At 42.5% G+C, this 72,089-nt stretch overlaps 1 protein-coding gene across 2 annotated transcripts; it reads right to left on the bottom strand.

Annotated features, from left to right (window-relative positions):
* Positions 1-19,623: 19,623 nt before the first annotated feature.
* Positions 19,624-69,713, bottom strand: BICRAL (BICRA like chromatin remodeling complex associated protein). Of its 2 annotated transcripts, none has more exons than XM_069768582.1 (13): positions 69,667-69,713; positions 45,713-45,829; positions 45,360-45,405; positions 42,009-42,057; positions 41,229-41,297; positions 37,253-38,875; positions 35,956-36,025; positions 27,143-27,222; positions 23,041-23,090; positions 22,797-22,942; positions 22,086-22,180; positions 21,689-21,791; positions 19,624-20,656 (listed from the first exon to the last, which is right to left on the bottom strand). In XM_069768582.1, the coding sequence occupies exons 3-13, from the start codon at positions 45,398-45,400 to the stop codon at positions 19,878-19,880; spliced, it is 3,105 nt and encodes a 1,034-aa protein (XP_069624683.1). In that variant the 5' UTR covers positions 45,401-45,405; positions 45,713-45,829; positions 69,667-69,713; the 3' UTR covers positions 19,624-19,877. The 2 variants fall into 2 exon arrangements, with proteins under 2 accessions (XP_069624683.1, XP_069624682.1); XM_069768581.1 differs by lacking the exon at positions 69,667-69,713 and adding an exon at positions 68,153-68,649.
* Between the last annotated feature and the right edge of the window lie 2,376 nt (positions 69,714-72,089).

The raw sequence follows: 72,089 nt of genomic DNA, 5'->3' as shown, positions 1-72,089 counted from the left end.
CTGTCTCCATCCTGTCCCATAATCCTGCCCCATCTGTGTACATTATATCCATCTTGGCCCATGGTCCTGCACCATGTCTCCATCCTGCCCAATAATAATCCTTCACCATGTGTCTCCTCCCTGCCCCATGATCCGGCCCCATGTGTCACTATCCTGCCCCATGATCCTGTCCCATCTGTCTCCATCCTGCCCCATGATCCTGCACCACCTATCTCCATCATGCCCCATCTGTCTCCATCCTGCCCCATGATTCTTTCTCATCTGTCTCCATCCTGCACCATGATCCTGCACCATCTGTCTCTTTCCTGCCCCATGATCCTTCTCATCTGTCTCCATCCTGTCCCATGATCCTGCCTCACCATCTGTCTCCATCCTGCCCCATGTCTCTATCCTGTATCCCATTGTCCCAGAATGTCCACCATAGCGTCCCCATTGCTCCATAATGTCCCCATTGTCCCATAATGTCCTTTAGTGTCCCAGAAAATTTCTCATCGCGCCAATGTACGTCGAGCCTGGGGCTCACAAGACCTGTGCTGCTCGTGTCCAAGAACTGCAGTATACAAATGTGAGTCGCCCCGCCAGGGCCGTGGGGTACTCCTCAGTACCGGGTCCTGAGTTCACAGGGGGATGTCACGATGGCTGCGACCCGGTCCGTGGCTGTGGGCGCCCATGTAAAAGGGAAAAGTCTTTAAAGGGAATAAAGTTTATGTTTGTGACGCCACCTGTGGTATTCAGTCAGTGGGGACCGACGCTGCTTTAAGGGGTCCACTGGGGTGATCTTATGGCAGCTAGATGGTACAGTATAACTTCCCACAGGTGAAGCGTATCCCCAGGGCTCCAGTGGTGTAAATGGAAGATGGTGAGGAGTGCAGTAAAGAACGAGGACACAAGGTTGCAGTTTCTTTACCTGGTTTACTGAAGACTTCAGCATCCACAGTCCAGAGCACCGGATCACTGGGCAGGCAGGGTCTGGCCGGCTTGAAGGCAAGTTAGGAGTCCCCTTACCCAGGTGGAAATCAAAAGCCTTCCTCTAGCGCCATGGTGGTGTAGTCCCTTACTGATTAAAGCTTTGCATAAGGCCCTCACAGATGTTATCTCTCTCTGTCCCCCGGATAGGACATAACCCATATGACTGGTGACTTGAGGCTGTTTATAGGGACTCTAGCATGCCCCGGCCTCAGAGGGGTGTCACCGTGCCTCATGGGTGTTAGGTCGGACATGTAACTTGTAGTTCAGCTGTCCTGCAGGTCTTTGATGTAAGTCATAGAGGTCCTTACAACCTCGGTGTTCCAGCTACCGGTCTCTGTGCCTCAGAAGGAGGCAGCCTGCTCGGGGCTGGTCTCCCCCTGGTATTCTCTCCTGTGCTTTGCTCTCATGCACGTTCGCTGCAATCAATTCGGCCTTCTAAATGTCTCTTTCCAGGAACTGCTGCGCTGCAGCTACACAGCTCCGTAAAACCTTCCTCTGCCTCAGACTGATCCAGTCTGTTTCCTGGCAAGAACTGAACTCTGTGATGTTCTTTCCTTCTCAGTTTCCTCTTTCTGCCAGGAACTGCAGACCCCAACGTCTGCTCAGCTATTCTCCTATCGTACCAGCTCCGCCTCAGCTGATGTTCCACACAAGCTCCCCTCTGGCAATCTTTCTCTCTAGCACATCTTTCTGCTTCCTTCCCCTCTGTCTCTCTGAAAGGAACTGACTGAAACTCTCCCCTTGAGGAAAGCAATGCTACTGTGACGACCAGGACCCTGGGGCGCCACAAATGTATTCTCGTCTTTCAGGTGTGAATACATTTGAGGTTAGGAAGGAAAATGTGTCGTCTCCCAGGTAGCTTTGCAGGCCACACAATAACCTTCGGCGGGCCCATTTGCCCTGCATTCTATATGCTGTGCAGACCTGTGACAGCATATTACTATGATATACAATCAATTACATAGTCACTTGGCATAAATCACTAGTAAATCTTTGTAATAAATCTTATTAATGAAATATGCTTTTTTCTCCACTTACGAGCCACTTCTCCTCCCCACTGAACTCATCATTCACATTGAAAGACTGGTAAAACATGACTTCCGTAAAATAAAACAGACTGGTAGCTCACTGGGGCATCAGATTACAACTGTATATAGACATCTATAGAGAAGGAAGGATTAGAGAGGCTCAGACAGAAACTTATACTGTATTGTTATCTCACCCCCAAAGCTGGATTCACGGCTACACTGCTTAGTACTGCTGTATAATCCTTTCAATGTTGTTGATGCTTCTGGACATGTGTTAGAGACAGACTAGCAAGTAGGAATCCCTCGTCTCTGTGTGCTGTGTATGGGAGTCCTCATACTGACGAGTCTCCTCCTACTAGCTCAGAGACAACTGAAAATCAGAGTAAGAACCTGCTGAGAGGAAAACTTATGATAAAATGTAGGATATGATATATAATGAACAGAAATAGTGTCATTTGTCATGTGCACACAGGACAATTTATTTGGGTAAGGGTACCGTCACACAGTGGCACTTTGATCACTAGGACGGCACGATCCGTGACATTCCAGCGATATCGTTACGATCTCGCTGTGTCTGACACGCTACTGCAATCAGGGACCCCGCTGAGAATCGTACGTCGTAGCAGATCGTCTGAAACTTTATTTCGTCGCTGGATCTCCCGCTGACATCGCTGAATTGGCGTGTGTGACGCCGATTCAGCGATGTCTTCACTGGTAACCAGGGTAAACATCGGGTTACTAAGCGCAGGGCCGCGCTTAGTAACCCGATGTTTACCCTGGTTACCAGCGTAAACGTAAAAAAAAAAAAAATTACATACTTACCTTCAGCTATCTGTCCCCGGCGCTCTGCTTCCTGCACTCCTCCTGCATCCTGTGTCAGCGCCGGCCAGCCGGAAAGCACAGCGGAATGTAAGTATGTAATGTTTGTTTTTTTTATGTTTACGCTTGTAACCAGGGTAAACATCGGGTTACTAAGCGCGGCCCTGCGCTTAGTAACCCGATGTTTACCCTGGTTACCGGGGACCTCGGGATCGTTGGTCGCTGGAGAGCGGTCTGTGTGACAGCTCTCCAGCGACCAAACAGCGACGCTGCAGCGATACGACATCGTTGTCGTATCGCTGCAGCGTCGTTTCAGTGTGACGGTACCCTTAGTCACCAGAAATGACAGGTATGTTTTAATGATTATTGGGGCTCAATCTCTGGGACTCCCACTGATCCGGGGCTCAACATTGCATCCCTATTAGTGTTGTGCAAGGAAAAAACTATAAAGGAGATGACATTGCTGTGCCCCCTTTATTTCTCAGGCTTGATGGGGTTCCCATGGTCAGATTATTATTGCGTGCTGGAGTATTTTTGTGATATGTCATCACTTAATGAGATGTCAGTGTGTGATGCACCATCAACGGTAATCTGTCAGCAGGTTTTTGCTACCCCTTCTGAGAGCAGCATGATGTTGTGGCAGAGACCCTGATTCCAGTGATGTGTTACTTACTTTACTGGGCTGCTTGTTGCAGTTAAAACCAGGCTTCTCTGCTACAGATCTAGCAGTTCTATGAATGCTGAGCTCCGTATAACCCCACCCAAACCACTGATTAGCAGCCTTCTGTGTACACTGTGCGTAGGCAGAAAGCTGCCAATCAGTGCTGTGGGCATAGCTAGTCTACCTGGCAACAGGCCAAGTAGTTCTTTAGTGATAATCTCCGGCTGATAAAACATTGATTTTCTAAAAACTACAGCAAGCAGCCAAGTAAGTGACACATTGCAGGAATCATGGTTTCTGACCCTACATTATGCTGCTCTCAGATTAGGTGGTAAAGACCTGGTGATGGATTCCCTTTAAAATATTCCTTGATTGGAAACATATCAGCCCAGGCAAAGAGTCTCATGACATTTGAATCACAAATTTTACATTTTGCCACCCAACACTGCATAAAAATTACATTCAGAAAAAAATGTTTGTATAAACTCACCTACAGGAATGGGCTGCAAGTAGGTATTTCGTGTGAAATCGTTTTTCATATCCCTTGCATGATCTTCTCCTTGCTCTTCCTACTTTTATATCTAATAGAATTTATATATCCTTCTTAGGTAGTGATATTCACAAATGTTGTGGTATGTTTCTTTTTTGTTTGTCTTTTTTTTATGCTTGATATATCGTTAACGTATTACAGAGAAAAGAGTATAGAGTATAAACTAGTTGGCCCGTACGAAATTTTCACACATTGGTTGTCGGGGGCGCAGGCAATTTCAGGAAAATCAAACTGGTCAAATGTTAATGAATTTAATGAGATGATGAACACAGAGAGGTATTTACATATGTAGATTGGTAATACAATACAATACAATGTTTTGCTTGATAAGCAGAGGCTAAAAAAAGTCTTGAGGTTGTGGTGCCACCTGGAGGTTATTGTGGTTTTCTGCAGGTTTCTGAAAATGAATGTTTAAACTGTATTTATTGATCAAATCGTGAATGTTTGGTTTGTGTCTTTTCTTGCTGAAGGGGGCAAGTTTACTTTTCAAATGGTGTATTATTTGTGTGTGTGAGGCAAAGTAACCACCGAAAAGCAGTGCATGTTTACAAGTGTGTTTGCATATGTGACTCACAATTTGTGTGTGTGGGGCAAAGTAATCACTAAAAAAGCAGTGCATGTTTACCAATGTGTTTGCGTATGTGACTCACCTGCAGTGAAGTGTGCAATGCTCCAATGTGCCTGAAATCAGCTGGGCAAGGAGATCGGCAAGCTGGAAAGCCCCCAAGGCAAGTGTTAGGATTTGTTTGTGCTTTGGGGTAGTGTGGTGCCACATGCAGGTCCTTTTTCCTTACTGCAGTTTTATGAAAATTAATGTTCAAACTGTATTTTGTGATCACATCGTCGATGTGTGGTTTGTTTGGCTATTCTCTTGCTGAAGAGGGCAAGTTTACCTTTCAAATGGTGTATTATTTGTGTGTGTGGGTGCAGTATGAACGGAGATACCAAGTAATCACCGAAAAAGAGTTGTTTAGAAATAATATAGAAGGATCATCTTAAGGTACCTTCACACATAACGATATTGTTAACGATATCGTTGCTTTTTGTGACGTAGCAACGATATCGTTAATGAAATCGTTATGTGTGACAGCGACCAACGATCAGGCCCCTGCTGGGAGATCGTTGGTCCCTGAATAAAGTCCAGAACTTTATTTCGTCGCTGGACTCCTGCTGACATCGCTGGATCGGCGCAGGGCCGCGCTTAGTAACCCAATGTTTACCCTGGTTACCATCCTAAAAGTAAAAAAAACAAACAGTACATACTTACCTACAGCCGTCTGTCCTCCAGCGCTGTGCTCTGCACTCCTCCTGTACTGGCTGTGAGCGTCGGTCAGCCGGAAAGCAGAGCGGTGACGTCACCGCTCTGCTTTCCGGCCGCTGTGCTCACACAGACAGTACAGGAGGAGAGCAGAGCACAGCGCTGGAGGACAGACGGCTGTAGGTAAGTATGTACTGTTTGGTTTTTTTTACTTTTAGGATGGTAACCAGGGTAAACATCGGGTTACTAAGCGCGGCCCTGCGCTTAGTTACCCGATGTTTACCCTGGTTACCGACATCGTTGGTCGCTGGAGAGCGGTCTTTGTGACAGCTCTCCAGCGACCAACAGCGACGCTGCAGCGATCCGGATCGTTGTCGGTATCGCTGCAGCGTCGCTTAATGTGAAGGTACCTTTAAAGGCATCTGTGATCAACTTGGATATACAAGAGCGGTATTATAATTCACTGGTTATTGTATGCAATGAGGCCCTGGGTGGCCCAAATTAAAAATTTGGTTTTTATGTTATGTTTTGTGATGTATAACCAATAAAATCTGATTAAACTAAAATGCGAGAGTCGCTGCGGCTGCATGTCTCGTGGCTTTTCATCAGCCACAACACATGCAGGGATTGTCTAACAATCAGGTATTCCCTGCATATATTGCGGCGGTCATGCAGCTGCGGGGACTCAAGCACTTTTTTTGACAATGCCAAAAATACTTGATTAGGACACAGGCGTGCTCGGATAACACCTTATCTGAGCATGCTCAATACTGCCAAACGATGAAGACCTCTACTGAATGATTGCATTCACTACTTGGCATTTTCAGGCACGTGTTTGTGACATGCGGGATATTATGTCTACACATCACATGCACTACCGACCCCATTCCCTCACATCTCCTCCAGTCTCTCTCTCCAGTTGTCACAAGTCACCTAACTACAATCTTTAATCTCTCCCTCTCCTCTGGCATTTTCCCCTCCTCCTTCAAACACTCTATCATTACTCCATTACTAAAGAAACCCACCCTCGACCCATCCTGTACAAACAACTACAGACCGGTCTCAAATCTCCCCTTCATCTCTAAACTCTTGGAGCGCCTGATATACTCCCGCCTTACCCGTTACCTCTCCACTCACTCCCTCCTAGACCCTTCACAGTCCGGTTTCCGCCCCCTACATTCGACAGAAACTGCACTCATCAAAGTGACCAATGACCTTCTGACAGCAAAACGTAATGGTGACCACTCTCTGCTCATTCTTCTCGACCTTTCTGCAGCTTTTGACACTGTTGACCACCCTCTCCTACTCTCTAGGCTCCAGTCACTAGGCATTAAGGACACTGCTCTCTCCTGGTTCTCCTCCTATCTTTCTGACCCCTCCTTCAGTGTTCTGTTCTCTGGCTCCACTTCATCTCCTCTTCCTCTTACTGTTGGGGTACCTCAGGGCTCAGTCCTTGGCCCCCTTCTGTTCTCTCTCTACACGGCCCCAATTGGACAGACCATCAGCAGATTTGGCTTTCAGTACCATCAGTACCATCTTTATGCCGACAACACACAACTATATACGTCATCCCCTGACCTTACCCCCGCTGTACTACAGAACGCCACTGACTGTCTGTCCGCAGTCTCCAACATCATGTCCGCTCTCTATCTGAAACTCAACCTCTCCAAAACTGAACTTCTTCTGCTCCCACCATCTACTAACCTCCCTAAATCTGACATTTCCCTCTCCGTGGGTGGCACCATAATAACACCCCGGCAGCAGGCGCGCTGTCTGGGTGTTATGTTTGACTCTGATCTCTCCTTCACCTCCCATATACAATCTCTTGCCCGCTCATGCCGCTTACACCTAAAGAACATCTCTCGAATCCGCCCTTTTCTCACCATGGAGACAGCTAAAACCCTCACTGTCGCCCTGATCCACTCCCGCCTGGACTACTGTAACGCTCTATTAATTGGCCTCCCCCTCACTCGACTTTCCCCTCTCCAGTCTATCCTTAATGCAGCAGCAATCTGGCTAATCGTTACTCGGACACGTCCGCTCTTCGCCAGTCGTTACACTGGCTACCCATTCATTACAGGATACAATTCAAAGTACTTGTTCTCACCCGCAAAGCTCTCCACAGTGCGGCACCCCCTTACATCTCCTCCCTCATTTCTGTCTATCAGCCTAACAGACCACTGCGCTCTGCAAATGACTTTCGATTAACCTCTGCACTAATCCGTACCTCCCACTCCCGACTCCAAGACTTCTCCCGTGCTGCGCCAATCCTCTGGAATGCTCTACCCCAAGATATTAGGACCATCCATAATTTGCATAGTTTTAGGCGCTCGCTCAAAACACATTTGTTCAGAGCGGCCTATCACGTTCACCAATCAAAGTTATGTTATGTTTGTGTGTGTGTAGCCCATTCACTATCCCCATCTATTCCCCAACCCCTAAAGATGGCTGGACCATGATTGTAAATACATCACTGTAAATACACACCAGTGCTTTGCATCTCCCCCACCTCATTGTAGATTGTAAGCTCTCGTGAGCAGGGTCGTCCTATTTTGCTTTAACTATTGTATTGTTAATGTTGTTACTTATGACTTTTGTGTTTGAAACTGTTAAACTGTAAAGCGCTGCGGAATATGTTGGCGCTATATAAATAAAGATTATTATTATTATTATTATCACATACATAGATGCAGATAATGTACCTACAACAGCAGTAGAATTTAGTAGATTTTCTTTAAAACGGTACGCCCATCTTCAAGATCCTATCCCTATATCTAGTAGGTGTAATAATAGTAATATTAGCAAATACCTCCAATTAGAAATGTAGTATAGTTCTTCTGATTCGCTATGTCGCTTTCTACATATCCAGGCATTGTTGTAGCTTAGATATTCATGGTTACGACCACTAACAACTAACTGTCAACATTTGAGTGGTCGTAACCATGGATGCCTAAACTACTGCAATGCCCTGCACGTGGCGTAAACAGCACAGCGAATCAGAAAAACTATACTATATTTCCAATTAGAAAAAATTGCTAATATTATTACACCTGCTACAACTTGGGATAGGTTCTTGAAGATGGGAATACTCCTTTAATGTCCATGTCCTCAGTTAGTAGAAGCTCTTGAGACATACTAATTTTATTGAGGAGGTCCATCTGGTGTAAGGGGTAGCTTAAAAATGTCCCCATCTCAAGGCTGGTTGCTTGAATATATCATAACTTATTGCCTTTTGTGGAAGAAGGATTCATAAATAAGATAGGTACTAGGATCATGCGTAGCAGGCCAGCTGTATAGGTCTGATATATGGACGCTGCGTGGAATTATTCAGTCTCTGTTATGTCTATCATTTTTGGGAAAGGTGCACCAATCTATTTTTTGCTACAAATTTTGCAGAAAGCTTTCCTGTTCACGTATCAGCTATACCCTCCAGCCTCCCTGTATACATGCTTGTTTATTCAACCTAAATCACATGTAGACGACTTTAATTTTCCCCCGGGATCAATAAAGTGTATCGTATCGTACATCTAACAAGAATGGGCCCCCAAAAGAGCCATTCCCAAAATCAATTTATCTGCTGTCCATACTGTATGATAAAGGAGAATTTATGGGCAGCACAGTGGCTCAGTGGTTAGCACTGTCGCTTTGTAGTCTTGGGTTCAAATCCCACCAAGGACAACATCTGCAAGGAATTTGTACATTCTCCCCATATTGCCGTGGGTTTCCTCCGGGTTCTCCGGTTTCCTCCCACATTCCAAAGACATACTAATAGGGAACTTAGAATGTCCAATGAGGACAGTGATGATAATGTCTATAAAGCGCTGCGGAATATGATGGCGCTATATAAGCAAAGCAAAATAATAATACATTTAAAGCAACGTTGAAGGTCCAACTGTTGGGAACCACATCATTCCTGGGAACCGCGTTCTGAGAGCCCAGTCTTGAATTTACCTGGGGTACGCAAGTTCGACCTCTGCTCCATTCATTTTTTATAAATGACTATGAAAAGAGCAGAGGTCCATGTCAAAGATGGGATTCAAGCAACACTGGGTATCAAAAAACACAGCGATCATATAGTTATCTAGCATCCTTTGGATAGAACATAACTTGTGATTTTGGGAATAATCCTTAAAGATCTCATTCACCCAACAGTATTTTGCACCAATATTTGGAACCCAAAACCAGAAGCTGAACGTAAAAAAGGAAGCGTGAATCATCCCATTACAGTTTTTCTCAGTTTATGTTATACCTTTACTTTTTGGCTTACAATACTGAGCAGAATACTGCCAGGTGGATGAGACTGAGTACTAAAATCAGACCTTGATAGATAGATAGATAGATAGATAGATAGATAGATAGATAGATAGATAGATAGATAATAGATAGATAGATAGATAATAGACGATATATAGATGATAGATAATAGATAGATGATAGATAATAGATAGATGATAGATATATAAATAGATGAGAGATAGATAGATGATAGACATACAGATAGGAGATAGATGATAGATAATAGATAGATAGGAGATAGATAGATGATAGATGATAGATGATAGATAGATAATAGATAGACAGATAGATAATAGATAGATAATAGATAGACAGATAGATAGATAATATATAGATAGATAATAGATAGATGATAGATAGATAGATAGATGATAGACAGATAATAGATAGACAGATAGATAATAGATGATAGATAGATAATAGATAGACAGATAGATAGATAATATATAGATAGATAATAGATAGATGATAGATAGATAGATGATAGATAGATAATAGACAGATAGATAGATATAGATAGATGATAGATAATAGATGATAGATAGATAGACAGATAGATAATATATAGATAGATAATGGTAGATGATAGACATGGTCTCCCGGTACCTACCTACACGCGACCTCCGATCCTCCCAAGACCTCCTTCTCTACTCCCCTCTCATCTCTTCTTCCCATAACCGCATCCAAGACTTCTCCCGTGCTTCCCCCATACTCTGGAACTCTCTACCCCAACACATCAGACTTGTGCCTACCATAGAAACCTTCAAAAAGAACCTGAAGACTCATCTCTTCCGACAAGCCTACAGCCTGCAGTGATCCTCAACCTACTGAACAGCCGCACAGCCAACTCTTCCCTCTCCTAGTGTATCCTCACCCACCCCCTGCAGACTGTGAGCCCTCGCGGGCAGGGTCCTCCCTCCTTATGTACTCGTGTGCCTTGTTATCTGCTCATGTTTAATGTATTTGTCTATATTTGCCCCGTATTCACATGTAAAGCGCCATGGAATAAATGGCGCTATAAAAATGTATAATAATAATAATAATAATAATAATAGATAGATGATAGATAGATAGATGATAGATAGATGATAGATAGATAATAGACAGATAGATAGATAGATAGATAATAGATAGATGATAGATAGATAATAGATGGATAGATAGATAATATATAGATAGATAGATGATAGATAGATAGATAGATGATAGATAGATGATATAGATAATAGATAGATAGATACAGTGGGGCAAAAAAGTATTTAGTCAGTCAGCAATAGTGCAAGTTCCACCACTTAAAAAGATGAGAGGTGTCTGTAATTTACATCATAGGTAGACCTCAACTATGGGAGACAAACTGAGAAAAAAAAATCCAGAAAATCACATTGTCTGTTTTTTTAACATTTTATTTGCATATTATGGTGGAAAATAACTGTTTGGTCAGAAACAAAATTTCATCTCAATACTTTGTAATATATCCTTTGTTGGCAATGACAGAGGTCAAACGTTTTCTGTAAGTCTTCACAAGGTTGCCACACACTGTTGTTGGTATGTTGGCCCATTCCTCCATGCAGAGCTCCTCTAGAGCAGTGATGTTTTTGGCTTTTCGCTTAGCAACACGGACTTTCAACTCCCTCCAAAGGTTTTCTATAGGGTTGAGATCTGGAGACTGGCTAGGCCACTCCAGGACCTTGAAATGCTTCTTACGAAGCCACTCCTTCGTTGCCCTGGTGGTGTGCTTTGGATCATTGTCATGTTGAAAGACCCAGCCACATTTCATCTTCAATGCCCTTGCTGATGGAAGGAGGTTTGCACTCAAAATCTCACGATACATGGCCCCATTCATTCTTTCATGTACCCGGATCAGTCGTCCTGGCCCTTTTGCAGAGAAACAGCCCCAAAGCATGATGTTTCCACCACCATGCTTTACAGTGGGTATGGTGTTTGATGGATGCAACTCAGTATTCTTTTTCCTCCAAACACGACAAGTTGTGTTTCTACCAAACAGTTCCAGTTTGGTTTCATCAGACCATAGGACATTCTCCCAAAACTCCTCTGGATCATCGAAATGCTCTCTAGCAAACTTCAGACGGGCCCGGACATGTACTGGCTTAAGCAGTGGGACACGTCTGGCACTGCAGGATCTGAGTCCATGGTGGCGTAGTGTGTTACTTATGGTAGGCCTTGTTACATTGGTCCCAGCTCTCTGCAGTTCATTCACTAGGTCCCCCCGCGTGGTTCTGGGATTTTTGCTCACCGTTCTTGTGATCATTCCGACCCCACGGGGTGGGAGTTTGCGTGGAGCCCCAGATCGAGGGAGATTATCAGTGGTCTTGTATGTCTTCCATTTTCTAATTATTGCTCCCACTGCTGATTTCTTCACTCCAAGCTGGTTGGCTATTGCAGATTCAGTCTTCCCAGCCTGGTGCAGGGCTACAATTTTGTTTCTGGTGTCCTTTGACAGCTCTTTGGTCTTCACCATAGTGGAGTTTGGAGTCAGACTGTTTGAGGGTGTGCACAGGTGTCTTTTTATACTGATAACAAGTTTAAACAGGTGCCATTACTACAGGTAATGAGTGGAGGAAAGAGGAGACTCTTAAAGAAGAAGTTACAGGTCTGTGAGAGCCAGAAATCTTGATTGTTTGTTTCTGACCAAATACTTATTTTCCACCATAATATGCAAAAAAAATGATAAAAAAACAGACAATGTGATTTTCTGGATTTTTTTTTCTCAGTTTGTCTCCCATAGTTGAGGTCTACCTATGATGTAAATTACAGACGCCTCTCATCTTTTTAAGTGGTGGAACTTGCACTATTGCTGACTGACTAAATACTTTTTTGCCCCACTGTATATATAGATAGATAATAGATAGATAATAGATAGATGATAGATAGATAATAGATAGATAATAGATAGATAGATAATAGATAGATGTCACACACACAGGACACCACTATGCTGATTAATAACACAGTCACATCTGGACCTTTTTCCCCGCAGTCTTTGGTTGTATTGCAGCGATGATTTTAATGTGTCATTTACAGCCAGACAGTTCTAACCATGGACGTAACGATACATATTTACAAGTTGCTTCATTAAACACTATTTACCCAACATAACAAAATAAACTGCAATTTGTTATCTTTTTTTTTTTTTTTACAAAACATTTTATAAATATTTTTTTTTACAAAATGTATACAAAGCAATTCATGAGACGTTCTATACAACAAACGCGTATCCGTAAAATGAAATTCGGTAACACGCCGTCCATGAGATACACGTTATGCCTTTGATTTCTATGTCAAAAAGTTTCACTGTCGCTCCAGTCAAAATCAAACAAGGAAATGTCAGTTTTAATGTGTTGTGGAAGCAGCTGCTAGGAGTCAGAGTTATGAAGACGGACGGAGGTAAAGCCACTGTGTATCTGCGGTATGTGATCTCCACTTTGGGGCTTTAGTTCTATATATGTAATTTAGGTGCAAACTTACTCTTCATGATATTTATTTTTTTCCCATGTGTGTCTAGATGAGTGGTCTCAAACCAATGGGTGGTAGTGTGGTGATCATTAGAAAATGTGCTAAATTTAGATCTTAGGCCGAATTTAGATGTCCGTGAAGCACGGTCCAAGTATGGGCAGACCGGCCGAGGTTCTCCGGGCCTGAACGTGACAGCCTCATAGGCATATAATATATGTGACTGCTAAATTCGAGAGAACCGCCGGCTAGCACGTTCATCACAGTTCGCACTTAGTGTTTCACGGATATCTCAATGAGTCCTACTGATGTGAAAAAGACCATCCCAAGCATAATCACGAGACCAACATCTAATCCTGAGCCTTACACTGAAAGGGGTTGACCACAAGTTGGACATTATCTTCTTGATCTAAATGTTTGGCCCCGATAAAATAAAAAAGCCTATTCTCACCTCCCGTGCTGGTGCCGTTCCAGCGATGTCGGCACTCAATCTCCCCGGGGCTCTTTGGCGATTGTTGCGACATGTGACCCCGGCGCCCAATCAGCAGCGGCGTCCCTGTCTCCGCCTTCGGACAAATCGAACATAAAGAGGCAGTCCGGGCTGTAGCTGCTCTCTCACAGGAGGCGGGGACAGTGACGCCGGCGCTGATTGGACGCTGGGGTCACCTGTCACAACAACCGCCCGGAAGCCCCGGGCAGAGCGAGTGTCGACACCGCGGAAACGGCTCCAGCACCGGAAGGGAGTATAAGCTTTTTTTTTTTAATTTTATCGGGGCCAAGCGTGGGGTATGAAAAGAAGTTGTCCAAGTGGTGACAACTTTAACCCAGAATCACGAGTATCTGTGACAAATTTTCTATCATCGGAAACATTTTTTTTTTTTTTACAAATGCTTCTATTTAAAGCTGACATTTCCTCTTCAACATGGAATGTTGCCACAGAGTTAATGCAAACCGTAAACTTGGCACAAATTAAAATGGAAAAAAGTCAATGTGAACGTACAAAGACATCTTAGATCTTCACATTACACTTGGTAAACGACATGGTTTCTCACACTTACACTCCTATTGCAGAGCCTCCGTTACACCTCTAACTACATCCGCTATGTTCTGTAGTATTACCCAGCAGAACTGAAGAGACCTAAACCGTGGAAGTAGGTTTCACGACAAGGACTGTTTTCTGACCGACCCCCGCTCTCCGCTAGACATAACCCTCTCTACTCAACAATCAAAAGGCAGCAAATGATGTGAGTAAACTCTTAAAGGAAACCTATGAGAGCACAAACTTGATTTATTTGCTTTGTATATACAGGGCAGCCTCAAAAATCCTCCTCTTTAAGGATAGATCAACATTTTGGCTCCTAGGCAGGCAGCACTTATACAGAAACTACCTAGGCACTCCACCAGGAGCCAGGAAGTTTTCTAAAGTCCCTACTAGTTATGCTCAATGCCAGGCAGCTGCCTCCCAGGTCAAAATGATGGAGACATGTTACCTCCTCCCAGCACAATGGTCCTTATAACAAGTAAATATACCGACCAGTAAACTAAGAACTTAAGCAAAATCTGTAATTTGCCATTAATATGTAATTTTTTTTTTTACTTACTGTAAAAACTCCGGAGTCTGACAATGGTTTGCAGTTGTTCCCGTGACTCCTCCTTCCTGATGTATGCACCCTCTTCCCTTGTCCCTTTTGCCAAGTGGGTGTGGTCCTCAAGATTCTCTGTGGGAGTCTTCATAAGGACCATGCCCACTTGACTAAGAAGACTAGATTTATACAAAGCATCAAGAGGGACATATTTCAAGAAGGGAGAGGCCCAGGAACCAAAAAAAGGCAGCAGGCAACAAACACAGCTCAATTAGTCTCAGCCTCTCTAAAAAGCCCCCTCCAGCATTATATCCTCTCCATACAAAGCACCATCCCGCAATAGACCGATCCTTTCTGTCCCCTCTTTATACAGCCCATTCTGCATTATACCCTCTCCATACAGAGCAGCATCCTGGAATAGATCGATCCTTTCTGTCCCCACTTTATACAGCCCATTCTGCATTATACCCTCTCCATACAAAGCACCATCCCGCAATAGATTGATCCTTTCTGTCCCCTCTTTATACAGCCCATTCTGCATTATACCCTCTCCATACAGAGCACCATCCCGCAATAGACCGATCCTTTCTGTCCCCACTTTATACAGCCCATTCTGCATTATACCCTCTCCATACAGAGCACCATCCTGCAATAGATCGATCCTTTCTGTTCCCTCTTTATACAGCCCATTCTGCATTATACCCTCTCCACACAGAGCCCCATCCCGCAATAGAGCTATCCTTTCTGTCCCCTATTTATACAGCCCATCCTGCAGTACATCACTACTCTTAAAAGCTCTGTTCTAGACACAGCATAGCTATGCTGGCTGAGAGAAACTGCACTGTGCAGGATAGATCAAGGCCCCTGGAAATACTGGATGGTTCCATTTGCAAAAGGAAGGTAAATAGAGGCCTGGGGGGGGGGGTCATTCTTAAGGGGGTGATATTAGAAAAATGGGATCAATTTAAAAATAGGCTACATTGAAACAAATTAATAAATATATGTGTACATTATTATAAGACCACATTTTGAGTTTGAGAATAAACCTTTAAATGGCTGATGATAAAGTTCACACACCATAGCTTCATGCACTGACCGTCAAGGTCTTACCCTACACATAACACGGCGGGTTTTTATCTCTTGGGTGTATTCTTCACATTTATATTCTTGAGTTAAAATATTTTTTATATGCTACCCCAGATGTGACTTTTAAGATTACTGACTATTGTTTTTCTTATACATTTGTCTATGCAAACTACGGTACATTGACTTAGGCAAAAATAAATTACACTGACCAGCTGCAGATCAACATACAATACAAATACTATACTAAACGTGTTACATGTGTAGGTAAATTTGCACTTGTATGATTGTTTGCTTTGATTCTCTATGACGTATAAGCAAGTTAGAATAAAAACAAAAAGATTGTTCTGGGGCATTCCCTTCTCATATAGTGACTGCATTTGGTAAGTATATGTTAGGTTTTTATTATTAGTGGGAGTCTGACGTCTGGGATGCCCACTAATCCTAAGGTTGAATGGACAGCAGCGTAAATCAGTGCCTTGTCCCTTTACGGTTTTAGGATTTGTTAGGCCATGAGGTTGGTCTCCCGCCAATCATAAAGTAATGGGACATCAACAAGGCATCCACAACCTACCTAATGGGCCAATTAGTCAGTCCCACTCTATGTAGTCTTGATTGTTGCCTATGGGACTGAAAGTAGAGTACAGCTCTTGCCAATCGCTGTCTATTCAATACACGGCTGCACTTTAGGAACTCTGCTCTTAGGGTGCAGTCACACGAGTGACGATTCTCTGTTCCAATCGATTATGGTAATAACACTTGGTTCAAACTCTGATCAGCCAAGTGTCAATTTACTGTGATCCAATTTTCTTGCAACTGTACCACAGGTGCGAAGAAGACGGAGAACATAATTCTCTCGGTCAGAGGTACTCGAACTGCAGTCGGATGACATCTGAGTGCAGTCCAACGTTTTACACTCACTCGTAGACTTGTATAGGTGCACATGGCGTGAATATCGGAGCCACACAAAGGATGATGTGGATAGGTAATAAAATCTCAATCTTAGCACAGTCCCTCAATGTTATTTTGTACACACTAACTGTTAATTAGTGATGAGCGAATATACTCGTTACTCGAGATTTCTCGAGCATGCTCGAATGTCCTCCGAGTATTTTTTAGTGCTCGGAGATTTAGTTTTTCTTGCCGCAGCTGAATGATTTACATCTGTTAGCCAGCATAAGTACATGTGGGGATTCCCTATCAACCAGGCAACCGAGCACTAAAAAATACTCGGAGGACCCCCGAGCGTGCTCGGGAAATCTCGAGTAACGAGTATATTCGCTCATCACTAGTGTTAATTCATACAGAACATCCAAATGTACGCAGCCATGCTTTTCCAGACTACCACATTTGTGACGTTCAGATGCGCTATCATACAAAGAGTGAATAGTTAGTACCGTCACCAGTATCAGTACATGGAAATGTGCCTGAGGGCGCAGCCAGACGGCCATATAAATCACAGCGCAGCGCACAGACTGGCCGGTGGCTCTCCCGACCCATAGAAATGCATGAAGCCATCGCGCTTCGGTCGCCGGCCAGTCCAGAGGGCACTACGCTCCGATTTATACGGCCGTCTGGCTGCAACCTAAGACCTCCACAGTCCATTATGTGTGGGGGGTTCAACACGCAAGGAACTGCGGCAGCCTGACCCCTATCTGATGTCAGAAACTTTGTCTCAAACATGGATACCGCTAGTATATGTCATCACTTTCCCAGGGTTGGGGTACAACCTCTAAACCCCTCACTAACTGCTAAAGGGAATTTGCAGCAAAGGGAGACTTTGCTTTTTCCAGCCAGTGCATGATGGGCTGAAAAGGGGAACTTCCAAATATGACTGGAAAAGCAGGCAAGGAAAAAAGAGGCATATTGCTTTTTTTAGCACTTAGAAGGGGGTCACCCCACTGACCGGACATTACGAGCATATTGGATACTGGGGGGGTTGCAGAACTTCTCACTTCAGAAAATGGAGATTAAAGGTGAAACTGACAAGGCACCCATAACCCGCTTGCCAGGTTTCGTGCACATCTGACAGGTATTATCCGTTTAACCTAATAAGAAGAATAGGACAGGTGCACAGTACTTGCAGATACCTTACGAGAGGCTGATGACAAGCGACAGGTTAGTAGGGTCTCAAACCTCCTGATATGGCAGGGAAAGACTTGGAATGACCCTATTAAGGGTTTTGATCGGAGCCTTTAACTTTTACAGCCAATTAAGTCATTAATCTGGGGTTTATATGATAGGGGGTAACCCCTGTAAATGCGATGGGGACTATTAAAAGGCAAAGTCCTGCCCAAGCTATCCCATTCTTCGTCACCTATGTACATTGAACTTATTTTTGTATCTGCCATCAAAGCAATGTTAGCTTAAAATGAAGCATCAGGGGACGTCCTGCCTGCCCATTGCAGGTTTGGGTAAGGAGATACACAACTGATCTTACAAGTGAAGGACCCTAGCCATAATAATTAGTGCTAACAATCATTTATCTGAACTGTTATCTTTATATGTCTGGCCATCTACAGCCCCATAACCTCAGGCTCTGCTATAAATTAGTAACGTATTGTCCTGGCATAGAAATGACTGTAACAATTCGCTGCACTTTCTCTTAGTAAGATGGATATGACCGATGTATTGATGTATCGATGCTTACGACAGGGGTGATTCGCACACACAAGAAACCATCCTGAACCCTAACATGTACAGAACATTGCTGATAGATGACGTGCACGTAGCATTACACATATATAATGCGGGATGGTACAAAGAGTCTCTGACTGCAAAACCGTCTCTCGTCTGAAGTTTAGGACACTTATAGGACATTTCAGAAAAGGTGCAATCTCTCAAATCATATTTGGCATCATGTACAAGAGAAAAAAAAATGTGTAGCTCAAATATAAAAAAGGACCTGTCACGTGCCAAAAACGTCATTCTTTTTTCACCTGGTGTAAATACCGCTGTTCTCCTGAATCCAGCGATGTTTTTCCTTTGTTCCTGAGCCTTTCCGTTCCAGACATATGGCCCTCCCCCTATTCTCTGTATGCAAAGCTAGTCTTTTAAGCTAAGGGGGTGTGGCCATCATGAAGATGCCCAGAGAAACATTGAGGACCACGCCCACTATGCTAACAAGACTAAATTTACATACAGGAAAGAAGGGGCCATATCTCAGGGATGAAGAGGCGCAGAAACAAAAGAAAAACATCACCAGATTCAGGAGATCAGCTGCATTTACATCAAGTAAAAAAATTACATATTTATTCTATTGTTCTGTTTTATACAAATTACATCCTTCTGTGTATTGCTTACCTGCAGTATTTTTTTTTTCAATGTCAACTACTCAGTTTACTTGTGCAGTTTTAAGAGATCACAAAGGTAATGGACTGAAATCCACTTTACGACTCATCAGAGGCTATGGTTGCAGCTCTTTGTTTCCCCCATGCTTTATACTGCAGCTCTGCTTGCTCCAATTGTATAGACACAATCCTCCCACAAGCTCAATATCAACTTAATATATGGAGAACTGATTTCCACTGCTATATTTATCTGGTAAATGCCATTGATCATCAGAAAGGAGGAACATGGAGATCTACAGCAGCTATGCCGATGGGTATTCAAACATGAAAAAAAAAAGGTCTCACAACATAGGAGGAATGTGCAGCAAGGCAACTTTTCTGAAACGTTGGGTGTATGTAAAAATGCTGGGGGGCAAAACAAAACAAATTGTCGGCCATTTTGGAACAAAATATTAAATATCCAAACAATGTGCATATATAAAGTACCAAAATAACTCACATGATCCCAGATTAAAATTTGGATATTAATATTTTCTGTACTTATTATGTCTCTTTCTATTATAGGTGGCAGTGCTTTACCTCACTCATCTAACACTGAAGAAAGAAGTCTGCTTCAGATTTGCAATGGAGATTGCATCTTTAATGAAAATGTGGAGAAAAAAAAAAGAACAAATATATTTTAAAACCCTTGTATTACTAATGAGACCTTCTTTTTGTAGATCCGTTCTGATTGTCTAAAACAGGCTTGCTTTCATTCAGTAATGGCTGCCTCCAAGCCGCTGTGTGCCGTTGCCAATCTGGCTTGTGAATAAAGTCACTATTGCTCACTAGTGGCATGCATCCCACAGACAAAATGTGAAAGTTGTCCTTTAGCACTCTAATATACTATTTACAGCGGCTTCTAAAACCGAATCCGTTTCTGGAGCACCTTCTCTGGCATCAGAAATGGGTTTGTCTGTGAAGTTTTCCTCCAATGCCGGAGCTGATGGTTTTACAAATTGTAATTCTGCTGAATTGCTGCTGGAATTGTCACTTTTGAAGTGTTTTGCACTTAGTTTAAGTTCCAGGACATTTCTTACTGTCGCTTTTACCATGTCACTGGGAGTTGAAGTTTTACAAGGTTTTCCGGGACTTACTGCAGGATCTCCAGGCTTGCATGCAGCATCTTGAGAAGGTCCCGCTGCCTTACCATGGAAATGCTCTACATCGCCTGTCTCCATATCTGCGCCAGAAATAGGAATGGTCATCGGAGCATCGGCAACAGGATCGGGACTCTTAGATGCCTTATACGAAGCATCGGGATCTGAAGAACATTCAGTGTACTTGCGCTTCAGTTTATAAAGGCTTACGAACAGTTGCTTTTGTGGTAAAAGACTTGTATTCTTCAACTTACTATCTGTATTAAGGCTGTCTTTATCCTCGGAAGGGTCATTGGGTTTATGGGATGCTGAATTGTTCTTAGGCACTGATAATGGGGAGTCGCGTACTTTACCCACAATTGTCTTGTCCTTAATATCATCAACCGGTGAACAAGCATCTGATAAGGTAGGGTCTGTTTCGGCATCGGTATCCTGACTGCTGGGAACCTTCTCATCAGAAGAACTTTCTTGAAATGTATCAACGCAGCAAAACTCTGACAAGTAACCATCTGTGGAAAAAGCACAATTGTCAGATGGAGGTGGGGGGATTGAGCGTCACACTGCTGCCTATCTGAAATGGATGACCAACCCTGAGGCTGGGTCATCAATAAGATAAGTCTGCACATCTTTAAAAAAAAAAACTTTTTAACCAGCTAGGCTACGTTCACATTTGCGTTGTTGTGTGCTGCATCGGCGACGCAACACACAACGCACGCAAAAACGCATTCAAAACGCAGCAAAACGCTGCATTTTGTGACGCATGCGTTCATTTTTATAGCGCAAAAAAAATGCAACAAGCAGCGTCCTCAGCGCCCTGACGCTTGCGCCCAAAAAACGCATGCGTCACAAAAATGCAACAAAACGCATGTCCATGCGCCCCCCATGTTAAATATAGGGGCGCATGGCGCATGCGTCGCTGCGGTTGCGCCCGATGCACCGCAAATGTGAACGTAGCCTTACAGACCACATGTAAACTTTAAACATCCAGACGGTCCACACTTTGCTCCGCACAGACATTCTAAATCGTCAATGTAGAGTATGTGCAGGGATAATGCAGCTATGGAGTCAGCTGTCAGGCACAGCCAGACTCCCCGTAAAGAAGGCAGAAATGGCTTATTACCATCTGTGACTTCCTGATCGCTGTACACAGAGCGCTGAAAAGTACTCCCAACTCTCTATGCAGTGACCAATTGGATGCTTTGTATACGTACACCGAGCGGAGGGGAGAGATCTCCTCATGAATACACGAAGCTCATGAACTATGAGTTCAGTGTATTTTTTTCATTGCTTCTGGTAGCCAAACAGCAAAATAGGTTTGGCTACTAGGAGTCCAAATGTATGTGTGACATGCAGCTCTTACGTAGAGGAGCATGTTGAGATGACATATACACTTTAAGACCTCCTTCACCAAGCATTGCCGACAAAGAATAAAGAGCTTTCTCCCTTCTCCCTTTTATGGTGATTGTTTTATTCTATTTTTTTCTTGTTATTATGTCAGTTATGCTTTGTAAAGGAAAAATGTGGTAAGAAAAAAAACTCACCCGGATCGACCAGCGCCATCCGTTTTTCAGTTGTTAGCATGGCTCTTTCTTCTTGGTTGAACATTCTGTCTAACATTACCATCTCTGCAGAAGGAGTGGTCCGCTAAAGTGATAATGCAAACAGATCAATATATTATCACCTCACCCATCAAATATCATTCAGAATATGACATTTCCTCGTATATGCCGCTGTTGTATGTCTTTGTGGCCATCGGACTATCTGATTTTCCATTTGCTGCACATCTTTTCTTCCTCACCTGAACCCAGTTATTTCCCCGACTATGCTTTGAATATTTGATTCTGTCATCATCTCCAACTCGGACAGATTTATGACACCTATATATATTGGTAAATGCATACTGATGACTTATCTGTGCGTTATATGTACATTACACACCATTGCATCATCTAATAGCAGCATTCGGTACTTGTTGAGCATTGCCTGGGTCTTCTTTAAAAGATGTGTGGCTGCAGTCTCAAATTCACTGTCCACTGTAATTAAAAAAGAATAAGTAGTCAATGAAAAGGACAAAATATAACTAAATGAGAAGTATACTATAAAGGGGATGACCAGCAAGATAAAACTTTGTTTATTGCTAAGTTCAGAAAAGTGTATTTTCGGTCTGTGTGCTGTCCTTGCGTGCAACGAACCATACAAGGACCGATTGTAATTTACCACACAAACTTCAGGTCTGCGTGGAGAAAAAAATGCAGCATGTGCTAATCTGGTCTAGTTTATAGGCCAGATTGGTGCATGTAGATAGCAAGCAGCTCCTGCACTTGTCCACTATGCAGATGAGCGCATGAAGCTGCATGAAAACCCAATCGTGCCACAAATTGCAATAAGTCCAATAATTTCAGTGTTAGTCTAAATCTAGGCGAAATGTGCCAAAAATGCAAATTGATCCGCTTCAAAGTTCATTCTGACACAGAAAGAGCTCACATCCACCTATGTCCAGACATATTATTAGCAAAAAGGCTTGAACGAAAAGGGAATTGGCTTAGCTATCGAACTGAGCCTGAAAGCCAGCCCCCTTCAATCACTAGTCTCATAGAGGGGAAAGACATATAATCTGTCTGTGCAGTATAGTACATAGTGGTGAACTACCTTGGTGTAAATCCTCCTCACTTGGCAGCGATCCTTGAAATATATGGAATGGGAAGAGCCTTTCACAAGCATTATCAATAGACTGGAATCTGCTTCTGTCTGGCAGAAGGGATCGCTCGTTCTCTTTACGCAAAAGCTGAAGAAATCTAGAAAGCAAAAAAAAAAAAGAAAAATTTGAAATAGAAATGAAAATCAAGATGTTATAGCGCAATAAAAATACTGTATAAAGGGCTGTAATACTCACAGAGCTTGTTTTGGGGCTGGCCTCTTCAGTACACCGGGACACCCATCAACCTATCAAAAAAATATACAAGAAACGATCTTTACAAAAAGTGTTTTCAGTTTTAGGCAATTCTTAAAGTTTCAACTACCCCGGCCCTCTACCGCTGTAGTATAATGTTATTCAGTGGCCTCTGCTCTTTGTCTCTAATACTTAAATTCTTTCTTCAGTTTTTAGCAATTTCCTAATAAACAATCTATGGCCAAACAGTTTTTATTGGGTATTTTGAGGCACTTATGATGGTCTTGATCACATTTTATTGCATTTGTTTTGGGAAAAAGAGGGGTGACGATCGAAAAACTGCATTCCTGAAGTTTGGGGGGGGGGGGGGTTCTATGCTCTATAGAGCCTGCTTTATGGGTTAAATCATGATATCTTTTCATAATTTTTGTGGACGCGGCAATGCATTAGGACCCCAATTCATTATTAGGGGGGGGGGGGGGGAGGGGAAGGTTCAAGTCACTTTCCTTTTTGTCTTGTGGTATTAGTTGCTGTTCTTGATTCCAAATTCATGAAACTAATGCATGCAATTCATCAATTTGGCACAATGTAGAAAATTGGATTTTTTTCTGTTTTAAAGCACTTTCATTAAATTAGCAATTTGGTGTCAAAAGTCAGAAAGAATTGTGCGGAGGGGTGAGAGTGATATTGATGAATCAGGCAAAAACATCTGGAATTGATAAACTCCATCCACAAAGCAGAAAACAAAAACAAAAAAAGCCAGAATATGTAAAGTAGACTTAAAAAGGCACATATAGAATAATGAATTGGGTGCAATACAAAAAAATGTACAAAACTAGACAAAAAAATGAGCATTAAGGCAACAATGATACAGGACAGAAATGTTTCATTTATTTAAATTGCTTCATATCTAAGAAAAAAATTGTTATACAGAATATATATATATATATATATATATATATATAAACAAAGTGGTATACAAAAATGTGGGCACTCATGGTCAAAATTACTGTTATTGTGAACAGTTAAGCAAGATGAATATGAAATAATCTCTAAAAGACCCAAAGTTAAAGATGACACATTCCTTTGTATTTTAGGGGGTAAAAAATATATATACCGTCATTTAATCTTTTACATTTTAAAAAACACAAAAAGACAAATGGGCATATGCAAAATGTGGGCACCTTTCATGGTTAGTACCTAGTAGCATCCTCTTTTGTAAGTATCACAGGTTGTAAACGCTTTTTGTAGCCAGACAAGAGTCTTTCAATTCTTGTTTGAGGGATTTTCATCCATTCTTCCTAAGAAAATTCTTCTAGTTTTGTGAGATTCCCGGGTCATCTTCCAGGCACTTCTATTTTGAGGTCTAGCCACAGATTTTCAATGATGTTCTGATCAGGGGACTGTGAGGGCCATTGTAAAACCTTCCACTTGTGCCTTTTGAGGTCGTCTATTGTGGATTTTGATGTGTTTTTAGGATCATCATTATCCATTTGTAGAAGCCATCCTCTTTTCAACTTCTGCTTTTTTACAGATGGTGATGTGTCTGCATCAAGAATTAATTGAAACTTTTTTGAATCTACCTGTGATATTTTCCCTGTGCCATTGGCTGCAACACAACCACAAAGCATTATTGGTACACCCCCAACTTAATTCTTGGTGCCATAGTCTTTTCCTGAAATTCTGTGTCTTTTTTCTCTACACTGTTATGATGCGGTGGTCTAGGAGCAACATGGAACGAGCTCTGAAGGAAGTGGTAACTGTACTGACCGCAGTCCCTAAGCTCAACACAACACTAGAAGCAGCCGTGGAATGCTCCCAACTCTCCCTATGCATCCTGTCACAGCCTAAGAGCAAACTACCCCTAAAGACAGAAGCAGGAAAACTATCTTGCCTCAGAGAAAATCCCCAAAGGATAGATTAGCCCCCCACAAATAATGACTGTGAGTGGAGAGGGAAAAAGACATACACAGAATGAAACCAGGATGAGCACAGGAGGCCAGTCTAGCTTGATAGATAGGACAGGATGGAATACTGTGCGGTCAGTATAAAACACTACAAAAATCCAGAGTATACTAAAAATCTCCACACCTGACTAAAGGTGTGGAGGGTAAATCTGCTTCCCAGAGCTTCCAGCAAGACAGAATTAATTCATACTGATAAGCTGGAGAAACATAGAAAGCACTGAACGGATAAGTCCACAATCTGTGAACAGAACAGAGCAAGTAAGAACTTAGCTTTGCTGAACTGGTCAGGAAAACAGGGAAATCCAAAGAGATGTGAATCTAACCAGAAACCATTTACATTTACAAGTGGCACTAGCTGAAGGAACAGCCAGACCTAAATAGCCGAGCAGAAGAGAAGATAAGTGGAGGCAGCTGATGACAGCTAACTCCAAGGAGCAGCCATACCACTTGAAACCACAAGAGGGAGCCCAAGAGCAGAACTCAAAAAAGTGCCACTTACAACCACCGGAGGGAGCCCAAGAGTGGAATTCACAACACTACACATACCTTTGGTCATTGTGGCTAAAAAGTCCTATTTTAACCTCATCGGTCCACAGGACTTGTTTACAAAATGCATCAGGCTTGTTTAGATTTTCTTTTGCATACTTCTGATGCTGAATTTTTATGGTGAAGAAGAAGGAGAGGTTTTCATCTGATGACTCTTCCATGAAGGCCATATTTGTGAATGTGTCTCTGAACAGTAGAAGAATGTACCACAACTCAAGAGTCTGCTAAATCTTTCTGAAGGTCTTTAGTAGTCAAGCAGGAGTTCTGATTTGCCTCTCTTGCAATCCTACGAGCAGCTCTCACTGAAATTTTTCTTGGTCTTCCAGACCTTATCTTGACCTTCACTGTTCCTGTTAACTACTATTTCTTACTTGCATTTCGAACAAAGGAAAGGGCAACTTGAAAACGTTTTGCCACCTTCTTATAGACTTCTCTTGCTTTGTGGTCCTCCACCATTTTCATAGTACTAGGCAGCTGCTTAGAATACCCATTGGCTGTGTTTTTTTGGCACAAGGTTAGAGGAGGCAGGGTTTTCGTAAAGCTGGAAAATTTGCATCACATGGCCTTTCCGAATGATGATAGTGAACAAGCCATAACTATAACAGGCTAATGCCCAAACCATTGCATCGGCATATTTTCCTTTTTGAAATTTTTAAAATGTAAAAGATAAAAATACATTATTTTTATAATGTAGGCAAAAAAGCCTAAAATACAAAAGAAATGCATCACCTTTAACTTTAGGCCTTTTAAAAATCATTTAATCTTTAACTTGCTTAACTGTTCACAGTAACAGTAATGTTGACCAGCAATGCCCAAACTTTTTTATGCCACTGTTCACATATATAATTTGTTTTTACTTTTTTAATTTCACTTTTTTTATATTTCACATAGGGATATAGTTTGAATGCTTTCACTATTTAATACAACACTTCACTATCGAATTAAATAGTGAGCTTAACGATCTACTATGAAGCCCAGTTACGGGCTGCCATGGCAGCCTTGTGGCACCAAGCAATCGTGTAGGACGTGGAAGCGCCTGAATCGGTGAGCCAAGGAGATCATTATTAGTGATGAGTGAGTGTACTCGTTGCTCGGGTTTTCCAGAGCATGCTCGGGTGGTCTCCGAGTATTTATGATTGCTCGGAGATTTAGTTTTCATCGCCGCAGCTGAATGATTTACAGCTACTAGCCAGCCTGAGTACATGTGGGGGTTGCCTGTTTGCTAGGGAATCCCCACATGTAATCAAGCTGTCTAACAGTCACAAATCATCTAGCTGCGGCAAGGAAAACTAAATCTCCAAGCAGTCATAAATACTAGGATACCACCCGAGCGTGCTCTAGAAAACCCGAGCAACGAGTATACTCGCTCATCACTAATCATTATACATAATTGCCACTGTCAGCAGCGATCATAGCTAGTCCTAGTCCTAGTCGATGCAGTAAGCTAATGGGGCTGGCTGTGTTACATACATGCACCATACATGTATGTATGTTGGCCAGCTGCCCTTATTACATATTTCCAGTATAGCATACGGACAACAATAATGTATATATGCATATACGTATTGAATATACCAAAAGTTAGCAATTACCTCTGCATTCTGCATTCCCATGAGAGCTTCTTTTGACAATGATAAATGATGGTGTAAATGTTTCCCTACAGCACTGTGATCTGCAATAAAAGACGTGAATATGGGGTATTTTTTCATGCTTTCTGCAGTAAGGTTCCTCCTTAGACCAAAGCTATAGAGACATTTTGTGGTGCTACCAAACTTAAATATCAAGCTACAGCTGCCGTCCAAAGTTGAATTAACTGCAATCTTGTGAACTGCAGCTGTAATTTAAGAAGCAGTTCTCAACACACAATTATCACTGCTGACTCATGGTTGGTTCAATTGGAGTCATCCTTATGGTCCCCAAACGTAAGATTACAAACTTACAGATTCCATAATGACCATCAAATGCAGGGATGAGGAACCTTTTTTCTGCCAAGGGCCATTTGGCTATTTATACCTTTAGGGGCCATACAAATTGTGTCCTAACTTCACCCACAAAGTAAGTCTTCACGTTGGTACAGGTGTCAGAAAATAATATTTCATTGCACTCGCCTCAGCGTTCAGTAGTGAATGATGCATGCGTGTCATGGGGCTACCGCAACAGAGTGGAGCCAGAAGACTCCAGCGTCTGATTGCTCATCTTCTTCATCTTCTCTTTAAATGGTGTAAATTTATTTTGGCACAACATGGGTTAATCGGCCATCTTGGGAGCTCTGGGAGTCTGAGCTCTCAGCTGACCCGGTTAGCCACTCCTATCCCCTCTATAATCTGGGTCCTGATTGAAACCCATGTCAGAGCTAGCTTATACGACATGGCTTGGAGGAGTGGTGTTTATATGAGAAGGAGTTTGGAGGATTTATCTGTGACTGTTGCATGGGTTTGTAAATTTGATAATTCCTTTCTTTATTATTACTTTGGCTTTGCCCCATCCTCCACTCCCCGATACATTCCTCTGTTATATGTGAGTGTATATTTGTATGCCTGGTATTTTCAGTTACCTCTTGTTGGTGTTCCCTTGTTTGTCAGGTTGGTGTACTGCGGTGTACAACAGCGCACCTCTTCCCTGGCCTGGGTGGGGGAAGAGATTAGATGGAGGGCTAATTCTGGAGACAAGGAAAGGGTGGCAGCCCCGCATCTTCACTATGAGAAGTATCCCGGGGAATAGGGTGAGCTAGGGCGCCCCTAGTGTCAGGGACAGGGAAGTAGCCCATGATCCCAGGTCACCAGACAGCTGAGTCGTGACATTGCGGGTGCTCACAAAGCAAGTAAAAATTAAAAGGCCGGTGGCCATCAAAACAAAGCTGCCGGCCCAAGCACTGTGGTCCCCAGAAATCTGCCCGGAGCCGGAGAGCTGGCCATTGCGGACCGTAAATGACCCGCAGGCCCTGATCTAATGTGAGGGGTAATGCAGGAGAGAAAAGCGTTGGGTAATTTTCATTTTCAAGGCTCGATCCTTTTGCGCTCTCTTGAGATCAGCCGTCAGGGCTTTCTGACAGTGGTTTTCTCCCCTGCCCCCATTGTAAATACTATGACTATATACTATAAATGCTCTGCCGGGACAATTACTAATGTCTATGGATGGATCAGAAGAATCGGCTCAATGAGCTTTAGTTTAGTTTCTGGCAAATTAGGAAACTGTCATGTTTAGGAGGGCTACGCTGCGGGAATGAAGAGTCTTCGTTTTTAGAATGTCAACATAATGTGTCATCAAAAAAATACCTATTGCTTAAATCAGATTTTATGTAAGTTTTTGCTTGAGATGGTTTATTTCATTTTACTATATTAAAAAAAAAATTGAAATCTTGAAATGGCCACTGGGCCTAATACTATCTTTTCTGCACAGAATACTTTTCAACAGCCTCATTATCATCACAGATAGGATTACACTGAAAGCTAACCTATGTATCTCTGTATATAGGAGATAACACAGGATCCACCACTCACAATAGGTGATGTCACAGCTCACCTCCTCCTCCTGTACAATGACTGAAAACACCTCTATATACAGTAGATAACACAGGATCCACCATTCACAATAGCTGATGTCACAGCTCACCTCCTCCTCATGTACAATGACTGATAACACCTCTATATACAGTAGATAACACAGGATCCACCATTCACAACAGGTGATGTCACAGCTGACCTCCTCCTCCTGTACAATGACTGATAACACCTCTATATACAGTAGATAACACAGGATCCACCAAGTTATGAACAGGTAATTCAGAACCACAATGGACATTGAAGTTCAGAGCACACAAAGTGACCTGACTATTACCAAAAACAAAGGACGAGCTCTGAGACGTGGGAACTCTGCTGACCGCAATCCCTAATCCTAACACACCACACTAGAGGTAGCCGTGGATTGCGCCTAACGCTCCCTATGCAACTCGGCACAGCCTGAGAAACTAACTAGCCCTGAAGATAGAAAAATAAGCCTACCTTGCCTCAGAGAAATTCCCCAAAGGAAAAGGCAGCCCCCCACATATAATGACTGTGAGTAAGATGAAAATACAAACACAGAGATGAAATAGATTTAGCAAAGTGAGGCCCGACTTACTGAATAGACCGAGGATAGGAAAGATAGCTTTGCGGTCAACACAAAAACCTACAAACAACCACGCAGAGGGCAAAAAGACCCTCCGCACCGACTAACGGTACGGAGGTGCTCCCTCTGCGTCTCAGAGCTTCCAGCAAGCAAGAAAAACCAATATAGCAAGCTGGACAGAAAAAATAGCAAACAAAAACAACACAAGCAAAACTTAGCTTATGCAGGATAGACAGGCCACAGGAACGATCCAGGAGGAAGCAAGACCAATACTAGAACATTGACTGGAGGCCAGGATCAAAGCACCAGGTGGAGTTAAATAGAGCAGCACCTAACGACTTAACCTCATCACCTGAGGAAGGAAACTCAGAAGCCGCAGTACCACTCTCATCCACCAAAGGAAGCTTGGCCACAGAATTCACAACAGTACCCCCCCCCCTTGAGGAGGGGTCACCGAACCCTCACCAGAGCCCCCAGGCCGACCAGGATGAGCCACATGAAAGGCACGAACCAGATCGGCAGCATGGACATCAGAGGCAAAGACCCAGGAATTATCTTCCTGACCATAACCTTTCCACTTAACCAGATACTGGAGTTTCCGTCTCGAAACACGAGCATCCAAAATCTTCTCCACTATATACTCCAATTCCCCTTCAACCAAAACCGGAGCAGGAGGATCAATAGATGGAACCACAGGTGCCACGTATCTCCGCAACAATGACCTATGGAACACGTTATGGATGGAAAAAGAAGCTGGAAGAGTCAAACGAAAAGACACAGGATTAAGAACCTCAGAAATCCTATATGGACCAATGAAACGAGGCTTAAATTTAGGAGAGGAAACCTTCATAGGAATATAACGAGATGACAACCAAACCAAATCCCCAACACGAAGTCAGGGACCCACACAGCGCCTGCGGTTAGCGAAACGTTGAGCCTTCTCCTGGGACAAAGTCAGATTGTTCACTACATGAGTCCAAATCTGCTGTAACCTATCCACCACAGTATCCACACCAGGACAGTCCGAAGACTCAACCTGCCCTGAAGAGAAACGAGGGTGGAACCCAGAATTGCAAAAAAACGGCGAAACCAAAGTAGCCGAGCTGGCCCGATTATTAAGGGCGAACTCAGCCAAAGGCAAAAAGGACACCCAATCATCCTGATCAGCAGAAACAAAACATCTCAGATATGTTTCCAAGGTCTGATTGGTTCGTTCAGTCTGGCCATTTGTCTGAGGATGGAAAGCCGAGGAAAAAGACAAATCAATGCCCATCCTAGCACAAAAGGCTCGCCAAAACCTCAAAACAAACTGGGAACCTCTGTCAGAAACGATGTTCTCTGGAATGCCACGTAAACGAACCACATGCTGGAAAAACAACGGCACCAAATCAGAGGAAGAAGGCAATTTAGACAAGGGCACCAAATGGACCATCTTAGAGAAGCGATCACAAACCACCCAAATGACCGACATTCTTTGAGAGACGGGGAGATCCGAAATAAAATCCATAGAGATATGTGTCCAAGGCCTCTTCGGGACCGGCAAGGGCAAAAGCAACCCACTGGCACGAGAACAGCAGGGCTTAGCCCGAGCACAAATCCCACAGGACTGCACAAAAGAACGCACATCCCGCGACAGAGACAGCCACCAAAAGGATCTAGCCACCAAATCTCTGGTACCAAAGATTCCAGGATGACCAGCCAACACCGAACAATGAACCTCAGAGATAACTTTATTCGTCCACCTATCAGGGACAAACAGTTTCTCCGCTGGGCAACGGTCAGGTCTATTAGCCTGAAATTTTTGCAGCACCCGCCGCAAATCAGGGGAGATGGCAGACAAAATTACCCCCTCTTTGAGAATACCCGCCGGCTCAGGCAAACCCGGAGAATCGGGCACAAAACTCCTAGACAGGGCATCCGCCATCACATTTTCAGTGCCCGGAAGGTACGAAACCACAAAGTCAAAACGGGAGAAAAACAGCGACCAACGAGCCTGTCTAGGATTCAACCGTTTGGCAGACTCGAGATAAGTCAAGTTTTTGTGATCAGTCAAGACCACCACGCGATGCTTAGCTCCTTCAAGCCAATGACGCCACTCCTCGAATGCCCACTTCATGGCTAGCAACTCTCGATTGCCAACATCATAATTTCGCTCAGCAGGCGAAAATTTCCTGGAAAAGAAGGCGCATGGTTTCATCACCGAGCAATCAGAACTTCTCTGCGACAAAACAGCCCCTGCTCCAATTTCGGAAGCATCAACCTCGACCTGGAACGGAAGCGAAACATCTGGTTGGCACAACACAGGGGCAGAAGAAAAACGACGCTTCAACTCCTTAAAAGCTTCCACAGCAGCAGAAGACCAATTGACCACATCAGCACCCTTCTTGGTTTAATCAGTCAACGGTTTAGCAATGCTAGAAAAATTAGCGATGAAGCGACGATAAAAATTAGCAAAGCCCAGGAACTTCTGCAGACTCTTCAGAGATGTTGGCTAAGTCCAATAATAAATGGCCTGAACTTTAACAGGGTCCATCTCGATAGTAGAAGGAGAAAAAATGAACCCCAAAAATGAAATCTTCTGAACACCAAAGAGACACTTTGACACCTTCACAAACAAAGAATTAACACGCAGGACCTGGAACACCATTCTGACATGCTTCACATGAGACTCCCAATCATCCGAGAAGACCAAAATATCATCCAAGTATACAATCAGGAATTTATCCAGGTACTCTCGGAGGATGTCATGCATAAAGGACTGAAACACTGATGGAGCATTAGAAAGTCCGAATGGCATAACCAGGTACTCAAAATGGCCTTCGGGCGTATTAAATGCTGTTTTCCATTCATCGCCCCGTTTAATACGCACAAGATTATACGCACCACGAAGATCTATCTTGGTGAACCAACTAGCCCCCTTAATCCGAGCAAACAAATCAGACAGCAGCGGCAAGGGGTACTGAAATTTGACCGTAATTTTATTTAGAAGGCGGTAATCAATACAAGGTCTCAGCGAACCATCCTTCTTGGCCACAAAAAAAAAACCCGCTCCCAATGGCGACGATGACGGGCGAATATGACCCTTCTCCAAAGACTCCTTCACGTAACTCCGCATAGCGGCGTGCTCAGGTACAGATAAATTAAACAGTCGACCCTTAGGAAACTTACTACCAGGAATCAAATCGATAGCACAATCACAATCCCTATGCGGAGGTAGGGCATTGGACTTGGGCTCATCGAATACATCCCGGTAATCAGACAAGAACTCTGGGACCTCAGAAGGGGTGGATGATGAGATAGACAGAAATGGAACATCACCATGTACCCCCTGACAACCCCAGCTGGACACAGACATTGATTTCCAATCTAATACTGGGTTATGGACTTGTAGCCATGGCAACCCCAACACGACCACATCATGCAAATTATGCAACACCAGAAAGCAAATATCCTCCTGGTGCGCAGGAGCCATGCACATGGTCAGCTGGGTCCAATACTGAGGCTTATTCTTGGCCAAAGGCGTAGCATCAATTCCTCTCAATGGAATAGGACACTGCAAGGGCTCTAAGATAAACCCACAGCGCCTAGCAAACTCCAAGTCCATCAAATTCAGGGCAGCGCCTGAATCCACAAATGCCATGACAGAATAGGAAGACAAAGAGCAGATCAAAATCAAAATAACGGACAAAAGAAATTTCGACTGTACCGTACCAATGGTGGCAGACCTAGCGAACCGCTTAGTGCGCTTAGGACAATCGGAGATAGTATGAGTGGAATCACCACAGTAGAAACACAGCCCATTCTGACGTCTGTGTTCTTGCCTTTCAGCTCTGGTCAAAGTCCTATCGCACTGCATAGGCTCAGGTTCATGCTCAGATAATACAGCCAAATGGTGCACAGATTTACGCTCGCGCAAGCGTCGACAGATCTGAATGGCCAAAGACATAGACTCATTCAGACCAGCAGGCAAAGGAAATCCCACCATGACATCCTTAAGGGCTTCAGAGAGACCCTTTCTGAAAATAGCTGCCAGCGCACATTCATTCCATTGAGTGAGCACGGACCACTTTCTAAACTTCTGACAATAAATCTCTATCTCATCCTGACCCTGACACAGAGCCAGCAAATTTTTCTCTGCCTGATCCACTGAATTTGGTTCGTCGTACAGCAATCCGAGCGCCAGAAAAAACGCATCAATATTACATAATGCAGGATCTCCTGGCGCAAGGGAAAATGCCCAGTCTTGAGGGTCACCACGTAATAAAGAAATAATGATCTTAACTTGTTGAACTGGGTCACCAGAGGAGCGGGGTTTCAAAGCCAGAAATAGTTTACAATTATTTTTAAAATTCAAAAACTTAGCTCTATGTCCAGAAAATAACTCAGGAATAGGAATTTTAGGTTCTAACATAGGATTCTGAACCACTAAATCTTGAATATTCTGTACATTTATAGCGAGATTATCCATCAAAGAGAACAGACCTTGAATGTCCATGTCCACACCTGTGTTCTGAACCACCCTGATGTAAAGGGGAAAAGAAAGACAGAACACAGTGCAAAGAAAAAAAATGGTCTCAGAACTTCTCTTTTCCCTCTATTGAGAAGCATTAGTACTTTGGGCCTCCGGTACTGTTATGAACAGGTAATTCAGAACCACAATGGATATTGAAGTTCAGAGCACACAAAGTGACCTGACCATTACCAAAAACAAAGGACGAGCTCTGAGACGTGGGAACTCTGCTGACCGCAATCCCTAATCCTAACACACCACACTAGAGGTAGCCGTGGATTGCGCCTAACGCTCCCTATGCAACTCGGCACAGCCTGAGAAACTAACTAGCCCTGAAGATAGAAAAATAAGCCTACCTTGCCTCAGAGAAATTCCCCAAAGGAAAAGGCAGCCCCCCACATATAATGACTGTGAGTAAGATGAAAATACAAACACAGAGATGAAATAGATTTAGCAAAGTGAGGCCCGACTTACTGAATAGACCGAGGATAGGAAAGATAGCTTTGCGGTCAACACAAAAACCTACAAACAACCACGCAGAGGGCAAAAAGACCCTCCGCACCGACTAACGGTACGGAGGTGCTCCCTCTGCGTCTCAGAGCTTCCAGCAAGCAAGAAAAACCAATATAGCAAGCTGGACAGAAAAAATAGCAAACAAAAACAACACAAGCAAAACTTAGCTTATGCAGGATAGACAGGCCACAGGAACGATCCAGGAGGAAGCAAGACCAATACTAGAACATTGACTGGAGGCCAGGATCAAAGCACCAGGTGGAGTTAAATAGAGCAGCACCTAACGACTTAACCTCATCACCTGAGGAAGGAAACTCAGAAGCCGCCGTACCACTCTGATCCACCAAAGGAAGCTTGGCCACAGAATTCACAACACCACCATTCACAATAGGTGATGCCACAGCTCACCTCCTCCTCCTGTACAATGACTGATAACACCTCTATATACAGTAGATAACACAAGATCCACCATTCACAATAGATGTCACGGCTCACCTCCTCCTGTACAATGACTGATAATACCTCTATATACAGTAGATAACACAGGATCCACCATTCACAATAGGCGATGTCACAGCTCACCTCCTACTCCTGTACAATGACTGATAACACCTCTACATACAGTAGATAACACAGGATCCACCATTCACAATAGGTGATGTCACAGCTCACCTCCTCCTCCTGTACAATGACTGATAACACCTCTATATACAGTAGATAACACAAGATCCACCATTCACAATAGATGTCACAGCTCACCTCCTCATGTACAATGACTGATAATACCTCTATATACAGTAGATAACACAGGATCCACCATTCACAATAGGTGATGTCACAGCTCACCTCCTCCTGTACAATGACTGATAACACCTCTATATACAGTAGATAACACGGGATCCACCATTCACAATAGGTGATGTCACAGCTCACCTCCTCCTCCTGTACAATGACTGATGACACCTCTATATATAGTAGATAATACAGGATCCACCATTCACAATAGGTAATGTCACAGCTCACCTCCTCCTCCTACTGAACAATGACTGATAACATCAACATCTCTATTTACAGTAGATAACACAGGATCCATCATTCACAATAAATGTCACAGCTCACCTCTTCACCCTCCTGTACAATAACCCGATTAAAACAATAGGCCATTTTCTAATTACATATTTTCTTTAAGCCCAACGACTATATCTAATAAGCCCAACGACTATATCCTAAAAATTTTATTTTACATATTTAGTCATCAAGAACGCCAAATCATACCTGGTGTATTTGACTGCCCATCTTGGTTTTTCATTAATGAACCGGCAGACTGATGATTCAAAATATTTTTCTAAATACAAACAAAAAGCACTAAAGTTACATCTGCCATATTACACACACACACATATATATATATATATATATATATATATATATATATATATATATATATATAAATATATATAAATAAAAAAAAGGTCAAGTGACTTTTACATGTACTGCATTTCTTATGCTGTGATCATCCTACATTACAGCCTGCATTATAGTCCTGCGCTGTGTGTATATATATATATATATATATATATATATATATAGTAGACAAAAAATGGAACAGCACAAATCCTATACTTATCTTCGGGTGCACAGCCCAAACAACCCGTCCAGTGGTTGTATGCCAATCCAGATAGATCACAAAAATAGGCAGCACTCCATATTCAAGAGATAATATGCAAGTGTTTATTGAGCCCACATCTCCATGCAACGTTTCGGCTCCAACTGAGCCTTTCTCAAGCCTTGAGAAAGGCTCAGTTGGAGCCGAAATGTTGCATGGAGATGTGGGCTCAATAAACACCTGCATATTATCTCTTGAATATGGAGTGCTGCCTATTTTTGTGATATATATATATATATATATATATATATATATATATATATATATATATATATATATATGTATATATATATATATTTCCAAATATATTCAGTTGTTATATATGTGTATTTCTAAATATATTCAGTTGTTTAACATTTTTGTTGAAAAATTTGAAAGAAAAAAAATCCATAAAAATTTAAATCACATCACCTTTTACGTTCTGTAAATTATATTATGTGTGCGTGTGTATACATAAATTAATGAAAAAACAAATTACCGCAATATCCCATTCCATAAAAATAAAAAAAAATAAAAAAAAAAGTTAAATAAAACTTAAGCCTAATAAAAGGCATAAGCCCAACAGAACAATACAGTGCAATATGCCAGTATTGCAGTGTATTTTACCAGCAACCAAGTGATTGCAGGCTCACGTCCCCCAGGAAAATTATAAAACAATAAATGAAAATAAATAAAAACAAAAGTTTATCTTTTTTGATGATCAGAAAAAACTAAAAAATTTAAAATTGCTTTTCCCAATCTGTAAGTTAAAAAAAAGAATCAGGCAACAAAATCCAGCATATTAGGTATTACTTCTAGTTTACAGAAATCTGAATTCTGTTAAATGGTTTGATTAATTAGGTTGGCTAGAGAGACAAGCATTATGTAAAGAATTGGGTAAGTTCAAGCTATCTAGTAATTTCATACCTGATTACAGGAGAACGACTGCTTAGAGATTGTGTTGGAGCAGAACATGCTGTTGGAGTTAGCATTAGCTCCTGGAAGAAGAGTCTCGTCCACTACAGGATGGTGCCTGTCATTTGGCTGTTCGGCATAATTGTCTCCAGATCCAGAACTCTGAAATGATGGTCCCATACCTTGAAGAACAGTGCTTGGATTTACAACAGTAAAACGGTTTGTCGTCATACTTGAGCAACCAGGTGATGATGATGATGACGATCCTTGGACTTTACTTCCTTGACCGGGAGATAAATGTAAAAGTGTAGGAGATCCTTGTGCTACCTGGCCGCCTACCATCTGAGATGGACCTTGGTTCAAGATGACTTGTCCTCCAGAGCTTGAGAAGGTCTGACTGGAAACGAGCTGTACAGCAGTTCCTGGGCTGTGTAACATTTGCCCGGGATAATGTTGGCCTGGCCTGACCATGCCACCGGTGTTTCTGCTCAACATTATATGCTCTGTAGGGACTTGGTGAGGACCAAGTTGTGGAGGCTGTGTCTGCACAAATTGAGTATTTATGGCCTGAATATGCTGAAGAGAACTGGAGTTTATGGAAAGACCTGCAGGAATGAGGAATTGATTATGATGAGCGTGTGCTTCCCCTAAAGGAGAATGGATAACGATGCTGCTACCTGACTGCTGGCTCAATGCTTTATGGGAACGTTGATGAGTTACCGGAATTTGAGGACCCATTACAGGGCTTTGTGCTGAATTTCCAGGACCACAATGAGGTCCTGAATGTCTGTGATGGTGTATCCCCAAATTACTTACGCTGTAAGACATTTGCTGTCCAACCTGCATAGGCTTTGGCTGAATATTTACGGGACCTTTTATAGAATTTGGCGCTGGACCTCTATGAATAATTATGTTGTGGACCGGTAAAGATGTTTGGAAATTCCCACTAGTGAACGGGACTGCGACTTGCTGTCCTGCAGGACTTACATTTGGACTGGCAAACATTGTACTGCCATTTGGAGTATGACTCTGCACAAGTACTCCCCCGCTTGTACTACTAGGAGGCGCCTGCTGACCACTTTTAAGAATAATTTGAGATCCATCGAGATTATTAATCGTCATCACTGGAGACTGGTTGTTGATTGCGCCAATAAGATGGATCTGTCCAGAACCACTGTGACTACTGGTAGGAATATGCTGGTTGGGAAGAATTCCAACAGGTTGCATAAAACTATGCTGTACACCTACTGTATTGCTGGCAAATGATGCACCCGCTTGCTGCGGGACAACAGGCACGTGCGTCACTCCTAAGGGATGTAATGTTTGACCTGAGTAACTAGCGGCATTAGTAGCCTGAGTTAGGGATGCTGACGAATGGACATGAGGCGAAATATTGGAAAACTGCTGGCTTGAGCCTATGCTGGCATCCAAATAAGCCTCTTCTGCCAATATCTGCTCTGTAATATTGGCCTCCTGCAGTGATTTCTGTAAAATGTCCTCACTGAGGTCTGGGATAGAGGAAGATTCAAGCTCATCTTCAAAGAACTGAATATTGTTCGACAGCTGAAGTCCCTCCGCAGATTCCTCTTCAGTCAGACTTTGCACACTTTTAATGGATGACTTGGAATCGGTCAGCTGAATGGAAAATAAAAATTATTAACTAAATAAACTATAGCTACAAGGCTATAAAATAAACAAATAAACCATAGGATGAATGCCAAATAAATATAATAGACTATACTAATTTTTTATATACATATGTATATATACATATATATACAGTGCAGACCAAAAGTTTGGACACACCTTCTCATTTAAAGATTTTTCTGTATTTTCATGACTAAGAAAATTGTACATTCACACTGAAGGCATCAAAACTATGAATTAACACATGTGGAATTATATACTTAACAAAAAAGTGTGAAACAACTAAAATTAAGTCTTATATTCTAGGTTCTTCCAAGTAGCCACCTTTTGCTTTGATTACTGCTTTGCACACTCTTGGCATTCTCTTGATGAGCTTCAAGAGGTAGTCAGCGGAAATGGTTTTCACTTCACAGGTGTGCCCTGTCAGGTTTAATAAGTGGGATTTCTTGCCTTATAAATGGGGTTGGGACCATCAGTTGTGTTGTGCAGAAGTCTGGTGGATACGCAGCTGATAGTCCTACTGAATAGACTGTTAGCTGCTTTTTTCTTGCCATAATGCAAATTCTAAGTAAAGAAAAACAAGTGGCCATCATTACTTTTAGAAATTAAGGTCAGTCAGTCCGAAAAATTGGGCAAACTTTGAAAGTGTCCCCAAGTGCAGTTGCAAAAACTATCAAGCGCTACAAAGAAACTGGCTCACATGAGGACTGCCCCAGGAAAGGAAGACCAAGAGTCACCTCTGCTTCTGAGGATAAGTTTATCCGAGTCTCCAGCCTCAGAAATCGCAGGTTAACAGCAGCTCAGATTAGAGACCAGGTCAATTCCACACAGAGTTCTAGCAGCAGACACATCTCTACAACAACTGTTAAGAGGAGACTTTGTGCAGCAGGCCTTCATGGTAAAATAGCTGCTAGGAAACCACTGCTAAGGACAGGCAACAAGCAGAAGAGACTTATTTGGGCCAAAGAACAAAAGGAATGGACATTAGACCAGTGGAAATCTGTGCTTTGGTCTGACGAGTCCAAATTTGAGATCTTTGGTTCCAACCACCGTGTCTTTGTGTGACGCAGAAAAGGTGAACGGATGGACTCTACATGCCTGGTTCCCACCATGAAGCAAGGAGGAGGAGGTGTGATGGTGTGGGGGTGCTTTGCTGGTGACACTGTTGGGGATTTATTCAAAACTGAAGGCATACTGAACCAGCATGGCTACCACAGCATCTTGCAGCGGCATGCTATTCGATCTGGTTTGCATTTAGTTGGATCATCATTTATTTTTCAACAGGACAATGACCCCAAACACACCTCCCGGCTGTGTAGGGGCTATTTGACCAAGAAGGAGAGTGATGGGGTGCTACGCCAGATGACCTGGCCTCCACAGTCACCAGACCTGAACCCAATCAAGATGCTTTGGGGTGAGCTGGACCGCAGAGTGAAGGCAAAAGGGCCAACAAGTGCTAAACATCTCTGGGAACTCCTTCAAGACTGTTGGAAGACCATTCCCGGTGACTACCTCTTGAAGCTCATCAAGAGAATGCCAAGAGTGTGCAAAGCAGTCATCAAAGCAAAAGGTGGCTACTTTGAAGAACCTAGAATATAAGACATATTTTCAGTTGTTTCACACTTTTTTGTTAAGTATATAATTCCACATGTGTTAATTCATAGTTTTGATGCCTTCAGTGTGAATGTTCACTTTTCTCAGTCATGAAAATACAGAAAAATCTTTGAATGAGAAGGTGTGTCCAAACTTTTGGTCTGTACTGTATATATATATATATATACATATATATATATATATATATATATATATATATATATATATATATATACACACATATATATATATATATATATATATATATATATATATATATAATGTATATATAAAATGATAAAATTCTAAAACTATATATACGGTAATCTATATTTTTTTTTATATTATTATTATTATCGCTATTATTTATCACATCCTACAGAAAACATGGCTGATCTGCCCTTAGACTAATATGGAGATTATTACTGTTCAGTGGAATTTATTTTGTTCTGGTTATGTAGGATTTGCGTTAAAAAAGGTTTTCTGCCTTCAGAAAACGTTCTGTTATAAGATAAGGTAGTTAAAAAAAACCAAACTGAATATTATTTTTCCTCCCCGGGTCCAGTGATGACTCTCTGCCGCAGGAATCTATACTGGGGAACGTTGTGGGGTATATAGCAAAGCATTTACAATATAATGGACAATTACATAAGTAGTAGTCTGGATCTTCTCTTTGGGATGATGCATGCCTTGGTTGCTCAGATTTGGTACGTAAAAACTATAGCACTCATTTGAGCTTTGTACTTACACTAATATTAGCGAAAATGGAGTTTGAATTAGATGCAGAAAAATCTGTATTTGTTAAATCTTCAGCAGCCTGCAAGAAAATATATGGATTTTAATTGCCTGAAAAATAATCTGAGCAAAAAACAAAATGGGCCACAAAAAATATAAAATGTAATATAATTAACACTTAATACCACAAAAACAGAATCAATAAATTAAAGGGGTTATTTCATAAACAACATATATCCACGAGATAAGTGATAAAAGTATGAACGCTGGGGGTTTTAACATAAAAAGTCCCAAAGTCCCCTGTGTCAATGAGAAGGTAGTGAGCATGTGTGACCACTGCTCCATTTCATGTGTGGTGTGACCACTGCGGTGTTCTCTGCCATGCTCAGGTGCTAACCGAGTGTCTCCGGCATGCTCGAATAATATGTTCGAGTCCTTGTGCTTGTTAGACAATCACAACACAAGCAGGAATTGTCCGTTTGCTAGGCAATACCTGCGTGTGTTGCAGCTGTTGAGCAGCTACTAGACATGCAGCCAAGGGACTTGAACACGTTTTTCGAACACGCCCGAAATACTCAATTAGCACCTGAGCATGCTCAGATAACACTTTATCCGAGCACGATCGCTCATCCCTAATGGTGTGTACTTACTATTACAAGGATATGAGCGTACTTTACATTTAAATAGGCCCTCATCCCCCCTGCGCAGTAACTAGGTATGTAATAAAATAGTATAGTCAAAAAATATATGCAAACATCCGTGCCGCCAGTTAATCAAATTAAAAACAACTTACTGATTTACAACCAGATCCATGCAGAAAGTAACTTAATGCTTGTGGATCCCTTGAGGAAAAAAAAAAAGAAAATTATAAGAAAATTCCACTAAAATACTGAGTGTTGTGTTTGAAGCTATTTTAGGTCTACTTTCAAGTATTAAAAACAAGCCAAAAATAAGGAAAATCAAGAGCCCAATTAATTAAAGCCGCCCCTCCAGCGTTTGCGTTTTTTTTTATTGCACCGCTGGAGTGGTGCTTTAAATGTAAGTCCCCTGTCCCCATCTGATACTCACCTGCTGCTGCCGTCAGCCGTCTCCAGAGCTCATGGCTCCAGTGTTTCATGGGGCGGTGCGGAGGTTATTTTACAATATATGTCCATGAGAGCCTCGTTCTGGCCTTCTTCTGGCCCTCATAGACTTGTATTGACAGAGGGTAAAGTAGTTTCTGATTTGTGGCCAGTCAGAAGCTGCACTCACAAGATGACGCAGGGGGGCTGCAGTGGCACAAAAAAAAACTATGGAGATGTCGGAGGGTGAGTACATGAACAGGTGGGAGGGGGCTTAGATTTAAAGCGCCACTCCAGGGCTGAATAAAAAACTGCTGAAGTGGTGATTTAAGATTGGTATGTTTCACACTGTTTTAATGAAGGGATCATTGAAGTAAGATACAGGTGCTTCTCACAAAATTAGAATATCATCAAAAAGTTAATTTATTTCAGTTCTTCAATACAAAAATGAAAACTTATATATTCTATAGAGTCATTACAAACAGAGTGATCTATTTCAAGTGTTTAATTTTGTTAATGTTGATGATTATGGCTTACAGCCAATGAAAACCCATATTCTAATTTAGTGAGATAACGACTTTGGGGTTTTCATTGGCTGATACTCTCGTATCTCATTTCTTTGTTCCATCTACTGGCCATTGTTATAATATGTTTTTATGTATTTGCAGTTGTAATGTCAGTTATGTATTTGCAGTTGTAATACTCTTCCTTATCTTGTTTCCTCGCATCCTTTTGTTCATGGTCAGTGTCAGCTTGGCAGGAGCGTGCATCAGAGCTGGAGAGAAGATTTTCCTGTTACCTCTATCCTCCATTCTCCACTCTTTATCTCTCATCCCTGTCCCTTGATCTTCTCTAGACATCTCTTTTTATTTTTATTTATTTATTTATTTTTTATATAGCGCCAACATATTCCGCAGCGCTTTACAGTTTGTACACAGTTTGTCCCCAATGGGGCTCACAATCTGAATTCCCTAGCAGTATGTCTTTGGAATGTGGGAGGAAACCAGAGTACCCGGAGGAAACCCACGCAAACACGGAGAAAACATACAAACTCTTTGCAGATGTTGCCATGGGTGGGATTAGAACCCAGGACTCCAGCGCTGCAAGGCTGCAGTGCTAACCACTGTGCCACTGTGCTGCCCCCTACCTTATCACTTATCTCTACCTTATCACTTATCAAGGTACAGTCAATAAACTACCTAAAGGTTTGTCCAGTGCATTTTCCTCTCAGGCTAGAGAGGAGAGGATAGCGAGTAAGCTATCTGCCATTGCTTGTGCCGAGTTCCATGCTCACATCCATCAGACATTTCACCTACGTACATTGGTGGCAAAATCTCTCCCATAAACTATGATGCAGAGAGCCAACTTTATATGCACAGAACTTTTCTTTCTGTAGTTCTGAACAGAGAGAATTTCCAAATATAGGGATCATGATTAAGGGTGCTTAGTCACCGGAAACGCGTTGACCTTGTTTTTATAATTTTTTCTGTATGCTGATGTTTTGTCCTTTCACTGTATTTTGAGTGAAATAAATTATGGATTTTTCACTATTTCGTTGAGCTGGATCTCCTTCTCTTTCCTGTTCGTCCACGCCCTGACACAGCGGTTCCGTGCTCCGAGCTCCTGGGAATGTCGGTATGGTGAGCTGGATTTTGTTTTTCCCATAAACTATGATGCAGAGAGCCAACTTTATATGCACAGAACTTTTCTTTCTGTAGTTCTGAACAGAGAGAATTTCCAAATATAGGGATGATAAAAATTATCAATTACAACAAATTTGAAGTCAGGACTTAGCTACCACATAATTCCATAGTTGCAGACTTAAAAGCCTAAATTGTGATTATTTCGGGTAAAACGCTATAACGGTTATAATATAACCTCAACTATGGCTAATATACCAAATTTATTTCACTAATTACAATTATACTATTAGTTTTAAATAATATTCCCTATAATTATATGTCATTAGCAGATGCTATTTTCTTATTTTACATCACATCGTTCATGCATCTATACAGGTAAAAAATATTTTTTGCCTTTTTATGAGTTGTGCAATAAAAACGGTATGTTAGGGCTAGCGGAACGCACCAAGTAATAGGGTGATAGATACGAGGTGCGTTCGCAGCCTGGGGTCCACCGTGCAGAGATACCTGCTGCAAGTAATGGCGGATGGACACTTAGCTCACACGTGGGTTAAACTTCACCCCGTGTGAAATGAAAGCGAGCTCTGTTGCCTCACAGAGTCGCGCTGTACACAGGGACTAAAACCCTTACTAAAAGTTGTGCTTGCTCTGGAACTCTTCTGTGCTAACCGCACACATGAAGGAACCAGATGCTGAGCCAAGGCTAATTGCCTCCACTGACGCTAGCTGCCTGCCTGCCTGTACAGCCCCAAGGCTAAACAGACTCACACCACTTATATACAGTGTGGCAGAGTATCCACTGGCAACTGCCAAACACAAATGATACTAGCGCATGGCCGTGCGGCCATGTGAACCTTTTATAGCTGTAGCAGTTCAGGACCTTCCTAGTGGACCAATAGGAGCTGCTACAGGACCTGAGCATGTGACCCCCGACCTCCAATGAGAGGTCTTACCATGGGCATGCTCAGGAGGGGAAAAGCAGGACTTAGTCCCAGGAGCGCCTGCTCGCCGCTGAACAGCACTAGTTATAATGGATGAACCTGGAAGGGCAGCAGTAACCAAACGTGCAGTATCTGTCCTGGCCAGGCGCTGGGACCGACGTCTCTGCTGAGCAGGCTCCACTGCGGCTGGAGAAGAATGGGAGACCGCAGCGGACATGGCTCGAGATTCCCCCTGTGCATCGGCAGGAACTCGACGCCTAACATGGTGCATAATTAATTTTTTTTGTCGTTAGCCTCATTGTTTTTGCTTCTATGTTTTTGTTATACCTTTTAACAATGCATGTGTTTGATGATATAAAAGTTGTAAATTCTTATTATTTAATTGAAATACATTATATTAACCTTAAAACAATTCTGAGCTTAAAAAAAGTGAAACAATTGTTTACGCTGCTTTTAACGGGCTTGATGCAAAGAAAGAATTTAAATATAATTCACTTACCCGATAATATCAAGAAGACCGGAGTCATCATCATCATCCATGTCAGCTATACAAAAAATACACTTCTGTTTAATGTGCGCAAGTCCAAAGAGACCAAATTTCAACGTCCAAAATAATGGGTCCAATCCACTTAATTACTGGTAAATAACCAGATACATCAGGGGTGAAATAATATATTTCTATGATTCCAGGAATATGCTCCATACAACAAGGCAATCCAAATTAAACCAACATTATGGAGCTGCTGACTGCCAGCAGGGTTATTTTTTACTTTTAAAAAAGAACATTCGCCAACTAATTTTGTATATAAAGTTTAGATTTCTTTCAAATGAAGAATTGCATAAAAAAAGTACCTTGTGTTCCAAAGTATTACCACAACGTCTGATCAGGCCATTGATAATAAGCGTCATATTGAAAAGGATTCAGAATGTTCATTTTGACAAACAAATGCTGTTACAGAAGGTTGGGACCTGGGAGAGAACAAAAAAAAAATATTACAAATTGTAATAAATTCGAAGCCGATTTCAAAAAGTGCACAGGCAATTAAAACAAATAGCCGAACACATTTGATTGATAATCAAAATACTAAGGAAATTTAATATCTAGATTTACATAGGTGGTCAAATTTAATAAACAATTACTGTAAGTCTGTCTCACTAATACACCATACTTGATTAGAAAATATCCACTGATTTCCTGATAACTGACCCTTGGAGCAATACTTCAGACCCTGTGCTTGTGTCAAGCACAAAACTGGAAGTGAAGAAGTGAAAAATCATTTGTAGGTAATTGCGATTCTAGAATCTAAAAATGCAAGTATTGTACTTTCATCTATTGAAAATTGAATAATTAAAACAAGTGAGCAATCCCTTTTAGCGCAGGCTGCATTCACATAACACTTTTTATGATTCCATTGTGGGGAATACAGGCGAAAAATGAAACATTCAGTTACGGGACCCATTTGTTTGAAAGGGTTTTATTTTTCTAAAATGTCATCAGTTTGATACCATTCCCCCCAAAAAATTATAGCACACAGAAAAGAGACTTAATTTTTTTTTTAACATTAAACTGTATGGGAAATGGATCGTAACGGATGGTCATTCATTATGTTATCCGTTTAACAGATGTGTTTCTAACCACTATGCATGACAAAAACACCAGATACGTTCAGAGGCTCCTCTAGCAAAAATGGATCCATTCAAAATGGATTCAAAGCAGAAATCAAAAGTTTTTGTAAAAGGATCCATTTCCTGGATTTGCTTCACAAAAAAATGGAAAATGTGCGTTAAACTTGGTATCGTCCTTTTTTTTCGTGTCCGTTTCTTTTTTCTATTCGGCCCGTTACAAATAGATGACAAAGGGACATGTGACTGTGAATGTAGCCTAACTGAGCTGTGCATTTTCCATAACTCCCATTAATTTACAGGCGAATATCGGAACCAGGGAGTGATGGAGCTATACCTGTCACAGTCATGAATGACCGATTTAGAAATGTTCCTTTTCACAATTGTTTTCAGTAAATTTTAATTAAATATTATAAATCTCTTTCTGAATTTTGGAGCATACACTTCTTCAATGAAGGCTTTAACCACTTACATTACTGGTATTACGCATACAATGAGGGGTCACACTCCTATCAAATGTGGATGATATACAGCAAGGGTTGGCAACCTTTTTACTGTGGAGAACGGATTAATAGGAAAAAAATAGTAGCTTCACTACTGAACTGAAAATCCGCTGCATTTTACATTACTCTAAGAGAAAATCTGAGAATATGACATCTGCAGCCTGACAAATTATGCAATGCTGGGGAAGTTTATAGCAGAATTCACCCTTTGCTTTCAGGTAGTGAAATCTGTGTAAAATCATATCCACACATCCCAAACACCTGTCTCGCTATCCTAAACACTCAGGGTACAGGGTATGTGCACATGATCCGGAAGTGGCACATGTTCGCTGCATCCAAAGCGCTGGCGTCTACTAAGTACAGGTGAATCCTCCATGCTCACTGAACTGTGCGGATTCACCATGTCCAATACATTCTATTGGTGAAATTTCTCTTTCGGAGACTCGACATACTGCAGTCTCGAGAGAGGCGCCGCATGTCCGTCTCCACGGGTTCCATCCACTACGGTGTAACCTCTGGACGCTGCACAAGTAAACAGCGTCCAACCTACAGCGTTTACTGATCATCTGCACATACCCAATGAGGCATTTCCAAGTATAGCATAGCTACTTGTAAGGGTTTGTTCACACATAGCATATTTTTACATGAGGAACACAACAAAGAGTAGCAGCAAAATAAATGAGATTACTAAAATCTCATTCACAGTGTTTTGGGGTTTTTTTTTTTTCGTTTTGTTAGCTATGGCACGTTTTTGTTTGATTTATTTAAACCAAAGCATTTATCCATTCATTTAAATGCATAAACAAAAAAATATATATAGGCCCCAACAGCCCAAAAACAGCAGCCCGCAGCTGCCCAGAAAAGGCGCATCTATTAGATGCGCCTATTCTGGCGCTTTGCCTGGCTCTTCCCACTTGCCCTGTGGTGGTGGCAAGTGGGGTTAATATTTGGGAGGTTGATGTCACCTTTGTATTGTCAGGTGACATCAAGCCCACGGCTTAGTAATGGAGAGGTGGAGACACCTATCCATTACAAGTCCTATAGTTATATGTTAAATAAAAACGCAGCCAGAATAAAATCCATTAATTGAAAAAATGACACAGACTCCTTTAACCCTGCTGTTCTGTTCGGTCTGGGGAGACCTATTTTGAACTTTGGTATTTTTTGGGGTGTTCAAGATGCGGTTCTGAAACTTGTGGTTGATTGACTTAAATGAGGATGGGTCGGTCGGCCACGGGTTTCAGAGCCGCATCTTGAATATTTTAAAGAATATTGAAGTTCAAAGTCGGTCATTTTTGACCAACAGAACAGCAGGGTTAATAATCTCAATTAAACCATACTTACTGCAATGCCTAATTCCACTGAAGCCCTTGATCTCCTGTAATAAAAGTAAAATAAGAAAACAACAATATACCATACCCATAGGTCGTTCTGTCCCACACTGTAATCCATGTCTGGGGGCTAAATAGTTTTCAACCAGGACGGTGCCAAGATGCGACCGTTCCAGCTGAAAACCACTGAGAGGGCAGAATCAATCACCAGCTGTGACATCATATACTCGATTAATTGATCTCTTACACCCAATGAGACTCATATACTCGAGCTCAGGAATCCAGAATGACTTGAAAAATCTGGTTTGAAAGTTTAACCCCTTAATGACCACCAATACATCTTTTTACTGACCTGAGATATAAGAGATAGCATCCCCATACAGGTGACAATCCAGCAGCTGTTGGATGTACACTATAGCTGACAACTTGCTGCATCAGCCATGATCAGTGTTTTCACCCATCCATATCTGTTTAACCCCTTAGATGCTGCTATCAATAATGACTATCTATATATATAATTGTCTAAGGGGTACTTCCGTCTGTCTGTAATGGGAATCCTGGGTCGCTGATTGGTCGCGGCCGGCTGGCCGTGACCAATCAGCGACAGGCACAGTCCGGCCGCGAATTGGCCCCTCTCTACTTCCGTCCAGTCAGTGCCCCCTCCATACTCCCCTCCAGTCAGTACCCACATAGCGTTTTAGGACTGCGTTACACCATGGCATAACGCGGTGTAATGCAGTCCCGTTAACGCTGTCATTAACTGTGTAAGTGTGCCCAACTTTTTACTATTGATGCTGCCTATGCAGCATCAATAGTAAAAACATGTTAAAAATAATAATAAAAATATATATATGTATTCTCACCTTCTGTTGTCCGCGCCAGCCTTTCCCGGTCCTCGCGACACTCCGGTCCCAAGAATGCCTTGCGGCAATGACCGGACATGACGTAGCAGTCTCGCGAGACCGCTACATCATCACGTATTATTGCCGCAAGACATTACTGGGAACGGAGGGTCACGACGAGCATCGGTAAAGGCCTGGAGTTGGGGGCCGCTGGAAAGTGAGTATATAAATATTTTTTATTTTGTTTTTTTAACAGTGATATGGTGCCCACATTGCTATATACTATGTGGGCTGTGTTATATACTGCGTGGGATGTGTTATATAGTACGTCGCTGTGCTATATACTACGTGGGCTGTGCTACAGTCATGGCCACAAGTATTGACACCCCTGCAATTCTGTCAGATAATACTCATTTTCTTCCTGAAAATGATTGAAAATGCAAATTATTTGGAATTATTATCTTCATTTAATTTGTCTTAAAAGAAAAAACACAAAAAGAATTGTCCTAAAGCCAAATTGGATATAATTCCACACCAAACATAAAAAAGGGGTGGACAAAAGTATTGGCTTGGCACTGTTCAAAAAATCATGTGATGCTTCTCTAATTTGTGTAATAACAGCACCTGTAACTTACCAGTGGCACCTAACAGGTGTTGGCAATAACTAAATCACACTTGCAGCCAGTTGACATGGGTTAAAGTTGACTCAACCTCTGTCCTGTGTCCTTTGTGTACCACATTGAGCATGGAGAAAAGAAAGAAGACCAAAGAACTGTCTGAGGACTTGAGAAACCAAATTGTGAGGAAGCATGAGCAATCTCAAGGCTACAAGTCCATCTCCAAAGACCTGAATGTTCCTGTGTCTACCGTGCGCAGTGTCATCAAGAAGTTTAAAGCCCATGGCACTGTAGCTAACTTTCCTAGATGTGGACGGAAAAGAAAAATTGACTAGAGATTTCAACGCAAGATTGTGCGGATGTTGGATAAAGAACCTCGACTAACATCCAAACAAGTTCAAGCTGCCCTGCAGTCCGAGGGTAGAACAGTGTCAACCTGTACTATCCGTCGGCATCTGAATGAAAAGGGACTGTATGGTAGGAGACCCAGGAAGACCCCACTTCTTACCCCGAGACATAAAAAAGCCAGGCTGGATTTTGCCAAAACTTACCTGAAAAAGCCTAAAACGTTTTGGAAGAATGTTCTCTGGTCAGATGAGACAAAAGTAGAGTTTTTTGGGCAAAGGCATCAACATAGAGTTTACAGGAGAAAAAAAGAGGCATTCAAAGAAAATAACACGGTCCCTACAGTCAAACATGGCAGAGGTTCCCTGATGTTTTGGGGTTGCTTTGCTGCCTGTGGCACTGGACTGCTTGACTGTGTGCATGGCATTATGAAGTCTGAAGACTACCAACAAATTTTGCAGCATAATGTAGGGACCAGTGTGAGAAAGCTGGGTCTCCCTCAGAGGTCATGGGTCTTCCAGCAGGACAATGACCCAAAACACACTTCAAAAAGCACTAGAAAATGGTTTGAGAGAAAGCACTGGAGACTTCTAAGGTGGCCAGCAATGAGTCCAGACCTGAATCCCATAGAACACCTGTGGAGAGATCTAAAAATGGCAGTTTGGAGAAGGCACCCTTCAAATATCAGGGACCTGGAGCAGTTTGCCAAAGAAGGATGGTCTAAAATTCCAGCAGAGCATTGTCAGAAACTCATTGATGGTTACCGGAAGCGGTTGGTCGCAGTTATTTTGGCTAAAGGTTGTGCAACCAAGTATTAGGCTGAGGGTGCCAATACTTTCATCTGGCCCATTTTTGGAGTTGTGTGTGAAATGATCAATGTTTTGCTTTTTGCTTCATTCTCTTTTGTGTTTTTTCATTTAAGACAAATTAAATGAAGATAATAATACCAAAGAAATTGTGTTTGCAATCATTTTCAGGAAGAAAATGAATATTATCTGACAGAATTGCAGGGTGTGTCAATACTTTTAGCCATGACTGTGTATACTATGTGGCTGTGCAATATACTACGTGGGCTGTGTTATATACTGCGTGGGCTGTGCTATATACTACGTGACTGTGCAATATAGTACGTGGGCTGTGCTATATACTACATACATATTCTAGAATACCCGATGGGTTGGAATCGGGCCACCATCTAGTATCATATAAATGGTTAAAAGAGTGTGGGGGCTCTCTCTATCCCCTTTGGAACCCTGAGATTATGATTGTATGGTCCTGATGTTTGCTATGGCAGTTCACGGCCAAATAGCGGCCTTAAGAGTCTGCCGGCTATAGCGGCCTGTTCAAAAGTTAGTGATAATTAGGTGGTAAAAATACACTTCATTCCTATCATGTCACTTTGCATTAATGCCTGAAAAGCACCTGAAGCGCTATACACTAACTGACACCAGTTTTCAGTATGTCAAGGGGTGCTGTTTTTAAAATGGCATCACTCTTGGGGTTTTTCCAATATATAGGACCCCTGAAGTCACTTCAAACCTGGATAGAGCCCTCAAAAAAACATTTTTTGTAAATTTCCATGAAAAATTGCTGCTACATCTCCTAAAATGCTAACAAAATAAAACAATATTTTACAAATGGTGCTGATTTAAAGCAGACATGAGGAAAATGTTATTTATTCATGTTTTTGTGTGGTATGACTACCTGGGTTAAAGGGATAATCATTCAAAGTTTGAAAATTACCTTTTTATTTTACATTTTTGTCAAATTTCTGATTTTTTTTTTAAATGAACACAAAACACATCGACCTAAATTTACCATTATCATAAACTATAATGTGCCACAAAAAAAAATTCATCTCAAAATCACTGGAATTTGTTGAAGCATTCCAGAGTTATTACTACATAAAGTGACACTGGCCAGATTTAAAAAATGTGGCCCAGTCACTAAGGGGTTAAACTCAGTGTCTGCCCACCTACCCTGATTGAAACCTCCTCAGTGTCCCTCCTCCAGAAAACTCACACTGCTCAGTACAAGCTGCAGCTGTCAATTAGCCTGGGTGGGCAGAAAGTGAGTACATTTAGACTCAAAATGCTTCTTCCTGTTGAGGATTATAAAGCCATTCTTGCATGGATTTAAGAGTGTATATATCTTGTATAGGTAGATTTGGTGACAGATCTGCTTTAAAGGGAACCCATCAGGTCCAATATCGCTATTAACCTACAAATATAGGGTAAATCTGCAAGTTAATAGCAGTGTGTCAACCCAGGAGAAACTGAACTTTATTCATCCCAGGAGCCGCCGGCTTTCAGTCACGCAGGCGTGCACAGAGCTAGCCAATAAGTCAATACCCGAACCTTTATTGAATATTTCAACACAACTAAGCACGTTAAACAAATCAGTTTCCTCCAAAATGAAATGACACCATCTGTAGACAGCTGTTTCACACTTCTTACCTTTAGTTGGTACAAAACAGTGTACTGGTTGGCTATGTGAAAAGTCACTGAAATGTCTCAGGGATAATAGGTTTTCTTGAGGAGTGTTACAGGACAGGCAATGCACCTTGAGAAAATGGATGGCACATTGGCTCTCCTTCAGGGAGAAGGAAATCTCTCACGTGCCACCTATTGAACGTTGCCACCTGTTGTCTAATCCTTGAGTAGACTTAAAGGATCTGTAGACAATTTTTTTCCAGGTTTCTGGCCCCTTTACAGCATCGAAGTTGGCTACGTGAGACCATTAACTCTGGCATCACGGAGATTTCATCGATTCCCTTTTAAAAGCTGATCGACTCTTCTGCTTTTTCAGCACTGACACCTTTCCACCTCGGTGTCTGCTGCAGTGAAATACCTCGCCTTTGTGCCGTCTGTGTTTCCTTTGTCAATATGTGTGTAATCTGTGTTTTATATAGACTGCTCTGCTCCATGACTCTTTCAGACATCCATGTCTCAAAGGAGTTTTGAGATGTCCCCATACAGTATCATGTTCTCGGTAGAAGATCACCTGCTTCCGCGGAATGATGTGCTGATAATTATTTTTTTTTGCCAGCATAAATGATCCTATCACCTGACAAAGAAACGTTTAGGTCAGTCATAGCGTGATTGCCAGCAAGTTTATACAGGCGTATAACAGAGATTGAGTGTTTACCGATTCATCTAACTTCATCAAAGCAATTACGCCAGAATTCTGGGGTAATTCTTTGAAAGATTTTGTGACATTTGACATTTTTATGCTAATTTGACCCAGCTCCAAGAAAATAGGCAGAGCTTGGATGGGACAGGGGTTTGATGCCTCAGCTCATCTAATTCATGACGAGCTGTGGTGTTACTTACGCCAGAAAGCTTATTCAAATCCATGACTGGAATAAGATTTGTTGCGAGGTGCAGGGAGGTGCAATCCACTTGTCAGATGCACCAAATACACCTCTTAATGAATCAATAGCATGACTCCAACACGGCCCCCTCATCAAGCCCTGGCGTGAAAATCATCGGTCTTAATGACTTGGGACCATTGGGTTTATTGTAGAACTGTGGAAATGTAGGCAAATTACAACAATGAATGTTTAACAAATTTTTATAACATTTTATTCAGTTAAAAAATAGGAATTTATCTGAAAATAGAAAACTTTTTTTTTAAACAAAAGGATAAACCCCCAAGAACAACAATAGTTTGAAAGACTTTATATTAAATGGGTTGTTCCATGAACAAAGTTCATTTTAATAAACAGATTTTGGAATAAAAATAAGTTTCACATTGGATGTGTTAAAAAAAAGTTCACCCTTGCTGTGTAATGGCTGTGTCTGATCTTTTCCTTCCTCCCCCTGCCCAGGAGTTGTGGTATGATCAGACTATGCTCCTGTATGGGAAGACACAGCCATTACACAGTACACAGCAGGGGCACATTTGTAAGATTATCTCAGCACAATAACATTTTTTTTTTTTGTAATACATACAATTTTGGAATTTATTTTATTCCAAGATCTATTGATTAAAATTAACTCTGTTCATGAGAAAACGCCTTTAAGTTCCATTTTTTTTATCCAGTTCAACTACCTTTTCCTGTAGATCAGTTGACAATTCTTTTGTTTTCCCCATGACTCACAATCCAGAAAAGTCAGTGGCTGGATAAAAGATGCAACAGTCCATCTGGACCTATGCAAGAGTCTGTCTGGATCCCAGAAACTCACTCAGCTTTTATGCACACACACTGGTTACAAGCAAACAGGTCAGAGGTGAGGTAACCATCAAACCCATGTGTGTCAACTTCTGTGCATATTATCAGGCCAAAATCACCAGGGTGTGTCAACTTTTGATCAGGGTCATTTGGATGTTTTGGGTTGTCATTATGATTTAAAAAGAGAAAACACAGTAGTTTGACAATAAATGGCTTCACCCAACCACTAACCATGAAAAAAAGGTTTGGTGTTATCATTCATATTCACTGAAAAAAGGACAAGAAAGCAAAAATTCCGCCAGGGTATGTAAATTTTTGAGCATATCTGTACCTCATTTTCCCTCCTATGGGCACTGCATTCAGGGATCTTCTGCACTGGCGCCTGTGACTTCCGCTCCAGTGACCTCTGGCGTGCACGCCGATAAAGTGCTCTCCCCACTTCCTCCCTGCAAAGTCATCGCTTCTAGTCATGGTTCCTAGCAATGAATATGCAGTGAGGAAGTGGGGAGAGGACCTTATCAACCTTATTAGAGTTAAGTGACTCGCCGGTGCCTGCACAGACGATCCCTGAATGCAGTGCCCATAGAAGGGAGGAAGAGGTACGTATTGTGGAGGAAGTGCAGGTTGAGGGGTTAGTATTACAATGAAGATAGGAGGCAGGGATTTCTTCCAGGCACCGTAAGCCCCGAAGCTTGGAAATCAGAAGCATAAAGGCATAATATAACATTTCTGAACAACAATACCGTTAATATGAAGCATACAGGTAGGACTAATCTACCATTTCTATTACCTGTATGCCCATATAGATGTCCCGGGGTGACAGATTCCCTTTAATACATTTATCTGAATGAGTCCTAAGGTTCTACTGTCCATTTTAACCCCTTAACGACCGCCGATTTGCCTTTTAACGGCGGCAGTTAAGGGTACCTATTTCTCAGCGCCGCTTTTTAATGGTGCTGACAAATAAGGTTATAGCCCCCCAGCATTGGAAATTCTCTGAGGTCTTGGCTACCGGGGGTAGCTGAGACCCCAGAGAACATGATTCGGGTCGATTTTTACCGACTCCAGTGTTGCGATCACCGTTATGCACGGAATAACACAAAGTTTGATTTCCCATTTAATTTGTCTCCTGTGATATGATCTAGCACCTCAGAAGAAAGAGAAATGGGGTCCCCCGAGCCTCCCATGGTACCTCTGGTGTCCCTGGACCCTCCTGCATCCCCCGGCCGTCGGCATCTTCTTCCGGGAAGAACATGGTGGGCGCATGCGCAGTGTGCCCGTCGAGATCTGCCGGCCAGCACCCGGCAACAATAGGAAATTTTTCCTGTTGGTTTATTTTGATTACTGTGACAGACCCTATCACAGTGATCAAAATTAAAAAAATAATAAAGCAAACCCCCTTTATCACTCTCTTAGGTAAAAATATTTATTTCAATTTTTCCATTAGGGTTAGGGTTGGGCTAGGATTAGGGTTGGAGCTAGGTCTAAGGTTAGGGTTGAGGCTAGGGTTAGGGTTGGGGCTAGGGTTAGGGCTGGGGTTAGGGATAGAGTTGGGGCTAGGGTTAGGGCTGAGGTTAGGTTTGTGTTGAGGTTAGGGTTATGGTTGGGATTACGATTAGGGTTGGGATTAGAGGGATAAGGGTTGTGGTTAGGGTTATGGTTGGGATTGGGGTTAAAGGTGTGTTGAGGTTAGGTACATCAGGGGTCTCCAAACGCAACAAGGCGCCCACCATTGATTCCAGCCAATTTTTCATTTAAAAAGTCAAACGATGCTCCCTCCCTTCTGAGCCCTGCCATGCGCCCAAATAGTGGCTTTCCCCCACATACAGGGTAGTCAGGAGAAATTGCACAACAAATTTTGTGGTCCATTTTCTCCTGATACCTTTGTGAAAATAAAAACATTTTGTTTCAAAGTAAGTTTTTGGGGAAAAAAGTAAAATGTTCATTTTTTTTCCTTCCACATTGCTTTAGTTCTCGTGAAGCACCTGAAGGGTTATTAAACTTCTTTAATGTGGTTTTACGCACCTTGAGGGGTGGTTTTTAGAATGGTGTCACTTTTGGGTATTTTCTGTTATACTGACCCCCCAGACTCAGTTCAAATGTAAGGTGGTCCCTAAAAAAATGGTTTTGTAAATTTTGTTGGAAAAATTAGAAATCGCTGGTCAACTTTTAACAGTTATACCGTCCTAACTAGTGATGAGCGAGTGTACTCGTTGCTCGGGTTTTCCCGAGCACGCTCGGGTGACCTCCGAGTACTTGTTAGTGTTCGGAGATTTAGTTTTCATCGCCGCAGCTGAATGATTTACAGCTATTAGCCAGGCTGAGTACATGTGGGGGTTGCCTGGTTCCTAGGGAATCCCCATATGTAATCAAGCTGGCTAATAGCTGTAAATCATGCTGCTGAGGCGATGAAAACTTAATCTCCGAGCAGTCATAAATACACGGAGACCACCCGAGCGTGCTCGGGAAAAACTGAGCAACGAGTACACTCGCTCATCACTAGTCCTAACGAAAAAAAATTATGTTTCCAAAATTGTGCTGATGTAAAGTTGACATGTGAGAAATGTTATTTATTAACTATTTTGACACCACTTTCTAATTTAAGGGTAAAAAAATTAAAAGTTTGAAAATTGCTAAATTTTCAACATTTTTGACAAATTTCCAATTTTTTTCATTAATAAGCGCAAGTTATATTGAAATTTTTTCACCACTAGCATGAAGTACAATATGTCAGAAAAATAAACAAATCTCAGAATCAGTGGGATACGTTGAAGCGTTGCAGAGCTATAACTTCATAACTTGACAGTGGTCAGAATTGTAAAAATTGGCTTGATCATTAAGTACCAAATTGGCTGTGTCACTAAGGGGTTACCGTAAGTCAAAGGTGTTTTCTAGAAAGGTGCAAGCAGTGGATGTTGCAGAATGAAAATTGCAAATATGTCATTTTAGTCTCCAATACATGCTTAGTTTGTGCTGACACACATCCTGTATGTTGCATTGTGGGTCCTCTATGATACAGCAGTACCATACATGTGGCTGTTAACTGCTGTTCGGGCACCCTGCAGGGCTCAGAAGGGAGGGAGAGCATGTCTATTGCTAGATTGACTTTCATGATCAATGTTGCTTAATAATAATAATCTTTATTTTTATATAGCGCTAACATATTCCGCAGCGATTTACAGTTTTGCACACATTATCATCGCTGTCCCCGACGGGGCTCACAATCTAAATTCCCTATCAGTAGATCTTTGGAATGTGGGAGGAAACCGGAGTACCTGGAGGAAACCCATGCAAACACGGAGAGAACATACAAACTCTTTGCAGATGTTGTCCTTGGTGGGATTTGAACCCAGGACTCCAGCGCTGCAGTGCTAACCACTGAGCCACCGTGCTGCCCTTACATAATAATTCTGCGTTCCAGTAATGCCTAATCTTTGTCTTCTTCACTATCCCCTTATGCAGCACAAGACTTCAAAATCTCAATCTCTAGTCTACAGCATCAACGGGTTTCTACAAATTGGTATCCAGGATTTGAGATAAAAATATATAAATAGTGCATAAATCATAACTACCGATATTTGATCCCCTACCAACCATTAAGAGTTCTGGCTCCTACAGACCAGGTAGATGCTCCTAATCAACTCGTTACCTGCATTAAAGACAGCTGTCTTAGGCTTCTTTCACACTTCCGTCGGTATGCGACCGTCGCTAAGCATCGGCGTGACGTACCGACGGAAGTTGTTAAAATTCGGCACCACGTGGGCAGTGGATGCAGTTTTTCAACGCATCCGCTGCCCATTCTAAAGTCCCGGGGAGGAGCTAGAAATCTCCGCCCGGGCATACGCACTCCAAAGTGCAGGATGCAACGTACGAAAAAACGTTCCCTTGAACGTTTTTTCGTGAAGACGGTCTGCCAAAACACGACGCATCCAGTGCACGATGGACGCAACGTATTGCCATACGTCGCGATCCGTCGGCAATACAAGTCTATAGGAAAAAAACGCATCCTGCGGGCACAATTGCAGGATCCGTTTTTTTCCCATAGACTTGTATTGCCGACGGATCGCGACGTAAGGCTACGTTCACACTTGCGTCGTTTGGCCTCCGTCGCAATGCGTCGTTTTGGAAAAAAAAACGCATCCTGCAAATGTGCCCGCAGGATGCGTTTTTTTCCCATACTTGTATTGCCAACGGATCGCGACGTATGGCCATACGTCGCATCCATTGTGCACCGGATGCGTTGTGTTTTGGCGGACCGTCGGCACAAAAAAAAATTCAAGAAAACGTTTTTTCGTACGTCGCGTCCGCTATTTTCTACCGTGCATGCGCAGTCGGAACTCCGCATTCTGTAATGCTGTAGATAAGCCCCAGATGTAACCTGAAAGATAAGAAAAACTAGTTAGATTATACTCACCCAGGGGCGTTCCACTGTAATGCCGTCCGGGTCCAGCGCCTCCCATGCGATCACGTCCTCTTCCTTGCTTCTGTTGCGGCTCCTGCGCAGGCGTAATTCTCTGCCCTGTTGAGGGCAGATCAAAGTACTGCAGTGCGCAGGTGCCAGGAAAGCTCAGAGAGGCCCAGCGCCTGCGCACCGCAGTACTTTACTCTTCCCTCAAAAGGGCAAATCAGTACGCCTGTGCAGGAGCTGCGACACGAAGCAAGGAGGATGACGACATCGTATGAAGATGGGAGGCGCCAGACCCGGACCTGCGACGCCCATCGGACATGGACCGCACTGGACCTCCCCTGAGTAAGTGTAATCTAAAGGTACCGTTACACTAAACGATTTACCAACGATCACGACCAGCGATACGACCTGGCCGTGATCGTTGGTAAGTCGTGTGGTCGCTGGAGAGCTGTCACACAGACAGATCTCCAGCGACCAACGATGCAGAAGTCCCCAGGTAACCAGGGTAAACATCGGGTTACTAAGCGCAGAGCCGCGCTTAGTAACCCGATGTTTACCCTGGTTACCATTGCAAATGTAAAAAAAGAAAAAACACTACATACTCGCCGTAAAGCACCGCTGTGCTTTACGGCCGGCGCTCACAGTCAGTGCGGGAAGCTGACGGCGGGGGACGTGACAGTCACCGGAATGTGAGTTATGTTGTGTTTTTTTTTTTACTTTTACAATGGTAACCAGGGTAAATATCGGGTTACTAAGCGCGGCCCTGCGCTTAGTAACCCGATGTTTACCCTGGTTACAAGCGATGACAGCGGGTGATCCAGCGACGAAATAAAGTGCTGGCCTTTTAGCTCCGACCAGCGATGTCACAGCAGGATCCTGATCGCTGCTGCGTGTCAAACACGAGATCGCTATCCAGGACGCTGCAACGTCACGGATCGCTATCGTTCAAAAGTTGCTCAGTGTGAAGGTACCTTAACTTCTTTTTCTTATCTTTTAGGTTAATCGGGGGCTTATTTACAGCATTACAGAATGCTGTAGATAAGCCCCTGATGCCGGTGACCGCAGCTTATATGCGAAAAATGAGGTGACAGATTCCCTTTAACCCCTTAATGACAGCCAAAACGTCTTTTAACTGACCTGAGATATAAGACAATAGCATCCGTATACAGGTGACAATCCCGCAGCTGTCGGCTGTACACTATAGCTGACAATTTGCTGCATCAGCCACGATCAGTGTTTGCCCCGTCCAAATCTGTTTAACCCCTTAGATGCTGCTTTTTAATAGTGACTTCATCATTATAAATGGTTAACAGACTGTGGGGGCTTCCTCCTAATCCCAATTGGTGCCCTCAGATCATGATTTTGTGGTCCTGATGTTTGCGATTGGCAATTCATGACCAAATTCTGGCCTAAGAGTCTGACGGCTGTTGTACCTGTTCAGAAGTTAGAGGCATTTAGGTGGCAAAAATGCACATTTTTATTTCTGTCATGTCTCTTTGCATTAATTGCTGAAAAGCAACTGAAGGGTTAACAAACTACCTGACTGCAGTTTTCAATATGTCAGGGGGTGCTGTTTTTAAATGGTATCACTTTTGGGGGTTTCCAAACATATGGGACCCCTAAAGGCACTTCAAACATGGCTAAGTCCCTAAAAAAATAAATTTTGTAAATTTCCTTCAAAAAAATGAAAAATGACGGCTACTTTTTTAAACCTCCTAAAATGCTAACAAAATAAAAGAACATTTTACAAATGGTGCTGAAGTAAAGCAGACATGAGGGAAATGTTATTTATTAATGTTTTGCTATGGCATGACTATCTGGATTAAAGGCATAATTGTTCAAATTTTGAAAATTGCTAATTTTTTTTAACATTTTTCTCAAATTTCTGATATTTTTTTATAAATAAACACAAAACACATTGACCTAAATTTACCATTATCATAAAGTATAATGTGTCACGAAAAAAACAGTATTAAATTCACTGGGATTTGTTGAAGCGTTCCAGTTATTACCACATAAAGTGACACTGGTCAGATTTCATAAATTTGGCTCCGTCACTAAGGGGTTAACCACTTGAACTTTCTGCAGATCGGTATAAGTCCAGGTGCTCCCCGGCCGAGACCGCGCACAGACCAGAGTCTGGATTCAATAGAAAAAAGTGGAGGATTTTTACTTTTCCCTGATATTTTATGCACTGGCTGCCCATTCATTCTAGGATCCAACTCAAACTGTTTGTTCTCACCCACAAAGCTCTCCACAGTGTGGGACTCCCCTACATCTCCTCCCTCATTTCTGTCTATCGGCCTACCTGCTCGTTATGCTCTGCAAACGACTTTCGACTAACCTCTGCACTAATCCGTACCTCCCACTCCCGGCTCCAAGACTTCTCCAGCGTTGCGCCAATCCTCTGGAATGCTCTACCCCAAGAAATTAGGACTATCCACAACTTACACAGCTTTAGGAACTCCCTCAAAACACATCTGTTCAGAGCGGCCTATCACGTTCCCTAAACAAAGTCATTTTATGTGTACGTGTGTGTGTAGCCCATTCACTATCTGAGAATAACCCTCCGGCAAACTCCACCGCACCCAACAGCACCACAAATACTGGCTGGTGACCAGCTCATGGAGCCTGTATCTATTCTCCCCCCCCCCCCCCCCCCAAGATGGCTGGACCATCACTGTAAATACACACGTGTACTTTGTATCTCCCCCACCTCATTGTAGATTGTAAGTTCTCATGAGCAGGATCATCTTCTGTTGCTTTAATTATTGTATTGTTAATGTTATTTATGACTGTTGTGTATTAAACTGTCAAACTGTAAAAGTGCTGCGGAATATGTTGGCGCTATATAAATAAAGATTATTATTATTGTAAGATCATGAAGCTTTGTAGACTATGTTTTTTACCGATTCTGTACTCCGATCCATGTGACTGCTCAGTCTACTTCGGGGGATCTCAGGATTCAGACCCCCACTGATCTGCAAGCAATTCAAGTGACTACTAAATAAGAACAGTCAAGACGTTGAGATACACGTTAATGTATGCAATACTTCCATTTACATACATAAAATCGACTTCTCCCCCTCCCATACTAGCTTCTTCTGGTGAAGATAGGTTCACACCCTCTTGGATTTTGCTGCTATCTCTGCGCAAGGTGTAAATAGTGTTCCTAGTAGAACTTTTTCTTCCTTTCCAAATTAAAAGCGTACATGCTAGACGTTCGGAGACATCTTGCTTTACGTTTCAATTTATCGCTGATTCAGAAAAATGAATAAAAAATATTTTAAAAAGTACACGTCTAAAACTAGTAGGTCAACAGCTTTTCTCTGCATCTGAAATAAAGCGCTATATATATATATATATATATATATATATATATATATATATAAAGTTGAGTGTGTGTGTCGAGCCCCGCCCACTCCGCATAGCAGGCACAGGCCACATATAGCTCCATCGTATCTAGAATGGAGTTGCTCCTGGGAGGTAAGACCCCAAGAAAGGGAGGAGATTCATGGATAGAGATGTCAGGGAGAAAATGAGAGCTGTCGGGGAAAGTGAGCTGCTGCTGCAGTATGAGGCTGTGTATAGAGAATAGTGAGGCTATGTGTCCACGTTAAGGATCGGTGTGCGGATTTTTCTGCACCGTTTTTGAAAAATCCGCAGGCAAAACGCACTACGTTTTACCTTCAGATTTACTGTGGAATTCCGGCGGTTTTTGTGCGGATTTCACCTGCGGATTCCTATAAAGGGACAGGTGTAAAACGCTGCGGAATCCGCACAAAGAATTGACATGCTGCGGAAAATACAATGCAGAATTTCCACGTGGTATTTTCTGCACCATGGGCACAGCGGATTTGGTTTTCCATAGGTTTACATGGTACTGTAAACCTGATGAAAAACTGCTGCGTAGCCGCAGCAGCCAATCCGCTGCGGATCCGCAGCCAAATCCGCAACGTGTGCACATAGCTTGAGGCGCTGCAGGTGGAGGCTGTGTATAAAGCCACATTTACATGTTCAGTATTTGGTCAGTATTTTAAAGGGAATCTGTCACCCCCAAAATTGAAGGTGAGCTAAGCCCACCGGCATCAGGGGCTAATCTACAGCATTCTGGAATGCTGTAGATAAGCCCCCGATGTATCCTGAAAGATGAGAAAAAAAGGTTAGATCATACTCATCCAGGGGTGTTCCCGCTGCGGTCCGGTCCAATGGGTGTCGCGGTCTGGTACTGCAGTGCGCAGGCGCTGGGAAAGTTTAGAGACGCCCGGCGCCTGTGCACTGCAGTACTTTGCTCTGCCCTCAACAGGGCAAAGTACACCTGCGCCGGACCTGCAGCGTGAAGACAAGAAGAGGACGTCATCGTAAGAAGATGGGAGGCCCCGGACCGCGACGCCCATCGGACCGGACCACGACGCCCATCGGACCGGACGCCCAGGTGAGTACAATCTAACCTCTTTTTCTCATCTTTCAGGATACATTGGGGGCTTATCTACAGCATTACAGAATGCTGTAGATAAGCCTCTGATGCCGGTGGGCTTAGCTCACCTTCGATTTTGTGGGTGACAGGTTCCCTTTAACTCAGTATTTATGAGCCAAAACCACGAGTGGGAGAAAAATACAGAAGTGGTGACATGTTTCTAATATACTTTTCCTAGTTATAGCTTACAAATATTGGAGTAAAAATACTGACCAAATAACGTGTGAAGAGGTCTAACACTACATACAGATGACACACAGATATATACTATATACAAGAGGAGATGACACACAGCTATATACAGGAGGAGATGACATACAGGCATATACTATATACAGGAGATGACACACAGCTATATACTATATACAGGAGATGACACAGCTATATACAGGAGATGACATACAAGTATATACTATATACAGGAGGAGATGACATACAAGTATATACTATATACAGGAGGAGATGGCACATAGGTATATACTATATGCAGGAGGAGATGACGTACAAGTATATACAGGGGAGATGATATACAGGCATATACTATATACAGGAGATGACAGACACACGGGTATGTACTATATACACAAGGAGATGACACAGATATATACTATATACAGGAGACGATGACATACAGGCATATACTATATACAGGAGATGACAGACACTCAGGTATGTACTATATACAGAAGATGACACAGATATATACTATATACAAGAGATGACATACAGGCATATACTATATACAGGAGATGACAGACACACAGGTATGTACTATATACAGGAGGAGATGACACACAGGTATATACTATATACAGGAGAAGACACACAGGTATCTACTATTTAATTGTCTAAGGGTCACTTCCGTCTGTCCTTCTGTCTGTCACGGATATTCATTGGTCGCGGCCTCGGTCTGTCATGGAAATCCAAGTTGCTGATTGTTTTGCCACGACCAATCACCGACGGGCACAGTCCAGAAGAAAATGGCCGCTCCTTAATCCCCGCAGTCAGTGCCCGGCGCCCGCATACTCCCCTCCAGTCACCGCTCACACAGGGTTAATGCCGGCGGTAACGGACCGCGTCATGCCGTGGGTAACGCACTCCGTAACCACTGCTATTAACCCTGTGTGTCCCCAACTTTTTACTATTGATGCTGCATATGCGGCATCAATAGTAAAAAGATCTAATATTAAAAATAATAAAAAAACAAAAAACCTGCTATTCTCACCCTCCGTCGTCCGACGATGCGCTCGCGCCTGCCGCCATCTTCCGTTCCCGGCGATGCATTGCGAAATTACCCAGAAGATTTAGCGGTCTCGCGAGACCACTAAGTCATCTGGGTAATTTCGCAATGCATCCTGGGAACGGAAGATGGCGGCAGCATCGCGACAGCTTCGGTGGATCCCGGCAGGTGAGTATATAACTATTTTTCATTTTAATTATTTTTTTTAACAGGGATATGGTGCCCACACTGCTGTATACTACGTGGGCTGTGTTAGATACCGTGTGGCTGCAATATACTACATAGGCAGTGTTATATATTATGTGGGCTGTTATGTACTGCGTGGGCTGTGCTATATATTATGTGGCTGCTATATACTGCGTGGGCAGTGTTATATACTACGTGGCTGCTATATACTGCGTGGGCTGTGCTATATATTACGTGGCTGCTATATACTGTGTGGGCAGTGTTATATATTACGTGGCTGCTATATACTGCGTGGGCAGTGTTATATACTACGTGGCTGCTATATACTACGTGGGCTGTGTTATATACTGCGTGGCCACTGTTATATATTGTGTGGCCTGTACTAACGCATCGGATATTCTACAATATGTATGTATATAGCAGCCACATAGTATATAGCACAGGCCACGTAGTATTTGTCTGCTATATACTACAGGGCTCTTATATACTACGTGGCCTGTGCTATATACTATGTGGCTGCTATATACATACATAAATACATATTCTAGAATACCCGATGCGTTAGAATCGCGCCACCATCTAGTATACTATATACAGGAGATGACATACAGGTATATACTATATGCAGGAGGAGATGACGTACAAGTATATACAGGGGAGAGGACACAGGTATATACTATATACAGGAGATGACATACAAGTATATACTATATACAGGAGCAGATGACACACAGGTACATACTATATACAGGAGATGACACAGGTATATACTATATACAGGGGAGATAGCACACAGGTATCTATTATATAATTGTCTAAGGGTCACTTCCGTCTGTCTGTCACGGATATTCATTGGTCGTGGCCTCTGTCTGTCATGGAAATCCAAGTGGCTGATTGGTCGTGGGCGTTTTGCCACGACCAATCAGCGACGGCCATAGTCTGGCAGCGAAATGGCCTCTGCTTTACTGCCCTGCAGTCAGCGCTGAACGCTCACACAGGGTTAATGCCAGCGTTAAGGGACCGCGGTGTAACGCACTCCGGTAACGCAGCTATTAACCTTGTGTGACCAACTTTTTACTATTCATGCTGCATATGCAGAATCAATAGTAAAAAGATCTAATGTTACAAATAATAAAAAAAAGAAAAAGGTTATTCTCACTCTCTGATGTCGCGCGCTGTCCTCAGCAGTGCAAGCTACAGGTTCCGGTGCCAAGGATGCTATGCGAGAAGGACCTGCCGTGACATCACGGTCATGTGACCGCAACGTCATCACAGGTCCTGCGCTCATACCAACCCTGGGACGGGAAGCTGCCGCGTGCACCGCAGACAAGCGCCAGGACTACAAGGGGCCCTCAGAAGGTGAGTATATGTTTATTTTTTATTTTAAGTCTTTTTTAACCACTCATATAGTGTCCACATTGCTATATACTACGTGGGCTGTGTTACATACTGTGTGGGCTGTTATATACTACATCTCTGTGCTATATACTATGTAGCTGGGCAATATATAACGTGACTGTGCAATATACAACGTGGCTGTGCAATATACTATGTGGCTGTGTCAGTTCTGTTATGTACTACGTCGACTGTGCAATATACTACGTGGCTCTGTTATATACTACGTGGCTGTGCAATATACTACGTGCCTCTACAATATGCTACGTGGCTATGTTATATACTACGTGGCTCTACTATATACACGTCGCTGACCAATATACTACATAGCTGTGCAATACACTGCGTAGCTGTGCAATACACTACGTGACTGTGTTATATACTACGTGGCTGTGCAATATACTACGTGGCTATGTTATATACTACGTGGCTCTGCTATATACGACGTGGCTGACCAATATACTACATACCTGTGCAATACACTACGTGGCTGTGTTATATACTACGTAGCTCTGCTATATACTACGTAGCTATGTTATATACTACGTCGGTTGTGTTATATACTACGTAACTGTGCAATATAGTACGTAGCCTGTGCTATATACTACCTACATATTCTAGAATACCCGATACGTTAGAATTGGGCCACCATCTAGTATACTATATACAGGAGGAGATGACACACAGGTACATACTATATACAGGAGCAGATGACCCACAGATATATACTATACACAGGGGAGATGACATACAGGTATATACTATATACAGGAAAGATGACATACAGGTATACACGATATACAGGAGACATGACATACAGGTATATACTATATACAGGAGATGACATACAGGTATATACTATATATAGCAGGAGATGAAATAATGGTATATACTATATACGGGAGGAGACAACATACAGGTATATACTATACACAGGAGATGACATACAGGTATATACTATATACAGGGGAGATGACATACAGGTATATACTATATATAGCGGAGATGACATACAGGTATATACTATATATAGCAGGAGATGAAATAATGGTATATACTACATACAGTAGATGACATACAGGTATATATTATATACAGGAGATGACATACAGGTAAATACTATATACAGGAGATGACATACAGGTATATACTGTATACAGGGGAGATGACATACAGGTATATACTGAGGGGGAAATGAGAGGTGTGTGGGGGGACATGAGATGTGAGATGCTATAACTAATGTGCAAAATGAGAGGAGGGGAAAATAGTGGAGTGATCAGAAAATGAGAGGTGTGAGGTCAAAATGAGAGGTGTGATGGGAAAATTGAGAAGTGAGGTGCTATAACTAATCACAGTTAGTTACTATGCTCGGGCAGCGCCGGGCTCTTCAGCTAGTATGACATAAACCTGACAAAACGTAATTAACTTTATTTTTAGCCGTCTTGCCCATAGTAGTCTACGGGTATGGCGACGCAGACAAGATTAAAATTTTGCAAAATGTATGGTATCAATGTGAACTGTGCCTAAGGTGTCCCGTTAACCTGCCACAGAAACTCAAACTACAGATGTGAACGATAGCTTTAATATAGACTGCATCACTGAGGATACAGTTTCCTGGTGTCAGCCATTTTAGTACATTTTTACCACAGGATTCAGGGGCATTACAGCATTATCTATCTACAGACACGTCGGTGACTGGAATCCATCGTTTTATATAGCTCTACCAGTCACCCCACTAAAAAACTGCCTTCCTTACAGGGTCAGATGGCTGATAACAGAGGACAAAAGAGCATAGTAAATGGAAATTAATACGATTTTAGGTTTTATTAAAATACACACTTGCATATAATACGACTCAGCTGTCTCTCACTTAACAGCAGTAGCTGTCATTGCTAGGGCAGAAGCCTCGGTTATAAAATGGAGGCTTGTGCTGAACTGCGCCATCCTGACTGGCCGTTCGCCAGCTCCCGGCGCCATCTTGCAGACTTCTTACAAACAACAACATCATAATCTGACAGAAAATGTCTCGTTAAGACACGTCAACAATACATCACTCAATCACACGCGACAGGGAGGACATTTTAATAAAGACAAGCATACACATACTACATTAACGGAAATACAACGAAATGGAAAAAAATAAACACCAACCCGTCAGGGATTCCCGCCACCGCGCCTTACAACGACGAAGAGGAGGACGAAGAAGAGAACAACAACAACCCGCCACAGCCGCCGACATCGACTGCCGGCCTCGGCCATCGCCCCATGAAGACACCGCTTCTTTCCCCAAATAATAGAGCAGCCATAACACAAAACGATTAATAATCCCGCCAGGAGGCCAGCGAATTCCCGCAGCGCCATAACCACAGTAACGAACATCTTCCGTTCTATAAATGGCGGCCTCGTCCATTTTCATCGTCACTTTCTGAGGTAAAAATATCGTTAAAAATGAAGAAAAAGAAGAGGCGAAGTAGAAAAAATGCTGTACAAAACGTCTCCGGACGGATAGGCCAGATAAGAAGCCGGGGAGTCGATTTTGACCTAGGAACTGGCGCTCCTGAGGTAAAATGCGGGAGAAAAAAAAAACTATAAAAAGCGGGCGGGCGACGACTCCCATCTCCACAGAGCAGACAACCTCGAAATAAATCGTCGTCGTGGGCAGCGAGCGATGCAAAGAGGAAAAGATGGGAGGGGATTGCTAAAGATTATTTTTCTTTTTTCTATTTTTTCCCCCCTGATGATGATGATGGTGGTGGTGATCCAGGGCGGGGAGGGTGAGGGGAGGTGATGATGGTGGGAGTTAAAGACAGAGAGAGAGGGAGAGAAAAACTAATTTTAAACCAGTTGAAATCAATGAGTCATTGAAAGAAGACTTTTCCTTTCCTCCCTTCTTCTTCTTCTTCACTTTGCATTGGGGGAAAAAAATATATATATACAATCTACTCCTCCTTTTGTCGCACCGTCACCTTTCTTGGCTCCTTTTTTTTTTTTACCACCTCTAGCGGATAAAAAAAAACCCCCTTCTTCTTCTTCATCGTCATCCCCTCCCTACGATCCTCGTCGTTATCCCTCCACCCCCTTTAAATCGCACCCGAAGCGATATAAAACGTATAATAATACCAATATATTTCATTCCGGCAGCGTCGACCGCGCACGAGAAAGCGAAAAGAAGAAAAAAAAAAAAAATCGACCACGAACGTCGACGTTAGCCGTGAAACGAAAGGAGCTTACGATCGAAAAGGAAACCCTAGATTTCGCCGTCGTCGATTAATATTTTATTATTCCTCTCCCACTACCACCTCCCCACACTTCTTTTTTTTTCTCGTAGCCGAAAAAAGAAAAAGAGAAGTAAAAGAGAGGTGGGGGGATACGGTACTAGCCAATTGCTCTCTAAGCTGAAACCTAATATGCTGGCCTTTTTTTTTGGCAACTGTTTTTTTTTTTTTATCATTTTTAGTTGCTTCTCTTTTTTTTTTTTTCCTTGTCTGAAGATAGAATTTTTTTTTTTTTTTGTACCCCCCCCCCCTTCTCTTTTTCTTTTTTTTTTTTTTTCCTCCCCTCCTCCAAGGAAGGAACGAAGGGAGGAAGGAGGTTGTGTGTTTTTTTTTTTTTTTTTCCTTGAAATTTTTATCACAAAATTATAATACACTCAAAGGGAAACTCACCGTCATGAAAAAGCAGTGCCTTGTCAACGGGGTTTCTTCGCCATCACATCAGGGGCTGGCAGTGTAGAAAGAGAGAGAGAGAGAGAGCAACATGAACCTCGCTCAGCCACAAGGAGCAGACGAGGAGAGAGAGAGAGAGCGCTGCTCGCAGAGAGGGGGGACATACACACACTCGCACGCACTCACGGAAAAAAATATTGCGTTTTTTTTTTTTTTTTGTATTACTATTATTTACATATTTTACGTATTTAAATTTCTAACTTTTTTATTTCCCTTCTAGAAGTTAAGTTCTCCGGATACGTTTATTTGCTATTTTTTTTGTACTGGATTTTATTTTATCTTTTTTTTTATTTTTAGATTTTTTTATTATTTTTTTTATAATTTTTTTATTTTAATTTATTTACTTTTTTATTGTTAGTAAAGTATTACAAGTGTTTACTGTTATATAGTATGTATGTAGTTTGTACTTCTTTTTTTTTTTAAGAATGCATTATTTTTTTTATTATTATAGTAAACCACTGCACGACCAGGTCTGCCCTCGCCTACTGTATCCTCACCCATCCCTTGTAGATTATGAGCCCTCGCGGGCAGGGTCCTCCTGTACCAGTCATGACTTGTATTGTTTAAGATTATTGTACTTGTTTTTATTACGTATACCCCTTTTCACATGTAAAGCGCCATGGAATAAATTACGCTATAATAATTATTATTATTTTGCATTGCTTATGTAGAGCCATCGTATTCATTATCATCGCTGTCCCGATTGGGGGCTCACATTCTAAATTATCAGTATGTCTTTGGAATGTGGGAGGAAACTGGAGGAATTCCACGCGAATACGGGAAGAACAGACAAACTCCTTGCAGGTGTTGTCCTTGGTGGGATTTGAACCCAGGACCTCAGCGCTGCAAAGAAACAGTGCTAACCACTGAGCCACCAGCAAAGCTACAGTGTTTGAGAGGGAAGATGTCTTCTGCAAAACCGCCGAAAAAAAAAAATGAACATAACGCACAGCCATGTTAAAGGGTCTCTGTCACCTGAATTTGGCGGGACTGGTTTTGGGTCATATGGGCGGAGTTTTTGGGTGTTTGATTCACCCTTTCCTTACCCGTTGGCTGCATGCTGGCTGCAATATTGGATTGAAGTTCATTCTCTGTCCTCCATAGTACACGCCTGCGCAAAGCAATCTTGCCTTGTGCAGGCGTGTACTATGGAGGACAGAGAATGAACTTCAATCCAATATTGCAGCCAGCATGCAGCCAACGGGTAAGGAAAGGGTGAATCAAACACCCAAAAACTCCGCCCATATGACCCAAAACCAGTCCCGCCAAATTCAGGTGACAGGTTCCCTTTAACATGACTTTTAACAATACTTCAGAGTTGAATTTTTCAATGAAATTATCTCTGACATGATCTAATATGTCAGAGGAGAGGGAAATGGTGTCCCCAAGCCCTTCATGGTAGCGGTGATGCCATCTCCCAGCCCCCTCTCCTTCATGAAGCAAAATGGCAGGCGCATCTCAACAGGCGTACAGAGCATGCACCCTCTGAGATCTGCCTGCCTGCACCTGGCAACGTCAGGAACCAATTTAATTGGATAAATACATTTGGTCACTGTGATCAAAATCCCAAAATATTTACAAAACAGGACAGCACTTTGGCTGTGCCTCCCTCTTCTGCCCTTGTATTTGTTCTGGGAGTTAAGAGAGAATCACTTCGCTAACGGCGATCGGAAGATCACACTTGCGAGTGCAATGCAAGAAACTCGCATCAATACCCGGCACTCGGGGCTGGAGCGTTCAGCTGTATGTATTTCTATGCAGCCGCATGCTTCGGTCCCAAGTGACGGCGGCAGTGCCGGGTATTGATGCGAGAGACTCGCATTGCACTCGCAAGTGTGACCTCGGCCATAGTGTGTTAGGAGTCGAGTTTCCTCTGCTGCACAGGGGGAATCTTGATCCCTGTCTGCTGTGGTCTCCCATTCTGTACCGGCCGCAGTGGGGCCTGCTCGGCGGAGGTGTCACTCCCAGTGTCTTGCTGGGACTGATTCTGTGCAAAGGGTTACTGTTGCCTTTTCTGGCTCTCCTGTTGTACCCTGCACTGATCTGCGGCGAGCGGGCTTTTCTGGGACTAAGTCCTTATTTGCACACACTGAGCATGCCCAGGGCAAGATCTCCCGTTGGAGATCGAGGGTCACATGCTCAGGTACTGCAGCACATTCCATTGGTCCTCCAGGAAGGTCCTGAAAGGGCAAAACTTCAGTAGCAGCTTCCTGTGCTGCAACTATATAAACTGCGCATGACCGCACGGCCTTGCGCTAGTATTGTCTTGATAATATGTGTGTGTTGTGTGTGAAAGTCGCTCTTTAAAATACCCTCCCTATTGGATGACTGTTCGCGGAAGGTGTATGTTTGCTACCTAGCGC

This window comes from Ranitomeya imitator, chromosome 5, assembly GCF_032444005.1.
Source record: "Ranitomeya imitator isolate aRanImi1 chromosome 5, aRanImi1.pri, whole genome shotgun sequence".
In the NCBI taxonomy this organism is placed as follows: Eukaryota; Metazoa; Chordata; class Amphibia; order Anura; family Dendrobatidae; genus Ranitomeya; species Ranitomeya imitator.
This window is presented reverse-complemented; position numbering and strand designations above follow the sequence as displayed.

What these genes read in the sequence shown, in the direction of transcription:
- BICRAL (XM_069768582.1), bottom strand. Translation starts at nt 45,400, where the DNA reads ATGGATGATGATGATGACTCCGGTCTTCTTGATATTATCGG. An exon ending in AGTCGTTCTCCTGTAATCAG is followed by an intron (nt 36,026 to 37,252) that starts GTATGAAATTAC and finishes GTTTGTATTTAG; the next exon opens with AAAAATATTTTGAATCATCA. An exon ending in TGCTATTAGATGATGCAATG is followed by an intron (nt 21,792 to 22,085) that starts GTGTGTAATGTA and finishes TTATCACTTTAG; the next exon opens with CGGACCACTCCTTCTGCAGA.